The 72,089-nt window shown below is 41.6% G+C and overlaps 1 protein-coding gene across 9 annotated transcripts; it reads left to right on the top strand.

Annotated features, from left to right (window-relative positions):
• The first annotated feature begins 401 nt into the window (after positions 1-401).
• INTS10 (integrator complex subunit 10) lies at positions 402-35,508 on the top strand. 9 transcript variants are annotated; one of them, XM_024251095.3, is made up of 18 exons: positions 581-922; positions 1,531-1,598; positions 2,831-2,934; positions 3,633-3,772; positions 5,908-5,989; positions 6,786-6,926; positions 7,364-7,535; positions 8,295-8,464; positions 9,922-10,055; positions 13,905-14,061; positions 15,527-15,609; positions 16,672-16,824; positions 20,539-20,647; positions 26,300-26,379; positions 27,533-27,695; positions 29,151-29,244; positions 32,630-32,707; positions 35,090-35,508. In XM_024251095.3, the coding sequence occupies exons 1-18, from the start codon at positions 794-796 to the stop codon at positions 35,244-35,246; spliced, it is 2,214 nt and encodes a 737-aa protein (XP_024106863.3). In that variant the 5' UTR covers positions 581-793; the 3' UTR covers positions 35,247-35,508. The 9 variants fall into 9 exon arrangements, with proteins under 9 accessions (XP_002818904.1, XP_024106863.3, XP_024106864.3 ...); XM_024251096.3 differs by having other exon boundaries at positions 13,908-14,061; XM_002818858.6 differs by lacking the exon at positions 32,630-32,707 and having other exon boundaries at positions 402-922; positions 13,908-14,061.
• Positions 35,509-72,089: the final 36,581 nt, after the last annotated feature.

Genomic DNA, 72,089 nt, shown 5'->3' on the forward strand with positions numbered 1-72,089 from the left:
CCAAAGCGCTTTCCAAGTACTTCATTGCTCAATAAACGTTTGTTGGAGAAACCGGTGAATAAAGGTGAAATAATAAAACGTGGACGCATTTCGGAAAGAGAAGGAACCCCCGAGCTCACACTTTGCACGATCACCCCCACCGGTCCCAGGAGTTTTCGCGTAAATCGAAGCCCGGGGAGTGAGTCGCAGGCAGCGACCCCGGGGAAGGTGTTTCAGGCCGGCCCGGGTGGACGATGCTTCCCGCCGCCTCCCCGACACTCTCTGCTGTTCCTCTCAAATTTCTTCCCAGCCTTCCACGCCGGGGGACGCCCAGGGACCGCCCATTCCCCGGGACCGCCCGTCTCCCCGCCCCCGCCCCCGTCTCCGCCTCCGTCCCCGTCCCCGCCCCCGCCCCTGCCCCCGCCAAACTGAGCAATACCCAGAGAGGATGGAAATGGCGAAGTGGCTTAGTGCCTGCCCGCTCCCGCGCATGCTCCCTGACTTCACCAGGGTCACGCTGCAGCCCGCAGGAATGAAAATCCACTTCTCCGCATTTTGGAGGTGACCTGGAAGCGGTTCAAATGCTCTGGCTTCTCAGAAGAGGAGGGGACCGGGAAGTAACGAGGAGCCAAGAAGAGACTGCTCGCAAAACCCGGAAAAGCCTTCCCGATCCACTCTGCTAGCCTCCGTGCGCCTCCAGACATGCGCAGTAGCCTCCTCCGCGGTGGCGGCGGCGGTGGCGGCCGTGGAGGCTGAGAGTCCAGAGCCAGACGTTCCGGCCGCTTCGGGCTGGCGGCTGGAGAGCGCCCGGGTCATGTCGGCCCAGGGGGACTGCGAGTTCCTGGTGCAGCGAGCCCGGGAGTTGGTGCCGCAGGACCTGTGGGCAGCCAAGGCGTGGCTGATCACGGCCCGCAGCCTCTACCCGGCCGACTTTAACATCCAGGTGAGGTCCCGGCAGTGCATGCGGCCGCTCTGCGGGGAGGTGCGCGCTCCCGTCGCCCGGGCTGCCCTGGCCCAGAGCTGCGCCTGCCTGGGGGCTGCCGCCTCCTGCCCGGCCCGCTCCTTTCTCCCCTCCCACTCCCTCCTCTCTCCCCTCCCATCCTACACCTTGCTCCTACACCTTTCACCCGCCTTTCTCCTACACCTTCCAGGAGCCCTCTCCCCAGCACTTGAGAGACGGCCGACCCCGCTTGAGGTCGGGTGTGCTTAGGTCCCTGGGGCTCAGCGTGCCATCTGGCCTAGACAGCACATGATCGCCACTAGCAAAAGGCCATTCGCTCCTTCATTCATCATAATGGCAGCAGTTTGTTCGGGGCCTGCGACTTTGGAAACATTATCCCACTTAATCCTGGGAGCCTGAGATTGCAAGTGAACCCCAGGGTCACACTCTAAGCCCAATGGCAAGGCTGCCATCTACGTGGCACTGTGTCACCAGGCGGAGATTCACTCTCAGGCCCTCCCTTCCCGCGGGAGGGCCAACGAGCGATGCTGGATGAGCTGGGAGCCTTCTGGGCAGGGGTGAATGACCAGGGTGCCTGATGTGTGTTGCAGTATGAGATGTATACCATTGAGCGGAATGCAGAGCGGACCGCCACCGCCGGGAGGCTGCTGTACGACATGTGAGTGGGACGCTTGACATCACTTTTACTACACTGAATCTCTCCATGAGGTTTTGTTTCTCTCTGCAGAAGTGGGAGTTGGGGGAAGATCTTCAAGTTCATCTACATCTTCGATACCTAAAGCAAACCTAGTAAGGAGTCCAGGCCTGCCATAAATTGCTGACGTGGCTTTTGCAGAAGAGTTTAATTATTATTCTTATGTTTTATCCTTGTTAAAACTTCTATTTCATAATTTATTCTAGAAATAATATGTGCTCATTACAAAAATTCAAACACTACTTGTTATAGAGAATAAAAAGTGAAAGTGCCTCCTAAACTCAACCAGAGTTAAGTTTTGTAGGCAGTATATCTATACATATATACATAATACATAAATCGGGTTTTGCGGGGAAGGGGTTACAAAAGTGAGAAGACCATCCTACCCTAGCTCTGCAGCATGTTTCCTTTCCTCACTGTCATGGACCCCTTCCCATATCAGTATGTAGAGATTCACTTCATTCCTTTTCATGCCTGTGTAGTATTTCATAGCCACTCTTTTCTTGGTAGACATTTAAATAGATAGTTTTAAATTATTTGAAATTATATTCAGTGTGTCAACAATTTTGTAGTCATATTTTGGTGTTTTTCTGTGGAATGGATACTAAGGCATATTCATAGTCAAAGTTTATGCGCATTTGAAAATTTGATACGCTATGAAATTACTCTCCAAAATGTGCGATCCCAGTCTACATTACCACCAATGGTGTATAAAGAGTGTGTTTTCCCATACCCTTCCCAACACTGGATATTATTAGTCTCTTTTTAGTTCTTGCCACTGTGATAGGAGAAAATGGTATCTTGCTATTAAAAAAAAAGAAAAATTGTACTACTCGTACTGTTAATAAGATTCAGTATTGTTTCAACTGTTCTCTTTGGCTATGTGTATTCTGTGATTTGCCTTTGCCTATTTTTTCTTTCAAATAGTTTGTTTTATTCTTATTGACTTTTAGGAGTCCTTTCTATATTATGGTTACTTGTCTTTTCACCTATAAAACCCACTAAAGACTTATGTGAGTACTCTCATTTTTATAAATCAAGTAATTCTTATTTTTACATTTTTATTTTGGTTTGTTTTGGCACGTCTAAGCATTCACTTGGAATAAGGAAACTTTTTCACCAAATGCTAATGTTTTTTCTTTTGGATACTGTATAGACTTTGACATTTTAATTTAATGTATTTATTTTAAAAATAGGTTTGTGAATTTCCCAGACCAGCCGGTGGTGTGGAGAGAAATCAGCATTATTACATCAGCATTAAGGAATGATTCACAGGACAAACAAACCCAATTTTTAAGAAGTAAGAATAATGGTGTATAAGTTACCATTTCAGGAATACCAAATCATATATAGTAATGTCACACACAAAAATGTCACACCTGGGGTATTGGTAACCATATGTATGTTTTATTCTTGGCAACCAAAGTCTATAACAATGTCACTCGGTTCCTTGACTTGCTTAGAACCCTTTAAGTTTCTTTAAAGGATATGGATTTATCAGTGAGACGAGGAATTAATTGTATATATTTTTAACAGGTTTTACAGTAACCAGATAGCAGCTATAGATTAACCAGCTCTCCACAAAACAGGAGAGAAGCTTTTAGTAATTTAGAAGCTTTCTCTTTAAACTTCTGTATGTTGCTGTAGTCAAAGATTTCAAATTCTAGATAAAATAGCAGGTAGATGCATAGGTCATTTGAACTTCAACAAGCACATGCTCTCTATCTCAGCCTGCAAGAGGCATTCTTGTGACCGTTCACATACATCATTGTTTTTTGAATCTGATCAGTCTTCCAAATATTTTACCATTATTCAGCAAACATCCTGTGCCAGATACTATTGGCCCCAAAAGGCTGCCAGGGTGTAGGTGAAACTTAACCGCATTGATTTCACATGTAGTGTTTACTGTTCTGTACATGAAAATGCCTTACTCAGCACTTTTGCTGCAGTCTTTTCTGTTCACAAGAAACTTATAAAAGTGAAATATGTTTCGTACAGGTTTATTTGAAACTCTTCCTGGTCGGGTCCAGTGTGAAATGTTACTAAAGGTCACGGAACAATGCTTCAACACGTTAGAACGATCAGAAATGTTGCTTCTACTTTTGAGGCGCTTCCCTGAAACGGTGGTGCAGCATGGGGTGAGATTTGATTCTTCCCCTTCTTTTAATATAAAATACAATGGGTCATCAACAGATTCATTGGTATGGTGAGGAGCTACAAAGCAGAAGTTTCTGAAGAGCACTGGTTAAGATTGAACTGAAATAAACGGTTCTTTGTTAGTAAAGCTAAAAGGACATTCTTTTTACCAAATTTTATAAGTTTCCAGGAGAAGCTGTTTTATCAGGAAAATCACCAAGCTCTGACAGTACAATTTATTGCAATCCATATGGTAAAAAGTAATCTTTTTCCGTTGTATTCTACAATGTGCTTTTGAATTTAGCGTAGAGTTTATAGTCTTAATAGATGCGTTTTTCCTGTGCTTCTGCCCTATGGAGACTATTTTCATTCTATTCCTGCCCCTTCCCTTCATCTGTAATAATTATCGAGTGCTATTGGCAGGCATGGGAAAGTGCTAGGTATTTCCTATCTTCCTAAATCCCCTGAAGTAAATAGTATCCCACTTTACAGATGATGAAACTGAGCATTTTGTGTTTTAGTAACATCCCGTGGCCAGTGAGGTGTCAGGTTTCAAACCATTCACTCCCTTCGTTCATACTCTGCGTCTTATTCTTTCCCATGCCATTTTCTGGCGTCTGGCCCTGCTTAATCATTTCCGTACCTGCTTGTGTTAGTCTCCTAGGGTTGCCATAACAAAGTACCACAAACTGGGTAGCCTAAAACAACAGAAGGACTCTCACAATTCTGGAAGCTAGAAGTCTAAAAGCCAGGTGTTGGCAGAGCCACGTTCCCTCTGAAGGTTCTGGGGAAGAATCTTCTTTACCTCTCCCTGGCTTCTGATGGTTGTCAGCAATCTTTGGCATTCCCTGGCAGGCAGCTTCATCACTCCTCCAATTTCTGCTCCATCATCACATGATCTTTCTTTTGTGCCTTTGTCTTTACATGGCCTTTTTGTTTGTTTGTTTTTTGAGGCAGAGTCTTGCTCCGTTGCCCAGGCAGCAGTGCAGTGGCATGATCTTGGCTCACTGCAACCTCTGCCTCCTGGGTTCTACCAATTCTCATGCCTTAGCCTTCTGAGTAGCTGGGATTACAGGTGTGTGTACATGGGCATGTTATGAGGACACTAGTCATTGGATTGAGGGCCTTTCTAATCCACTGTGACCTCATCTTAATTAATTATGTCTACAAAGATACTTTTTTTAAAAAAAGGTAAGATGTATATGAGGTCACATTCTGAGGTTCTGGGGGGATATGAATTTAGGGGGCACCGTTCAGCCCAGCACACTTTCTGGTCATAACTCTGACCTTTCACCTTCTGTGTGATGTAATCTTTTCGCACTTTTCCACTCCTGTGGGGCATCCCTGTGTGGTCGCAAGGAAGTTGATAACAATGTCTTGATGGATTTGGGTAAGGGACCATCTACTATGCCAGGGCATCGGTAATGGAAAGGTAGCCTTAAAACTCTGACCTTTCTGCCCAGTCTACACCAGACTGTATGACTGGCTACACCTCAGAACTTATCTTGAACGTGATACGTTTTGTCTGTATTGATACATCTTCATGTAGAGAATAACCTTAGTTTCTTTATTTCTTAGAAAATCTCTCTACCTCTGTATTATCATTTGAACTCCAGTTCCATTGCTTCCTTTACATTTCTATAGACATTTGGTTAATTCTTGTTCATCTTTTTTTTTTTATTTATTATTATTATATTTTAGGTTTTAGGGTACATGTGCGCAATGTGCGGGTTAGTTACATATGTATACATGTGCCATGCTGGTGCACTGCACCCACTAACTCGTCATCTAGCATTAGGTATATCTCCCAATGCTCTCCCTCCCCCCTCACCCCACCCCACAACAGTCCCCAGAGTGTGATCACACTCTTGTTCATCGTTAATTAGAATTTTGTTCATTATGAAGAGAATAACCAAGACAGAGTGGTCAGATGTTCAGGTGAATTTGGCCTTCTAGGGTGTGTGGCTGGTGCATTCTTTATTCTTTTATTTTCTAGTCTTTAAAATGTGATTATTTGTTTCTCAGATAAGTTTGATTACACAAACTGTGATAAGTAAAAAAAATACCCCATTACTTCATATAGTTCTGACAACTTATGCTGTAACACATTTAAATGATTAATTTTGTTTTGAAATAGGTTGGCCTTGGGGAGGCACTATTAGAGGCTGAAACTATTGAAGAACAAGAATCTCCAGTGAACTGCTTTAGAAAATTATTTGGTAAGGAAAATTGTATTCTATATTACTTCTATGGTAAATTAATATGCTGGGGTAAGTGTTGTTCAGGGATAAGCTCATATATGAAAGGCAAAGGAGCTCTGTGTGATGGCATTTAAGTTCTTTTTTTTTTTTTTTTTTTAATTTAGAAGCATTTTAGCTGGGTGTGGTGGCTCATACCTGTAATCCTAGCACTTAGGGAGGCTGAGGCGGGTGAATCACGAGGTCAAGAGATCGAGACCATCCTAGCCAACATGGTGAAACCCTGTCTCTACTAAAAATACAAAAATTAGCTGGGCATGGTGGCGCACGCCTGTAGTCCCAGCTACTATAGAGGTTGAGGCAGGAGAGTCGCTTGAACCCGGGAGGCGGAGGTTGCAGTAAGCCGAGGTCGTGCCACTGTACTCCAGCCTGGTGACTGAGCGAGACTCTGTCTCAAAAAAAAGAAAAAAGAAAAAAGCATTTTAAACAACTTCTAAACTTTTGTTATGTAAGATTTGATACCTCTGAAAGAATATGCATAGCTGTATATGTAAGTATGAAGCATAATAATAAACATCTGAATTCAGTGGAAGAACTGGACCCTCACCCACAGCATAAAACTGTCTGTGTTTCCTCCCTGACTCCAGCCACTGGTGTCTCTCTGCACAGCACATTTTGAATACATGAGTCATAAGGGATTTCTTCCCCCTATGTATTTTAGATACTACATCAAATGAACGCTAAAAGCTTCTATATTTATCGGAACTCTAGGTTAGACAACCTAATTAATTTATTTCTTCTTTTTCTCCTCCAACAGTTTGTGATGTCCTTCCTCTAATAATTAACAACCATGATGTTCGATTACCTGCCAATTTATTATATAAGTACTTGAACAAAGCAGCTGAATTTTATATCAATTATGTCACTAGGTCTACTCAAATAGAAAATCAGCATCAAGGTAAGTAGGAATACCCTGTACTTTTATTTAAATAGGCTTTAGTAATATTGCAAAATTCAGAAACCCCTCAATGTTCTGATTATTCTCCTCTGGATACTTACCAGTTTGGGAGTGTTTCAAAAGATGGTATCTAGAAAAAAAATACTAGAGTTAAAAGATGAGGCTTTTCTGGAAGCAATGCCACCCCTTGATCAAAACAGTCTTCTGGCTGAGCTGTAATGTTATTACGTGGAACATTACACATGTACCATGATGAAGTAGTGGAAATTACTTCTTGCTTATACCAGTGGCCTGCTGTTGGTCCTTGAGCAAAACATAAATGTGTTGGAATTCTGTGCTCTGTGCGTTTTCATGGGGAGTCAGACTTTCTTTATCAGGTACCATGTCAACAGTAAGTCATAATGTTAATTGTAGGCTACTTTTTTCTTACATCTCAGGCGCCCAGGATACATCTGATTTAATGTCACCTAGCAAACGTAGCTCTCAGAAGTACATAATAGAAGGGCTGACGGAAAAATCATCCCAGATCGTGGACCCTTGGGAGAGGTTGTTTAAGATTTTGAATGTTGTTGGAATGAGATGTGAATGGCAGATGGATAAAGGAAGACGGTAATAAATAGCTTATTTCCAGAATTGCCTATTGATTCTTTTGGATCCTTATAAAAACAAAATCATGCTTTTTAAATCTGTGTAATGCATAGGTATAGTTTTTGGGCAAATTTTGTGATACTCAATACTTAATGCAAAAGAGGATGGTTTTTCATTTTATCAAAACATTTCTGGCCGGGCACGATGGCTCACACCTGTAATCCTAGTGCTTTAGGAGGCTGAGGTGGGCAGATCACTTGAGGTCAGGAGTTTGAGACCAGCCTGGCCAACATGGTGAAACCCTGTCTCTACTAAAAATACAAAAATTAGCCAGGCGAGGTGGTGCGTGCCTGTAGTCCCAGCTACGCGGGAGGCTGAGGTGAGAGAATCACTTGAACTCAGGAGGTGGAGGCTACGATGAGCCAAGATCACACCACTGCACTCCAGCCTGGGTGACAGAGTGAGACCCTGTCTCCAAAAAAGAAAAAACAAAAAAAATTTCTAACTGAAATATGAACTCTTAAGACGATGTTGTGTTTGAACCTCTCCTTGCTACTTCAGAGAAAAGAGAAGCTACTTAGCATGTTTGTGTCATGAAATCTGGATCACCACCCTAATTCAGAAGGGAAAAGTTACCATTTATATTGGACAATAAAGAATAGTTTTACATGCCTAGGGCAACATTTGGTACATGTAATGGTACCACCAGAGATTTTCTTTAGACTTTTTGCTGACCAGCCCAGAGTAATCAAATAAGTTTCATCATTCCTTCCTTTTTAGAAGCTATGGAGATATTTTGCATAGAATGAAGGATCTCTGCAGATACATGAACAACTTTGATAGTGAAGCACATGCAAAATATAAAAACCAAGTGGTGTATTCCACCATGCTGGTCTTCTTTAAGAATGCATTCCAGTATGTCAACAGCATACAGCCGTCTCTCTTCCAAGGTTGGTTTACAAATTTTAGAGTGTCCAAAAAGCCGGTTCATACTGTGGCGATGGTAAGGAAGATAAAAGTGTTTATCCGCTATTGCTGGATCCGAATAACTGTGGGGCGGTACCAGTCCTTTTTATAGTTGGCGATTTAGTTTTGTTTAGTTTGGCTTAATTGGTAGTTTTTATGTAAGTATGTTTCATTAAAAGTTTCTATATCAAAGGGCGTAATGGTACTGCACAACTAAATACAGATATCAAATGCCACTATTTTGAAAATAACAGCAGGCTGGGCGCTGTGGCTCACGCCTGTAATCCCAGCACTTTGGGAGGTGAGGCCGGCGAATCACTTGAGGTCAAGAGTTTGCAACCAGCCTGGCCAATACGGTAAAACCCCATCTCTACTAAAAATACAGATATTAGCTGGGCATGATTGTGGGCACCTGTAATCCCAGCTACTTGGGAAGCTGAGGCAGGAGAATCACCTGAACCCGGGAGGCAGAGGCTGCAGTGAGCTGAGGTCGCACCTTGCACTCCAGCCTGGGTGACAGAGCAAGGCTCCATCTCAAAAAAAAAAAGAAAAAAACAGCAGATGTAACAACATATTTAAATAGATTTCATGAAGACATCACAATAGGCAAAGATTTATTTAGTAAAATATCCATTTTATATAGAGTATATGCATAAATATACTGTAGAAAATTTGAAAAATAGAAATAAGAGTGAAATCACCCACAATCCTTCTGGTATAATACAGCGGTCGTTTTTATGTATTGCCTGTAATATTACATATATTTAGATTTTGTTTGGAATTTGTAACCATAACGTAAGTATAATTTGGTAGTCTTTTTATGGTACTTTAATGACTCATGATCATTATAAAAAATTTGCAGATACATAACAAATACAAAGAAGGAACTGTCACTTGTATTCTATTACTGACAGGGAGTCTTTAACAATTTGGTATATATCTGTACAGTCTTTTTTTTCTATGTGCATATACTTGTTTGTTTACCTAATTGAGATCACACTGAACATATTTTTAATGACGTTTCTCATGACAGTTGAGTAAGCTTCTCCCTTATTTTAAGTATTCTTTTCCAGCTGCATTTTTAAATTTTTTTAAATTGTATTTATTTATTTATTTTTTAAGTCTCGCTCTGTCGCCCTGGCTGGAGTGCAGTGGCGTGATCTCGGCTCACTGCAACCTCTGCCTCCCAGGTTCAAGCAATTCTCCTACCTCAGCCTCCCGAGTAGCCGGGATTAACAGGTGCATGCCACCACGCCCGGCTAATGTTTTGTATTTTTAGTAGAGACAGGATTTCGCCATGTTGCCCAGGCTGGTTTTGAACTCCCGAGCTCAGGCAATCCACCTGCCTCAGCCTCCCAAAGTGCTGGGATTACAGGCGTGAGCCACCACGCCTGGCCTCCTTGCTGCATTGGTAAGTGTTGGTGTTTTTCCCCGTCCTTAGGTCCTAATGCCCCCAGCCAAGTTCCACTGGTTCTTCTTGAAGATGTATCGAATGTGTATGGCGATGTAGAAATTGATCGTAATAAGCACATCCATAAAAAGAGGAAACTAGCTGAAGGAAGAGAAAAAACCATGGTAAGGCTTTCAAATATACTTATTAACGGATTGGATGGGACGCTTTGCTATAGATGAATCTTTGTAAAATATGGCTTTGGAGCTAAATCGATAAAGCTTGGGTTTTAAAATTATACGATATATTAATAATGACTAAGTCAGTGGTTCTCCACTGGAGGTGATTTGCCCTTCAGGGGACATTTGGCAATGTCTGGAGACATTTTTGGTTGTCACAGCTTGGTGGGGAGGGGCCAGGGTTGCTGCTGAGCACTTCACAGTGTACAGGACCACCCAAAAGGTCAGTGATGAGGTGGAGATCCCATGGTGTATGTTCCTTATACATGTTTTGACTGAATAGCATCGATTCAGTTTAAACAACAAAAGCAAAATGGCATCGGACCTCTAGAGCAGGGTGCAGTGTGGGGTACTGGCCTCAGAATGGAGAGCTCTGAGGTGGGCCGGGCAGCAGGAACAGCCTATGGGCAGATGCAGAAAAGATTTCACGAAGCAGGTCAACATTTGAAGTCAGTGCTGAAAGGCGAAGGGTTTTGTTAGTTGGAATTGGGAGGTAGATTTTGTTGAGAGGGAAAAGTTTGCACAAAGATGCAAGAAGCCCGAGAATGTGAAGAATCATCATTCCTCTAACCTGACCAGGCAGTGCCCCGAGCCCGGCCCTGCCTCCCAGCCTCTGCCTATTGAGGCTGTGCTCTGTGGTTACAGTGCTTTTCCCTTGGATCTCTGCCCGGCTAGGTCCTTGTCACTTGGTCCCAGCCCAAATGAGTCTCCCTCTGAGGCTTCTCCTGAACACCCATCTGAAGTAGCTGTCCGGTTCTCTCTTTTTATTCCTCTGTTTTAATTCTCTGCGGCATCCTCCTTGCTGTCTGTTTTTTCTTGTTTATTCACTGACTGGTTTACTGTCTATGTCCCTTTTTCACTAGAGTACAGGCTCTGTGGGGCCTAGCATTTTCTCTGTCTCGTCCTCTACCATACCCTGGGCATCTGAGTAGTGCCTGGGCTGGAGCAGGTGTGTGGCGAGCATCTGGTGAAGGAGGGAATTCTCATTGATCCCTCCTGGGTTTGGTGTCCAGGCTATGGGATGGCTGTTTAAACCTGACCCAGCTGTTCTTCCTTCCGGTTTATTTTGCCTGTCAAGCACTCATCTAGCAAGCTTTGTTCTCATAACCTGGCCTTCCACCAATGCGGAATTTCCATCCATTTTTGTTTTCATGGTCTTAACTGATTTCGTCCTGATTTTCATTCTGTCCCTGAGTCTGCCCCAACCTGATGCAGGTCCAGACCTTAAAGGCCCATGAGCTCAGCTCACAGATATTTTGCTTTGCTCACAGTGTTTTGTTTGTTTAAATAACTAATATTTAAAAATTAGAAACCAGGCTGGATGCAGTGGCTCATGCTTGTAATCCCAGCACTTTGGGGGCCAAAATAGGAGGATCACCAGCCCAGGAGTTTAAGACCCACCTGGGCAATATAGTGAGACCCCATCTCTATAAAAAATGAAAAAAAACTAACTGGCTGGTGGCATGCACCTGTCATCCTAACTGCTTCAGAGGCTGAGATGAGAAGATCCCTTGAGGTCAGGAGTTCAAGGTTCCAGTGAGTGATGACCACACCACCGCCCTCCAGCCCGAGCAACAGAGGGAAACCCTGTCTATAAAAAATAAAAAATAAAAAAATAGAAACCTAGCATTTCTCATAACAATCCAGATTTCTGACTTCCTTTTTGTAATTAGGATATCTGATCACATAGTCCCCTGGTGGTAACCCACAACTGGAGTTGCGGGGTGGCCCACATCAGTTCTCCAGCCAGCTTACAGCACAGGCTCATGTGACATCATAAGTGGCTGGTGCCGGGACGGGCCTCTCCTGTGGGCATCTGTCCCCCACCTGGTGCATTCTTGCTTCAGAGCACGCTCTCAGTGCTTCAGAGTGTACTTGCACATTTCAAAATCAGTTTCTTTAAATGTAAAAACATTTGGAACTCACACTAGTCCCACCACATCTGGGGTCCTTTCATAAATTCCTGATCTCGTGTTGAGGCAGGAATGTTTTCTGTAAGCTGCAGCACTAGCAGACGTGCCATGCATGTTTGTGTATGATATTAGGTTGCCATTACTTGGCAAAGAACAGGCCCCTGATAAAACAGTACCTGGCAGATAGGGTTGTGTTGGTTTTTTTTTTTTTTGGTGGAGACAAGGTCTCTCTATGTTGCCCACTCTGGTCTTGAATTCCTGGGTTCATGCAATCCTCCCACTTGGCCTCCAAAATTGCTGGGATTACAGGGGTGAGCCACTATACCTGGCCTGGTAGATAGGTTTTGATTGGAAAGGGTGTGTTTTTCCCAATGCAAACACATTACTTAGGGAGGATAAGAACGTGCAGCGGAACAGTAGAGTAGGGTAAAGTCACCAAGCACAGGGACTAGCAGGAAGATACCAAGCTCAGAAAGTGGAAAGAGAGGTGGGCAGTGGAGGGAGGTGCTGACAGCTTCCTGCCCACCTTACCTGAGATGAGCTTGAGGATTGGAGCTTTTAGTGACAATAGTTGCACATATTTTTTTTTATTTATTTATTTATTTTTAGTTTTTTAAAAAAATTACTATTATACTTTAAGTTCTAGGGTACATGTGCACAACGTGCAGGTTTGTTACATATATATACATGTAGTTGCACATATTTTTAAATGATCTTAGTGGAGTAAAGATCTGCAGGAAGAATTTAATTTGGGTCATTAAATCAGTAAAATGACCTAGGTGGAATAAAAGACTCAGAAAATTCTTAGCAAAATAAAATTCAGTGGAGCCGTTTTTACCTTTATGTTTTTTTTTTTTTTTTGGCAAAACATATGACTCTACCCAGCGGTATTTCCAATAATTGCCTTTCTCTGTAGCCCTCTCTTTTCTGTGGGCTTTATATTACTTGAGATGAAGAGCAAGAAAAGTAGAAATGTGTATTGTAAAATACAGAGGGCTTTACTAGGTAAGTGCAGACAAATGTACTTTCTGACCAGGAGCTTGCCCTGGGGGAGGAGAGCGAGAGAGGGGTGACCAGTGCAGGGGAGTCATGTGCAGTGAACCAAAGATAACTAACAGTTATTCTCCGACATTATTTCTTAGAGGACGCAGGCTTTAATTTTGTTATTGTTGAGACAGAGTCTTGCTCTGTCGCCCAGGCTGGAGTGCAGTGGTGCGGTCTCTGCTCACTGCAACCTCTGCCTCCTGGGCTCAAGCAGTTCTTGTGCCTCAGCCTCCTGAATAGCTGGGATTACAGGCACGTGCCACCATGCCCGGCTGACTTTGTATTTTTAGTAGAGACTGGGTTTCGCCATATTGGCCAGGCTGGTCTCAAACTCCTGGCCTTAAGTGATCCGTCCTCCTCGGCCTCCCGAAGTGCTGGGAATATAGGCATAAGTTGCCACGCCCAGCCCCAGGCTTTAATTTTATCCCAGTACATGCCAAACCATTATTTGGAAGCCAATTAAATCATGTCATGTATTAGAAAAAAAAGTAAACTATAAACAGGTGCTGTTTAAGCTGTGTCTCTCAATGTAAAAATCTAAATTTTGACTTTCATAAAATGGATATTTTTAAACTTTGCTCTAAAACCACCATAAGCAAACGTAAGAATTTAACATCAGAAAAAAAATTCACTCAATTTTAGAAGTAAACATGGAATGTGTGAGAGTATAAAGACAAAAACAATATTAATTTTCAAAGCTAAATTGTTAAATTCAAAAAAATTGTATGTATGTGGTATCCTTTGATATGAAATTCATATCTTGGGCAAAACTGGCAGCAATAATATGTTTCCATATATGACTATAACTGAATTAACCATGTTCTCCACATTCTTTAAGCAGAGTTCAGACGATGAAGACTGTTCGGCAAAAGGAAGAAATCGTCACATTGTAGTCAATAAAGCCGAACTTGCTAACTCCATTGAAGTGTTAGAAAGCTTTAAATTGGCCAGGGAGAGCTGGGAGTTGCTCTATTCCCTAGAATTCCTTGACAAAGGTAAGAAAGCGCATGTCATTGGTGCTGTTTAATGTTTTATATAAAATCATTACGCTACTTGAAATGTCAGGTCACTTATGGCAAATTAAGTTGATTACAGTAGTTCATGCATTTTTTTTTTTCTTGTTTTGAGACAGAGTCTCACTCTTTTTCACCCAGGCTGGAGTACAGTGGCGTTATCTTGGCTCACTGCAACGGGCACCTCCTGGGTTCAAACAGTTCTCCTGCCTCAGCCTCCCTAGTAGCTGGGACTATAGGCATGTGCCATCATGCCCGGCTAATTTTTTGTATTTTTAGTAGAGACGGGGTTTCATCATGTTGATCAGGTTGGTCTTGAACTCCTGACCATGTGATCCGCCCACCTCGGCCTCCCAAAGTGCTGGGATTACAGGTGTGAGCCACCGTGCCCAGCTGTGTTGCTGTTTTTATCTGCATTAACTCCATTGTTTGAAAAACTCAAAATCCAAAAACTATAGGAAGCCTATTTTCCTTTGAGTATACTGGGTATTTTGACATTGCTTAGAAATCACTAGCTGTTTGCTAACTAAGGTATTCTTACTTATTTGGAATCGGGGCCCCTTATTTTACTTTTAGCCATGGACATTCATCCCCTGGCTGCAGTCATGTGTCATACAGAGCCCTTGGCCAGATGTGCTGTGTCATCTTTTCTAAGTAAATTTAGCACCGTTCAGTTTCTCTTTGTTACATTTGGGATTGTGAACACATATGTAACAATTTTGGAGGGTTCTTTCCTTTAGTTAGAAATTGCTTTTTTAAAAAATGAATAAAACCTTTTAGTGTCATTGTATGTTTATTATTTTAATTAGGTCAAAATAAAATGGGCCAGGGAAGATGGCTCATGCCTGCAATCCCAGTGCTTTGGGAAGCTGAGGCAGGTGGATCACTGAGCTCAGGAGTTAGAGACCAACCTGGGCAACATGGCAAAACCCCGTCTCTATAAAAAAAACAAAAACAAAACTTAGCCAAGAGTGGTGGCATGTGCCTGTAGTGCCAGCTATTCGGGAAGCTGAGGTAGGAGGACTGCTTGAGCCCGGAAGGTCAAGGCTACAGTGACCCATGTTAGGGCCACTGTACTGCCAACCTGAGCGACAGGGAGAATGTCTCTAAAAATAAGATAAAATAAAAATAAAATGGGACCTTGTTTTGGGGAAAGCAAAGTAGCTTAAAAGATAAATGAGGAAATACATGAAAAGCACTTTAAACAGTTCTTGGCACCTGGTATGTGCTCAGTAAGTTGTTAGCATCTACAAAATATTGCTTGTGTATTACTGATAAATGTTGTGTGTTTCTTCTCTACTTGAAATTCTAGAGCAGTGTTTTAGAAATCAAAGTTACTATACATTTTTGGTAGGTTGTCTCTGTTCTCTCTTACTGGATTTGTTAGTTTGTTTTCTGCTTCTGTACTACATATATTTGGTAAATTTGTTCTTGAATTCTTACTCAGAATTTACAAGGATTTGCTTGGCCTGGAAGACGGATACTTGGCTTTGGTTAAGAATCTTCCTCACTGATATGATCATCTATCAGGTAGAGTATTACACGTATTTTAGGTACCTGTATCTGTACAGGATGGCTATGGTGGCAAACCAGCTTTCCCATGCAGGATGTGTCATGTTCCCTCTTGGGCTAGTCCACTGCCTGCTGACACCTGTTCTGTCTTCAGTGGCTGAGTGGGTATGGTCCATTTTCCTTTTAAAGTAACTATGGGCCGGGTGCCGTGGCTCACGCCTGTAATCCCAGCACTTTGGGAGGCTGAGGTGGGAGGATTGCTTGAGCCCAGGCGTTCAAGACCAGCCCTGGCAACATAGTGAAACCCTGTGTCTAGAAAATAAAAAACTTAGCCAAGTGTGGTGGCATGTGCCTATAGTTCCAGCTGCTCAGGAGGCTGAGGCGGGAGGATCACTTGAGCCCAGGAAGTCAAGACTGCATTGAACCATGATAGCACCACTGCACTCCAGCCTGGGTGACAGTGAGACCTTGTCTCAAAAACAAAACGAAACAAAAACTCCAAAATGACAAGCCTGTACCTTCTGTGTTACTTTTAGCATATCCAATCACACCTCTCTGTAAAAGTAAGATTTTTACTTTTCGGTAAAAGAGGATTACTTCTCACCCTCCTTCTCTCTCTGCTGGTGGAGTCTGCCTGGCTGTACTGTTCTCCAGCATCTTAGACCTAGAATGGAGACAGTTGATAATTCACGAATGAGGTGGTGTTGGAATGGGCAGGTTGCTGCTTCCATCCTTCATAAAGGAGAAGTGGTGCTTGTAGTAAAATATTTCTGAAGAAATGTTATACCCAAAATGTGCCAGATCACAGAGCCTGGTTATTTTCTTTAGTCTCAAGACCTAAGACCAGAAAGAAAAATCTTCATCCTTATAAAGTACCGCCAGAAAGAACTCCCACCTGGCTTTAATTAAGTTGATTTGATTCTATTGCCAATTCTCCATTTCTTCCTCAGATGATCGAACCAAGCTGCCGTCTTTGTATAGTTGCTTGCTCATTGCTTCATGAACCCTGGAAGGGTATTTTTTAAATTTCTTTTTTTAACGGCGATGTTTTTCCCCTCCTTGCTATTCTATCTTTCTTAGGGTCAATATAAAAAGGCGATAGCCAGCCTGCATCACTTAGCAGCTCTCCAGGGATCCATTTCTCAGCCACAGATCACAGGGCAGGGGACCCTGGAACATCAGAGGGCGCTCATCCAGCTGGCTACGTGCCACTTTGCACTAGGGGAGTACAGAGTGAGTACTGCACGCATGCCTGCCGCAGGTGCACGGGGCCACCTGGCCTTTCTCCTAGCGTGGCTTTTCATTCAGTGCACGTTTGTTTCAATTTGATCTTTCTGCCTAGATTTATTACTTAATCTGCTAGTGAACATCACAATGATTTTGTTTTATGTAATTTTCTTTTTACTACAGCTTCCCTGAAATAAGGCATCAGTACTTTTTAAGTTTCTTGTTCATTGTTCCATTTGTTGGAGGATTTTTCTTTTTATTATTATTTTTCTTTTTATTATTATTACACTCTTGTCTCTTCTGTTGTACTTGGAAACACAAAGCCATTATTAAGTGGGAAATGGAGGATTTATATTTAGCTTACTCAAACCTCAGATTCTCTCTTTAAATGGTAATACGCTGGGTGCATTGGCTCACGCCTATAATCCCAGGACTTTGGGAGGCTGAGGCCGGCAGATCACCTGAGGTCAGGAGTTTAAGACCATCCTGGCCAACATGGTGAAACCCCATCTCTACTAAAATACAAAAATGAGCTGGGTGTGGTGGCGGGCACCTGTAATCCCAACTACTTGGGAGGCTGAGGCAGGAGAATCACTTGAACCTGGGAGGTGGAGGTTGCAGTGAGCCAAGATTGCACCACTGCACTCCAGCCTGGGTGACAGAGCAAGACTCCATCTCAAAAAAAAAAAAAAAAAAAAAAAAAAAAGTGATAATACCTGATAGGGGTGTTGCAGGAGCAGATTTATAAATGGGTGTGTTTCCTCCAGGAGGTTTTAAGCCCTTCCTACTATAGGGTGGGGACTGTGTTTTTATCTTTGAACGCTCATGACACCTACCACAGTACAATAAGTGTTTGAATTCAATTAAAATGATAACCATGTGGTTGTGTATGCAAGGACTGTATAAACTCAAGGCCACAGTATAACACAAACTGATTTCTTCTCACCTCTCTATATGTTGTTGATCACTTTGTGATTAAAAACCCTAAATTTTTTTTAACGTGAACTCTGAAATATGATTACTAATTTGTCATTATGATCTTTAGAAAGGAACAATTGGAGAATGTATAGAGCATTCAAAATTGAAAATGCTTTTCCACCATTATTTGTATAATTATCCATCAGTTACTTAACTCTAAGTTTTAATTAATTCCTTTTAAGAACTTAAAAGCCAGCACATATTTATTCACACCGACATACGTATCTCACGTAGAATTAGCTATACTGCGTACTAACTTCATTGTAGTAGGGAATATAAACTACTAAACAAGACAGACTTGTCTAACTTAAACAAGACAGACTCATTCCCTTTGAGGGCTTAGTTCCAGCCTCTGAGTACATCACTATTAGGCCTGTGGGCAGTGTCGGACTTACCTGATTCCTGACTTCCCATCTTTAGCCCAGACTCAATATGTCCAGATGTAAGTGTCCTTAGTTCTCTGGCTGTCTTCGTCTGCTTGGGTTGCTATAACCAAATACCATAAAGTGGGGGGCTTGTAAACAATAGGAATTTATTCCTCACAGTTCTGGAGGCTGGGAAGTCCAAGGTGAAGGCATCAGCAGATTCAGTGTCTGGTGAGGTCCTGCTTCCCAGTTCATCGAAGGGACAAGAGAGCACTGTAGAGTCGCTCTGATAAGGGCACGAATCCCATTCATGAGGGTTTTGCTCTCATCATCTACTCACCTCCCAAAGGCTGTCCCTCCTGATGCCCTTACATTGGGGGTTAGGTTTCAACATATAAATTTTGGTGGGAATGTAGACATTCAGACCACAGTACTGGCCCTTAGACACAAAACTTTCAAGTCTTGATGGACTCTTACTCTAGTGAATCCTTTTGATTCTTCCAGTGTGATACTAATCTCTTTGCTATATTACCTTGTATTTCTGTTGTCACCACCCTAATCCATGCCTTTTAACTAAGTTTTTGGCCTATAACCCTTTATCCAACCCTATAAAATTATGGTCATTGCTTTCTAAAATACTGCTTTCATCATTCCACTTAACTGAAGTATTGGTTTTCTTGGTGCTCAGTGTTGAACCCCGCTGTTGGCTGAGGAGTAGAAACAGGGTGTGAGGAATATGGGATCCCTGCATTCAGGGGCATATGGTTTGAGTTAGGGAAAAAAGTATAAGTGTTTGTATAAGACAATGAAAAAATCAAATATTAGTTGGTAGTCCTCAGTCATAGGCACAATAGGCATTCGGGGAAGGGTGTTTTCTTTGTTGGATCCAAAGACTCAAGGAAAGGTTGATAGAAAAGATTGGCTGGAGATGGGCATCGAAGGATGGCAGCTCATGGCTCTGGAGTACAAGTCCTGGCTAGCTCTGTGACATTGGTAGGTTAACTCACCCAGGCCTATCCAACTCCAGAGTTCAAGTTTTCAACTACCAGGCTGCTCATCTCTCTCAACTAGAGCTTCACAACCCTGTGGGCATAGGTGGGTTCTAGAGGTGCCAATATATGGATCCTGCAGCCTTTGGGGCAGTCAGCCATGACCTAGGGCTGCTGGTGCCACCCAAGGTCCATTGCTGCCAACCCTGAGCAGCCACACACAGATTACTTTCAGGGTGTGCCGCAACATAAAAAGGGTTGGGAAGCATGGGTTTAAATCCCCACTTCCAGGAGTTCAACAGTGAGAACACATGGACACAGGGAGGGGAACATCACACACTGGGGCCTGTCAGGAGGTTGGGGGCAAGGAGAGGGAGAGCATTAGGACAAATACCTAATGCATGCAGGACTTAAAACCTAGATGACAGGTTGACAGGTGCAGCAAACCACCAAGGCACATATATATGTAACAAATCTACACGTTCGGCACATATATCCCAGAACTTAAAGTACAAAAATAAATAAATAAATGAAAAATTACCCAGAGACCCAGAGATGTCTCTGGCCTTTGGCATAAAAGAAAAAAAAAAAAAAGCCCCACTTCCTCCTCTGGAAAATAGAGAACAAAAGGGTTTGCTTGACACAGATAAAAGGCTCATTGCATGGAATCTGTTGTTAGGAGAATTTGAGTAGATAGAGGGGGAGCGGTGATGTGGACTATCTGGATCAAGGCCAGCCTGCACAGAGGCAGGCACTCAAGGCTCCTCTCCCCCAGCACTGCATCCGTCCAGTGTCTCATCTGTGTTCTAGACCAAACCTCTGGCCCTCAAGTAAATCACCTAAACTCATATATAGCCCTTCCCCATGTCTTTCTCTCCTGCCTGAAAGGCCTCTTTTCTGCATTCCAAATCCTTCCTCTCTTTAAGGCTTAGGTCAAGATAACCTTCCTGCCTGAAGCTTTTCTTGCTAGTTTCTCCTGTGTGTATTTTCTCCTGCATTTTAAGTTATCCTCTGTATCATACTCCTTAGACCTCTGCTACATGTTTTCTTTGTTAGTTTTTCTATGCAGTGAGTTAGTCAGTATCTTTCAGGCAGGGACATCTTTCTTTGGCTGCTACTGTGCTGTTGAACACCTCAGTACTTAATGCTTGGTTAATTTTTAAGTTTTGGATTATTGTTCCCTCAAAAGTCTAGTACATAGATTTGAGTCTTATTCTTTACTCTTTCTGTATTCACTATTGAGCAATGCTAATGATCACATAAAGAGGTAGAAATACAGACCTCCATGTACACATTGCCTGATTGTACGCTGCAAATATTTTGGTACTTTATTTGATTTCAGTTCAGAAAGCTTCAAGTTAGTTCCTTTTTGGTCTTTTCTGCTTTAGATGACATGTGAAAAAGTCCTTGATTTGATGTGCTACATGGTACTCCCCATTCAAGATGGAGGCAAATCCCAGGAGGAACCCTCAAAAGTAAAGCCCAAATTTAGAAAAGGTACAGTGACATGTTTTATTATTATTTTGTAAAAATAGCTTTAGAAAGCCAGGCATGGTGGCTCACACTTGTAATATCAGCTACTGGGAAGTCGAGGCAGGAGGCTAGCTTGAGCCCAGGAGTTTGAGACCAGCCTGGGCAATGTAGTGAGACCCTATCTCTTAAAAAAATTTAAAAAGAAAAGAAAAATAGTTTTAGGACCCAAGGCTGAACAATGTTTTACAGTTCCTAATGAGATAATACTTCTGCAGGGCTTGCCAAATTGTATAAAAAGTTAATCCCTTTCCAAGTTTTTCCTTGGCTCTGATTTCATGAGCAGCTGTTAATGTCTTTCTTCCAAAGCTCTCTTCACTTTCTGAGTTTGTTATCTCTTTGACAAATTTCAGTGAACTCTTTTTCCTGTCTTTACAATTCTAGAAAAATGTGTAGATGATTAATTAGGAGGTATCTGTCAGCATATCCCTCTGAAACCATTCTGAGCTTCAGCTCAAGCTTCGTGTTGCTTGAAAAATGAAATGTACAGCTGATCTGAGTTTGTTAGAAAAAGATACATAAATTAAACTTGAAAATAGATGACAGGAAAGAATAATGCTAAGAGCAGAAGTCAATGAAATAGAAAACAAAATAGAGAACATTAATAAAACTAGAAGTTTTTTTTTGAAAAATATTATAAAATTGATAACCCCCTAATGAGATCGATAAGGAGAAAGGTGAACATAAATTACCAGTATCAGAAATGAAAAAGAGAATGTCACTACAAATCCTACTGAAATCAGAAGGACAGTAAAGGAATACATTATGAAAAACTTTATGCCAATAAATTCAACAACTTAGATGAAATGAAAAAGTTTCTTAAACACAATTTACCAAAATTGACACAAAAAATAAATAGAAAATCAGAATGTTCTGCCAGGAACAGTGGCTCATGCCTGTAATCCCAGCATTTTGGGAAGCCAAGGATGGCACATCGTTTGAGCCTAGAAGTTCGAGACCAGTGTGGGCAACATGGTGAAACCCCATCTCTACTAAAAATATAAAAATTGCCCGGGTGTGGTGGTACACACCTGTAGTCTCAGCTACTCAGGAGGCTGAGGTGGGAGAAGCATTTGAACCTGAAAGGCAGAGGCTGCAGTGAGCCGAGATCACACCACTGCACTCTAGCCTGGTCAGCACAACCAGACTCACAAAAAAAAAAAGAAAGGAAAGAAATCAGAATGTTCAAGAAAGAAAGAAAGAAAGAAAATAAATAAATCAGAATGTTCCCTTAGCTATTAAGGAAATTAAATTTGTTATCAAAAACTTTCCACAAAGAATTCAGGTTCAAATGGCTTTACTGGTGAATTCTATCAAGAATTTAGGAAGAAATAGTGCCAATTCTACACAAACTCTTATCAGAAAATAGAGGAAGAGTCCCAATTCATTTTTAACGGCTGACACAATAACCCTGATAGTAAAACCAAACAAGAGTATCACAAGAAAAGAACTTTAAAGGCTAGTATCTATCATGAACTATAATAGGTGTCAAATTCTTAACAAAATATTAGCAAATTGAACACAGCAATATAGAAGGACAATATATTATGACCAGGTATACCAGGAATGCATAGGCTTTTGAACATACAAAAATCAGTGGCCAGGCGCGGTGGCTCATGCCTGTAATTGCAGCACTTTGGGAGGCCGAGGCAGGAGGATCACAAGGTCAGGAGATTGAGACCATCCTGGCTAATACGGTGAAACCCCGTCTCTACTAAGAAATACAAAAAATTCGCCAGGCGTGGTAGCAGGCGCCTGTAATCCCAGCTACTCGGGAGGCTGAGGCAGGGGAGTCGCTTGAACCCGGGAGGCGGAGGTTGCAGTAAGCCAAGATTGCACCACTGCACTCCAGCCTGGGCGACAGAGACTCCGTCTCAAAAAAAAAACCAAACAAACAAAAATCAGTGTAATTCACTCCATTAGCAGACAGAAGGAGAAAAATCATGACTGTCTTAGTAGATGCACACGGAATTCAATATCAGTTCATGATAACAAAAATCTTAGCAAACTAGGAATAGAAGGAAACTATTTTTTAACATCAAACTTAACTATGAAATATTGAAGGCTTTCCCCCACTAAGATTAGAAACAATACAAGGATGTCTGCCCTCACCACTTCTGTTCAATAATCTGGAGATTCTAGGTAGTACATCAGGCAAAAAAAGTGAATAAAGGCATAAAGATTTGACAAATATGACCACCTTTATTCACAGTTACATATTTTGGCCAGGCATGGTGGCTTATGCCTGTAATCCCCGTACTTTGAGAGGCTGAAGCAGGAGGATTGCTTGAGCCCAGGAGCCCAAACCAGCATGGGCAACAAAGTGAGATCCCATCTCTACAAAAAATTTAAAAATCACCCAGGCTTAGTGGTGTGCACCTGTAGTTCCAGCTCTCTAGAGGCTGAGACAGGAGGATTGCTTGAGCCCAGGAGGTCAAGGCTGTGGTGAGCTATGATTGCGTCACTGCACTCTAGCCTGGGCGACAGAGAAAGATTTCCCTGTCTCAAAAAACAAAAACAAAAAACCCAACACAGTTACATATTTGGCTATGTAGAAAACTTGAGGGAATCTCCACAAATCCCCAAGGCTGGGCGCAGTGGCTCACGCCTCTAATCCCAACACTTTGGGAGGCCGAGGCAGGTGGATCACTTGAGGCCAGGAGTTTGAGACAAGCCTGGCCAACATGGTGAAACCCCATCTCTACTAAAAATACAAAAATAAGCCAGGTGTAGTGGCACACGCCATTAATTCCAGTTACTCAGGAGGTTGAGGTGGGAGAATCACTTGAATCTGGGAGGTGGAGGTTTCAGTGAGCCAAGATTGCGCCACTGCACTCCAGCCTAGGCAACAGAGTGAGACGCTGTCTCAAAAAAAAGAAAAAAAGAATTCAAGATGTTTTAGTGTATAAAAAATCAATTCAATTTGTATGCTATTAATAAGCAATTAGAAAATGAATTTTTTAAGATACTGTTTCTAATAGCATCAAAAAAACATAAAACACTTAGAGGTAAATTTAATGAAAGATATGCAAAACCTCCACTTTGAATATCACAAAACATTTCTGAGAAAAACTAAAGATTTTTGAAAATGGACAGATCATGTTTCTAGATCAGAAGATTCAATATTATTATGGTGCCAGTTCTCCACAAATGTATCTGTAGATTCAATGCAATTTCAACCAAAATTACAGCAGACTTTTTGGCTTTTGGAGGTTTTTTTGCTAGAAGTTCACAAAGTGATTCTAAAATGTAAGTTGAAATATTATATAATCTAGAATAGTCAAAACAGTTTTAAAAAAGACACAACTAAGTGACTTATACTACATAATAACAAGACTTAATATACAAGCATAATAATCAAGACAGAGTTGACAAAATACTGACATAAAAATGGAGAATCTAGAAGTAGACCTGCGTAGATTTGATCAAATGATTTTCAATGAAGGCATCAAAGTAATTCAATAGGGAAAGGAAAGACTTTTCAACCAATGGTGCTGGAGCAGATTACTTTGTATATGTTTGAAGTTTTCTATAACAAGTTGTTAAAAAAAAAAATCTAGCCCAGACTTCTTCAAAAATTAAGTATTTGTGCAGAACAGAAAGTTTCTGGTTGAAACTCATGACTCTGTAGATGAAGACTCACAGCTTGAGAAACACTAATCTAAGGTGTACAACTAGGAGGCAAGGTATATAATTAGGTAATGACATGTTCAGCTTGGTAATGTTAAGTTAGTTTCCAGAGTGGCTGCCTGACTTTATATACCTTCCAGAAACCGATTAGGTGGATAAGTCTGACCTAGCTGACTTCAAGACTTATTTTAAAGCTTTAGTAATTAAGATAGGGTAGTATTGGCACAGGGGTTGACCAGTGGAACAGCATAGAAAACTGAGAAATAGATGACATTAAAATTCAGTGGGGGAAGAATGAATTTATTCAATAAGTGGTACTAGAACAATTTATTATCCAAATGTAAAAAACGACAATAGAAAAATGAGATCCCCTCCTTCACGCTACATAGACATCCTTTGAATTTTAAGGTTGAAATGTGACAGCAAAAACTCCAAAACTTCTAAACTTTTAGAAGAAAATTTAAAAATAGAAAGATTAGTAAATTTGATCACATTAAAATTAAAATACCAACAAAGGCTATTACAATCAAAGGGAAAAGATAAGCCATAGACTGCCAGAAAATTGTCTATCACTCAAAATCAACAAAAACTCTTCAGACCAATAGGAAGCAATTATCCAATTCTCATGGAAAAATAGGCAAAGGACAGGAACAACAGATTCACAGGAGCAGAAATCCAAATGGCCAAAAACTATTTGGAAAGATTCTCAACCTTTTGTCATATGGGCAATTCAGAATAAAACAATAAGCTACGATTTCACACATATCAGAATGCAAAAATTGAAGAGGATGTGAAGGAACACAGTGCCATGTGCTTCTGGAAGGTGTATAAAGTCATGCAACCATTCTGGAAACCAACTTCACATGACCAACTTGAACATGTCATTACCTAATTATTAAATGTACCTCACCTCCTAGTTGTATACCTTAGATGAGTGTTTTTCAAGCTATGAGTCTTCATTTATGGGGTCATGAGTTTCAACCAGAAATTTTCTTTTTTAATGAGATAGAATTTAATAATATTTTAAGAAGACATCTCAGATAAGAAGAGAGACTATTATTCCATGTACCTTTTGTTTTGGATATATCACATTGTGTAAGTATGTGTGTACAGGAACCCATGTGAAAAATATACTTATTTCTTGCTATCTTGCCTCTGAGTAGAGAAAGATAACAGACTTAAAGAACACAGACCAGAAAGGAAGACTGGGATCTTGCTTTGAAAGCTGTTGCTTAAAGTAATTTCCACAAATGTACAAGAATATGTAAGAATGTATATTTATCATTATCATAGTAAAAAATTGGAAATGTCAACATCCTCCGTAAAAGGAATGTAGACAGCAGAATACTATATAACACTGAAAATGAATGAGCTGGAGCTACATGTATTGATATTGATCAATTGATAAATCTGAACCACATGAAGTTGAGTAAAAAAAAGCAATTTGCAGAAGGATACATACAAAATGACACCATTTATATAGTAGACTGAAAGCATGCAGAACAATCCATTGTTGTTTATGTGTGTAACAGTTATAAGAATGACAACCACTGCCTTCAGAATTATGGCTACCTCTGAGATGGAAGAGAATGGGATCAGAGAAGGATACACAATAGGCTTTAACTAATTTTGTGATTATTGATATTAGAAATGTTTAAAATTAAGAGATTAACATTTCATGAAGCTGAGTGGTGAGCACACCAGTGTTATATTCTCTCTACATAACTTTCTGTATATTTGAAATGTTTTCTCATAAAAAGTATTTAAGCAAGTTTAGGAAAGAATATTGATAAATGAAATCTAGAGACCATCAAAAGCCAATTTCACCATCACAAAGTATAATTGTGTTTCAACTATAATTGAAATCATGTGACTCTTGCATATTCTTTTTGTTGTTGTTGTTAATGAAAGCATCTTAAACAGTTGCCTTTCAAAGCTGTTATCTTTGATAATAACGTACATTAACCTAACATTGTGGACTTCTGTTAGGTTCGGATCTGAAGCTCCTGCCTTGTACCAGCAAGGCTATCATGCCATACTGCCTGCATTTAATGTTAGCCTGTTTTAAGGTAAGCTTAAAGTTGATTAGCTTGAAAAAAAATTTAATTTCAAATATTATTCTCATGACTCGAGAACTTGAGAACCTTGCTAAGGATTGTTATTTTAGTACTTTTGAGGGCAGGCCCAAACAGTTAGAAAAGCACATGGGCTACTAATTAACAAATCTATATTAAATAATGACTGCGCTAGGCAAAGAGAAGTAGGAAGTTCTCCCCGTCCTCAAAAAGTGTAATAGTGGGACAGATATGCAAATAACCTTGACTGTTGTAGTGTTTGGTAAATATTTTATCAATATAAATATATTAGCTACAAAGAAAGGGAATACAAATTGCAGTTGGGTTCATGGAGGGATGATGAGTTTGTCATTGTAAAGATGTGCTAGATGAAGCATGTTAGGTGTTGAGATCAACACCAGTAATGGCCCAAGAGTTGGGAAAGTTCCGGGACTTGAAAGAATGCCAAGGCCCTTGGCTGCAGGTAGAGCAGAGCCTTAGAGCAGGGAGGCTTCATTGTTTCTAGAAGGTTTGTTGGCCAGAGAGTAAAACATTGGGTCTCCACATCAGTGCAGTAACTCCCACTTAACTCATCATCCATATCACTTTTTTAGGGCAACTAAAACAATTTAAAGTGTGATTTTATACATAACCGCTCATTTGAAACAAAAACTCTTTTGACCATTTCTTTAGTTCACACTTCTGCTTATTTCCTTGTGGCTCACTGCCTTTCCTTCTCCCCAGTCCCATGTTCTCTACAAACAGTTCTCTCCTGGATGGCCTCTTGCCCACCTTCTACTCCCATCTGCTCCCCTTCAAAGAAATCCCCAGATTTATTTCTCCATTACACAGGATGAATCAAAGTTCTCTGCCCCTGATTCTCATATGCAAAAGCTTCAGGCCCACCCATGTCCAACTCCCATCTACACACACTGCCAGCAGCTGTGCAGAGAGAGCCTGAGGCTTCTTTGGTTAGAGTCCGCCCTCCTTAGAAGGCAGCTATGATGTTTACCAGCCATTTCGTTTTGCCTTTGTCTCCTTCTTACTCTAATGACCTTTATCACACATTTGCATATACAGCATATTTTTGGAAAGTGATGTTTGCTGTATTTCAGATTACCCCGTGACTTCCTTTTCCGTCTGTCTTGTATAAATCTTTGTCTTGCAGCTTAGAGCTTTCACAGACAACAGAGACGACATGGCATTGGGGCATGTGATTGTGTTGCTTCAGCAAGAGTGGCCACGGGGCGAGAATCTTTTCCTGAAAGCTGTCAATAAAATTTGCCAACAAGGAAATTTCCAATATGAGAATTTTTTCAATTACGTTACAAGTATCCTTTTTTCTTGTTTAAGCATAACACATTCTGATTTTCTTTAGAATGAATACATGATACAAAAAGAATGAACCATTCTGGATAGAAATAATGATTTTTACTATTTTGCAGCAAAGAGAAGGAATGGGGATTAAAACTGGGGCTGTGGCAGTTGATCTTCTGAAAGTCGTAAAAGACATGATTCAAGGAATTGGGAATCTTACAACCCTCTTCCATTTTCCACTGCTAGGTGACTTCTAAGAAGGTACCCAAAATGCCTCCAGTAATAGCCTACAGGTTGCTGATAGGTTCAGCTTGCCCGGTTTAGTCATGGAATATAATACTAATAGTTCCTCTTCTTCCATCTAACAAAATAATGCCTCCTGTGGCCTCTGGGGACAGTGGCTGTGCCCTGTGATCACTTGTTAGGGCACCCTGCCATTGCTGTCTTACCTACCAATGAGTACCCACCAGAGATGCTGCACAGCACAGTAGCTGCTTCTGACATTATATTTCACACTGCTTATTAGGGAAAGACCTTTGAATTAAAGGTTAGTTATCAATTTGGGTGTTTTTACTTCATTGATTATCTTATTACATTATTTCTGAATCGCAAGGAATATAAATGATATTCTTGTTCAGGTACTCAGAGCAATAGTTTTTATTTTTATTTTGTTTTTTTTTTAGAGACGGGGTCTTGCTGTGTCACCCAGGCTGGAGTGCAGTGGTGTGATCGTAGCTCACTGCAGTCTTAAACTCCTGGGCTCAAGAGACCCTCCTACCTCAGCCTTCTGAGTAGCTAGGACAACAGGTGTGCACTACCATGCCAGGCCAAAGTAATAGTTTTTAACCATGGTTTGGGACAGATATCTTTTGAGAATCTAATGAAAGTTACATAATTTTTCACTAGAAAAATGCATACATGAATGTCATCGGCATATTGCATAAAATTTGGGTGACTCACAGAAGCTTCCTCCTCTGATGCATCTAAACACCCTTGCACCCCAGTTATGAAGAAGTAATCACTTGATTTTTATGAATTTTATGTTCTGTAACACCAAACAATCCTCCCTACTTTCACCTTCTCTTTCATTTCTTATTAAGAAAACAAAAAGATTTTGCTCTTGTGACCATGTAGTAGTAATTATCATCGATATGGAAAACATGTTGTCCTCATGCTCTTTAGCATGGCACATCTCATGCCAAGAGTTATCTGTGCGAGGGAGTTTAGTGGGTATAAGAATCAGGTTTTGGCATCAGACAGATCTGGGTTCACATATGGAGTCTGCAGTTAGTGGGGTAGCAATGGCAAGTTACTCAACTGCCGAGACCCCATTTCCTTATCAGAGAGAACTAGCATGTTTTTTAGTGGGATGGCAATGGGCAAGTTACTCAACTGACGAGACCCCATTTCCTCATCAGAGAAAACTAGCACCTTTTTTTACATGTGGTTAACCTGAATCTGGCCTGCAGATATTGATATGCTGGAGGAATTTGCCTACTTGAGAACTCAGGAAGGTGGGAAAATTCATCTGGAATTACTACCCAACCAAGGAATGCTGATCAAGTAAGCATGTTCTCTTTTGCTCTTCCATGCTGAGTGCTCACCTTTTGTGTCTTTGTATGAAGTATTTGTAAATGTCTATACCTATCAAAAATTTAATACAAAGGACTTCGAACCTGGTCTCTGTTTTGAAAGTCAGTTTGATTCTGGGTACCTTTTGAAAAACTCGCATTTCCTTAACTACATTTCTTAAAACACTTTGCTTAAAGTGGGGTATTTTTGTCACATTTGCAACTTTTTCACTGGATAAAAGTCTCATTCATGGTATCTTTTCCTTTCAAAAATTTATAGGGTGATTCTGTAAGTTTCTGATTAGTCACAGAGTGCCTTTAATTAAGAACAGCTGTGTGGCCAGGCTTGGTGGCTCACACCTGTAATCTCAGCACTTTGGGCGGCCAAGGCAGGCAGATCACCTAAGGCCAGGAGTTCAGGACCAGCCTCGCCAACATGGTGAAACCCCGTCTCTGCTAACAATACAAAAAAAAAAAAAAAAAAATTATCCAGGCATGGCAGCAGGCGCCTGTAATCCCAGCTACTTGGGAAGCTGAGGCAGGAGAACTGCTTGAACTCGGGGCGGAGGCTGCAGTGAGCCAAGGTCGGCCATTGCACTCCAGCCTGGGCAACAATAGTGAAACTCCATCTCAAAAAAACAAAAAAAACAAAAAAACAAACAAAAAAAAACCAGCTGTGCTTAATTAAAATTGTGCTGGGTTAGAAAAATCATTTAGGAAAAACTACAGACTTTTTATTTATAAACTACCTATGAAGCCCTCCTATGCAATCCTCATTACTTACATAACACAAAGTATTAATAGCCAGATGTAGTGCCTCTAAGAACACACCTGTCCCAAGAAATGATGGTGGGAGTGGTTGGTCTCCACCATACTCCCCTGAACCCACAAGATGTTACTAAAATTCCGGGTTGGCCCAGATGAAAATGCCAAATTAGTGACCATTTATGATTTTTAAATAGCTCATAAATCTTGCTTCTCTCCTTCAATCCTCATTGTAGTTTGGGTAATATATCCTCTCTGCTGTAAATGCCACGTGTAGTTTTATTTTCATACTTCCTCCTTTGCTTCCTGCACATTCAGTGTGTCTGTAAGTCAGTGTTAGAGTTTCTGCAAGAGACTGAATCCTGAATGAGAAGAAAGTACTGCTAAAACTAAAAACATTTTTCTTTTTCCCTGAATTGTGGAATAAACTAGTTTTCAGTGGTTGAAAGCAAAAATCCACATCTTGTTCTATCTTGATAGTCTTAGAAATGCCTAGGGAAAGAAGAAATGTTCATTTTAGATTTCTGTAACCTCAGTAATTTGCTGCATAGCAAACATTTCTTTTTATGTCTACCAAGAATAGGGTCTTGTGGAATCCATTCTCAAAGATGGAAAGATTAACTGGTTTTTTTCTCCTTCATCTTATAAGTGTTATTAAATTATAAACTTTTAAAATAAAAGAACAATGCTCTTTTTAAAAATACACGAGACATTTCTGCATTGGGTTGCTTAAGCAGGATGAACAAGGACTGGCATCTTCCCATCCCCATTTACTTTTCTAAGATCGTGAATCGAAACTATGGGAAGAATAACTATGTTGTTCAAAATATTCTTAACAGTGTTTGGGGATAAAGATTACCTTTGGATACGGAAGCCCAGGTAACCCCTTTTGTATTGTGATTTGTTTTCTAGACTTTGAAACTGGATATACAAATACACCCTGAATCAAGCTTTTTAGTTAATTCCCATCAGCAGTCACCATACGAGTTAATATAGAGACAGCCATAGTGGAACCAAAGTCTGTGTACATAGGATTAAACCTACAGATGATTATCACTTTACCTAGATAATGCCTAACTGTTAGTGCAGATGTGAGAGATGGATTGTCAAAAAATCAACAGGTTGAACCTCAGACTTCATTGTACTGAACCTTTCTTCTTTTACCAGTTTTTACAGAGCTGAAGAGTGACATAAGTCCATGTGGACAAACCCTAGGATGAGGAATGAGAGCAAGGGAGTGTTGGGTACCAGCTAGTATCACAGGGAAGAGTGTTTGGAGTTGTTTGTGTAAAGGATACCCATCATGCACTTCTAACTAGTGAGGGATAACTCCAGGCTCTCCCACCTTGATCAATATAACCCTTAATTTCTTCTAACTTTCTATAGAAGACAAGCCTCTTAGGAAGGCTGCAGTTTCATCGGTTTGGAAGCAGGAATAGGGATTATTCCCTAGTGATCTGACCTTGTAGGGATTTGCTCAGTCTTCACTGTGTGAATCTCAAGGTTAATTACTTATGCCGAAATTAACATGGTAGAAAGCACTCTGCTTAAGCCAGAGAGCTCTTCCTAACTGAGGAATGGTTGGAATCTTTATTAAACAATGTAAATTCCTTTTCCCTTTGGGTTCCAAACAAGTTCTCTGAAGCCATTACAGACCTTTTGGGTGGTCCCTCCAGATGAGTGGCAGAGATGTTGTGAGCAGTGTACACTTCTCCCCCGGGGTAAGGCTGTGAGTCTGCCCTAGCTGTGGCATCTGGAATGCAAGCAGGTACAGTACCAACACTGAGGGCACCCGGCGCTTCACTCAAAGGAGGGAGAAGCTCTTAATCTGTTATACAGACCTTTTGCTCTTAAGTATTTTAAAATAGAGAAATGTTTCTGTGCTGATAAATGCAGTATCTTAGTTGTATTAGAGTGGATTAAAATGGAAAACAATGTCCTACTTATACTCTGAATAGGGTGGATAAGAATGTTCTATGAGGTGATCACCAGCTAATACACTAAATCTTTGTTGTTACAGAATTCTGCACAGCCATGGGTCCCGGACTCTTATTTTCCCCCATCTGTTCTCAATATGTTTTTGAAATTGAAACTCACCCCTTTTTTTTTTTTAATCAAAAACATTGCCAGACCATTTAGTCCTCTTGGAAGGGCCTCTCCAGTGGGGCTTCAGTCCTGTTAAAGATGGTTACCAGACATCACCAGATTGAATGCTGGGACTGGTGTACCGTGAGAAGAGTGGAAAGTAAAGAGGCTGGCTTTGAAAATGTGTCTTCTCAGAGGCTGCCCCTACTCCCTATTGCCATTCAGCTGCATTCCATCGTCCTCTTCCTCACTGGTCGCTTTTTATACCACATCAAAAGGGGGCTGAGCTCTGGGACCAGGAACTGAGACGCCTCTGGACACGCACCAGCAGCAGCGGGTGCAGTGAGGGCTGGCTAGCTTCTCCCGAGTCTCCTTAAACACCCAGCCATGGCCAGGGGCTTGTTGAGGTTAACGAGTTTCTGTTTAGTCTGCTTCTAGTCTTGTGTATTTTCTCTGGAGTGTTGTTTTTGCAGTGCAGGGTGAGTCGGTGTGGGTGTTTGAATGCTGCTGTTTGCTGTTTTTTAAAGGCCTTCTAGCCCTCCCATGGGGTTGCTGCAGCAGGAATTCTTACCTGTGCTTCAGCCCAGCATACAGACTGCTGACAGGTACCAAGTGGAATAAACGCCCGCTCATAGTGTGCTGTTTGTCAACATGTTCACTGCCCATGGTTCTCAGCTCTTTGTTCCTCAGTGCTCTTTTTCATGCTTTCTTTATTTTTTAATTTGTTCTGCATTTTGGCAAACCATCTGGTTGTAATATTGTAACATTTCTTATTTTTTTCCATAAGTTGCCAGTGTGTTTGTGTTCGATTTAAAAATCATTATGGATCTGGAAAAAACAATAAAAGCTATATAAAACTGTATTCAATTAAGTGCACATTAGCTTAGGTGCACTATGATTCTCTTTTGATAAAACTTTAAGGCTTTTGGTCATATATATTTAAGGATGCTGACATTTATTTTAAGTACATTTTTATTTGTGGATATTCATATGAGTGACCAGTCGTTATGGTCATATTAGCAATTAGTTGCCTGGTATCTAAATAGGCACTAATGTGTTTTTTTTTTTCCTGCTACTGATGTTTTTTCAGACCTTACCTTTCTGAATTGAAAATATTTGATAGGCTAAGATGCCACATTTATTAGCTGGTTTATCCTGTTCTTAAACCACAAAAACTTACTAATTCTCTTTTTCATCCAAACTTACCAAAGTGATATAATTGAATTGTGCCACTCTTTATATATGGAGATAATACAGTTGGATCCTGATCTGCAGGATGTAGCATTTACTTATATTTTTAGTGGTATTAAAAGCAGGGTTTATTAGCCGGGCCTGGTGGCATGTGCCTGTAATCCCAGCTACTCGGGAGGCTGAGGCACAAGAATTGCTTGAACCCAGGAGGCAGAGGTTGCAGTGAGCTGAGATCATTGCCACTGCACTTCAGCCTGGGTGACACAGCAAGACGCCCTCTCAAAAAAAAAAAAAAAAGAAAGAAAGAAAGAAAAGGAGGGTTTGCCCTTTAGCTAACTGTCTGCAAATGCCAATAACCTCCACTTGGTCAGAGGGTCAGCCCCAGTTTGAGGCTGCAGCCTGGGACCCAGAAGAGCAGTATCTCAGGGCAGCATAAATGGTTTGCATCTATCCTAGTGAGACCTCACTGATGCTGTGTCCTAACTACTGAGCTACCCACCCAGATTTGACGAGAGATAGTCACAAAGAACTGTGCATTTACCCCATGGCCCTGCTGTTTTCCCCTGTAGTTCTTTAAAACATCCATGGGCATTAGAAGGTTCTGTAATAGCTTTACTTATCTAACAAAGCTGGATTTTTTTTTTCTTTTCATCTGTTGTTTTACAACTTGGTGAATCCTGTTGTCCTTATTTGATATGATCATTAATACAAGTTTTTAAAAACAGAAACATTTTAGAGTAATTTCAACACTTTTGTCTTGCCCAGAACATAAAAAAATCTTCATTTTCAATCCTTATAACTTCGTGTGAGGGAAATTAGGCAGCAGGGTGGGAAACAGAGGTGACTTTTATTTGTCTAAGTCTACCAAATTGCTGAACTAGTAGGTAAAACTCCCTTCCTCTTAACTGAGCTGACTGATTTTTGCTAGATTTTTCTTTTCCTTTCTTCATTTTGTTTCTTCCGTTTCCTGGGATTTCATGTGTGATTTCTTTTTCTAAAGCACAACCTTTGGGGCGTAGTTAAGAGACCTTTTTTGCCTGTGTCCCCACCACCCCTTCCATACATGTGCAGGTCTCCCGTGTGCCCAGACAGCATAGGACCACGCAGTCCACTCCCTCTGCCCCTCAGAGATTCCGCCTCTCTCTCCTGACCTGTGCCACGTTCTTGTGTCAGGACCCCAGCTCCCGCTGCGTTTTCTTCAACATATGAGAGTCTAGATGGGCACAGCATTTAGAGGAGCTGCCCTATTCTGGTGTCCTGGGGAGAGAGACATGCTTGTGACCCCGGCTGTGCAGGAGCCCTGAACCTTTCTGGGAGGACCAGCCGTGGGGGCCATGGTGGGAGCTCACTTGGGTGATTGGCTCATTCAGGTCTCCTTCCTCCTTTGCTGCTGCCTCTGGAGGGTCTGCTGGCCTGGCTGGACACGAGCTCTTTGTAGCCAGTGTGGACTGGACCCATTTGGCCCTAAGTAACTGAATTGTGTACCAGTCAGCAGTAGGGATGCATAACACCAGAGCTTCATTGATTCAAAGGCAAAGCAGGTGGCATTTTACTGAACAATTAAATGTTTGAAATAACCTTTTATAGAGTGGGAAAGATGTCTGTCTAGTTTTAAGTCTTTCTGAAGAGGAATGGGCTGGAGTGTTTGGTTGGTTGCAGCTATTCTTGTGTTCTTTTTAAAATATCTGAAATTATACTTAGATATGGGGCAGGCTTTATTCCTACCCAAGTAGCAGCGATCAGCGATGCTGGTGCTAACCCCTGGTCTTTGTCTGTTTCCCTATTGCTGACCTCAGGCACCACACGGTAACTCGAGGCATCACCAAAGGCGTGAAGGAGGACTTTCGCCTGGCCATGGAGCGCCAGGTCTCCCGCTGTGGAGAGAATCTGATGGTGGTTCTGCACAGATTCTGCATTAACGAGAAGATCTTGCTCCTTCAGACTCTGACCTGAGTGGAGACCTTTCCACCAGACACAGCTCAGGGCTGTGTAATTGTAGGAGAAGACACTCAGCAGTGATTGACGTGGCACACAGCCATGGTCATTGTTGCTGTTACAAAGAAGAAAACCATCTGAGTTCTAACTCCTTGGTTGCTTAAAAGTAGTTCCCAAGAGTCTGAGAAGCTATTTCTATTTTTAAGAGTCATTTTTTGTAATTTTTGTAAAACAAAAGACCCAATCTGTTTTGTAAATAAAAATCATCCTAAAATTTAAAGTTTTTAAAAATTTAATTCTTATTGAGTTTTTGAACAGGGGTGCATTTTTCTTCTTTTCTAAGCATATAGCAAGGGGAAAAATCCAGCATAATTGAATTGAGTAATGAATTTTACTAATATAGATACTTAAAAGACATATGTCTTCCATGACCTTAAGATTTTATTTTCCATATTTAGGCTTTGGTCGGTATTACATATCAACATAATATTAGACGTTTTCATTCAGGTGATCTTTTTTTAGAAACAAGGTCTCACTCTACACCCAGGTTAGAGTGCAGTGGCACAATCATAACTCACTGCAGCCTCAAACTCCTGGCCTCAAGCAATCCTCCTGCCTCCAACCTCCCAAGTAGCTGGGACTACAAGTATACACCACCATGCTCAGCTATTTTTTTTTTTTAATTTTATTAGAGACAGGGTCTCACTATGTTACTCAGGCGGGTCTCAAACATCTGGCCTCCAGCAGTCCTCCCACCTCAGCCTCCCATAGTGTTGGGATAACAGGCATGAGCCACCATACCTGGCCTCATTCGGGAAGTTTTAACACCAAAAACATTTATGTAAAAATGAATTTGAGCCTGACCTCTCCCCACTGACGGTCCCCTGAAGGAGAGGTGCTCAGGGCTGCTGAAAAGCCCAGGACAGGAAGTGGAGGTGAGAGGCGAGGTGCGGCAGAGCAGCCTCCCCATTGCTGTCTGGCTCCAGGAAGGCCCTGCTGCTGTGCCAGGGTGGCCCACTGGTTTCTACCCAGGGGCTTTGGAGCCAGGTGGCCTTGTGTGGCTTTGCATCCTGGCTTTGCCCTGCCCTTTACTTGCTATGTGACCGTGGACAAGGTAACTTCTGTGTGTGTCAAGCTCTTTGTCTGAAAACGGAGCTGAGTGGTCCTCCCCTCGCTGGTTGTTGGGAGGATGAAATGTTGCTCCATGTGAAATGCTTGGGAGAGGGCCTTGAGTGTAGTTAGTGCTGGCCAACATTAGCTATTAGGCTAATTTTTTTTTAATTAGGCTAATTTTATTTTCCTTTTGCTCTTCATGAAATTATACAGCAGACAAACATCAATAAAATTTGTTTCAAGGGAGTATTTAAGAATGAAAGAGCTAAGAAGTTTTGCAGTTACTCTGCATAAAAGGTCTTAGAAATCTTTTCTAAATAAAAATCCTTTTTATAGCTATATTAAAATCAATAAGATGGTTTAAATAAGAGACATCTGATCTCAAAAATATCAACTAGCTTGTTTTGCAGTGTTTATCAGTGTAATATGAGTTTATTACAAATATATAAGCTATCCTTTTTTTAGTCATGGGATGTGCTGCCACCTAAAAGCTCCCAAATTAAACACTCTCACCTTTTGGTTTTCTAACACTATTAGGGTTCTCCAGAGGGACCGAACTATTGGATAGATGTATTATGAAAGGGAGTTTGTTAAGGAGAATTAGCTCACATGATCAGAAGGTGAAGCTCCACAGCAGGCCGTCTGCAAGCTGAGGAAGAAGGAAGCCCACAGTGGCTCAGTCCAAGTCCAAAAGCCTCAAAAGCAGGGAGGCCAACAGTGCATCCTTCAGTCTGTGGCCAAAGGCCCGAGAGCCCATGACCAACCACTGGTGTAAGTCCAAGAGTCAAAAGGCCAAAGAACCTGGAGTCTGATGTCCAAAGGCAGGAAGCATCCAGCCCGGGAGAAAGATGAAAGCCAGAAGACGCAGCAAGTCAGCTTATCCCACCTTCCGCCTACTTTGTTCTACCCTCGCTGGTGTCTACCCAGCTTGAAGGTGGGTCTTTCTCTCCCGATCTACTGACTCAAATGTTAATCTCCTCTGGCAACAGCCTCACAGACACACCCAGAAACAATACCAGCTATCTAGGCATCCTTCAATGCAATCAAGTTGACACCTAATATTAACCATCACAAACAGCTTCCTCAGTTCACTGTTTGAGGAGCAGTGCACATCACAAAAAGACTTTCTAATACCCCAAAATGTAGGTACTAGCTAAAAGAGGATTAACCATCTTTTTTAAAATTCAGTGGTGCCACTTCTCTGTGAAGAGGCTGCAGGGAAAGGGCCACAGAATAAAATGGAAACTCAGACTGAGTTTGCAGAAAAGGAAGGAGTTGGGAGAGAACTGCAGACCTCTCGGCCCATAATGGCTCCATCCAAATCACTGCACTAAGATACCTGATCAGACTCTAGCTTGGCTACCAGCAGCTTAAGGCCATGCCCCCAGTCCTGCTTAAAATGCCTGCCTGAGAAAGCTCCAGGCTACCAAAATTTATTCCAGACCAAACCAGGTGATAGGCAGATAGGCCCCTGGACTCTCTTTTAGAATAGCTACTTTAAAAAGGTTGCAATTACACATTCTTTGCCCTTTGAGATGCAAAGCGACCCCCCAGAGCTGTTTTCTCAAGAACCCAAGAGCCGGCTTTTTGAAATCCATTCAGGGAGTCAACTCTTGCTCCCAGTCCCTGTGAGAGGGAACATTTGAGCTGGGTTTGGACCACTGTAACATTTAGACTCCTACAGGAGATGTACTGTTGCCATGGCAATCCTGCTCCCTAACAAAGGAACTGCAGGCTCAGGCTTTTGGTGTCTGCTTGTCTGAGTAACCAATGGGGCAAAGCTACCATCGGGGTGACCTTAAGGCAGGCAGAAGATAGAGCAGTGCATAGGAGGCTTGACTGATCTTGGATATCTCGTCGTCCCAGACATTCCCCCCCACTGGCAGCGGGGTGCACCCTGCATGCACAGCATCCTCCTCCTACGCTTAGGCTCATCTGGATGTAGAGTCCCTACTGGGAAAAGGGGAACTGCCAGAAAGAGACACCTGCCCCTTGCTCATCACCAAATGCAGGTTCCTGGGGAAACTGATGCTAGGAAGACCTGCCTCTGGGTTTCCTAAGCAGCAAAACAGCTCCCTCACTGCAATCCATTGAAAGTCAGTCCTGGACACCAGGGTTTATCCACCCAGGTGGAGGCTCCAAGCATCTATGCATCTATCCCTCTCAATCCCTAGGACTTCGGACTCAGAGCCACACTGTGGGGCGGCAGTGATCAGGTACCCTCCTGGCGACCCGACTCAATGCCCCGCCTCCTCGGCACCCTGCCAGGATGCACCCTGGGCTGGGACAAAGTTGGGGAGCGGTGGGGATAGCAGAGATGGATGGGTAGCCCCTGCATCCTCAGGGTTGACCAGCAGTCTGCCAGGCTCAGTCTCTCTTCTGTAGTCCATCAACTTCCAAAGACTCACATCGATGGGCCCCTGCCTGCCTTAGGCCAGGGGTCCCCATTAGACTCTAGCCAAGGGACAGCCCATTGAGACAGTGGACTAGCTCAACGCCTCGAGCTGCTGGGTCGACCAGTTGTCCAGCTCCCGCCTTAAAACTAGAGGCTAGGGCCAACCTAGATAAGGGCCCACGGGGACCCAGACTGGCAGAGGGGGTAAAGCAGAGAATCATTCCTCAGGTGGGGTGGGGCCCAAGGTTTATGGGAAAAATGTTATTGTTATTAGAAGTATTTATCTGTAAATATGAAATCACGTAAATTGTAATACAGTCTTCTATAACATTAAATATAAATTGTAGAGGTTATAAATGATAAATCCATGTGAAAAACAAACAAACATGTGAACAGTTATTTTTATTTTTTTAGAGACAGGGTCTTGCTCTGTCACCCAGAGTAACAGTCACCCTGAAGTGCAGTGCCGCGACCATGGCTCATGGCAGTCTCCTGGGCTTAAGCGATCCTCCTGCCTCGGCTTCTGAGTAGCTGGGACCACTGGCACATTCCATCATGTCCGACTAATTTTGAAACTTTTTATAGAGACGGGGTTTCACCATGTTGCCCAGGCTGGTCTCCAACTCCTGGACTCAAGAGAACTGGCCACCTCCACCTCTTAAAGTGCTAGGATTATAGGTGTGGGCCACTATGCCAGGCCTGAAGTTATTTTTGTCACTGTCACTCATCATGATTGTAACGATCCCTGCTATGATCATTTGTTGTCGTAGCTAGAGCAATAAACATGCTGAATACAGCTCTCTGTCCACAAAGGGGTCCCACCAATGGGAGGCAATGGAGGATGAGCTCAGGGCTCAGAATGTCCAACCTTGCAGGGCACTGCTGTCCCCCACCCACAGCTGTCCCTGGCCCAGGGCCCTCTGGAAAAAAAAAGTCAAGGCCTCCTGGACTGTGGGGGTCAGCCCCCTCTAACCCATTCCAACCAGGGAGTTCCAAGGTGGAGGCCAGGCCCATGCTGGGCACTCTCTGCCAGCCCTGGGCCAAGAAATGTGACCCAACTTGAGTAGAGCCAAGGCCGGGTGTCCTTACCACCTGTGATGGCTTCCGTGGACACAGACTTTTGCATCCCTTGCCAGGAACAAGCTGGTGGCTGCCTTTATGTAATCCACGAAGGTCACCCAGATGGCCAGACCTGACCCTGGTGAAATGGGGGGTGGGAATGGGCAGGGGTTGGTGCGAAAGGGCAGCTAGAGGGTTAAAACTGAGATTGAGTCCTCGGCTGGAGGGTGCAGGCTGGGGTGTCCGGTGTGAGAGTGACTCACAAGGTTTATAGTAATGAGAATATTTTTGTTATTTATAAACATAATTGTAATTAATACATATATAATTATATAAGTACTATAAATATATAACTTTATTATACATAAACTATATATAAAATACAAAATATTTATCTATAAATTATATAATACATAAACATGTTATATAAATTTTGTTTTTGTTTCTGTTTTTGGGACAGAGTCTTGCTCCGTCACCCAGGCTGGAGTTCAGTGGCACAGTCTTGGCTCACTACAACCTCCGCCTCCTGGGTTCAAGTGATTCTCCGGTCTCAGCCTCCCAAGTAGCTGGGACCACAGGCACATGCTACCACACCCAGCTAATTTTTGTATTTTTAGTAGAGGCGGGATTTTGCCATGTTGGCCAGGCTGGTATCAAACTCCTGACCTCAAGTGATCTGTCCACCTCAGCCTCCCAAAGTGCTAGGATTACAGGTGTGAGGCACTGTGCCCAGCCCCGTATGTCATATAAATTTCGAAATGTAAATTAAAGTGTAGATTATAAGCATTTTATAAATATGAATAAGTATATAAAAGTAATTATTATTATCATTGCTATTTATCATTACTGTAATTATTACTGTGATTACCAATAGGAGTTGTTATAAAAATATTGAATAAAGTTTCTCTGTCTAGGAAAGGTATTCAGTTGACCAGAGATGATAAAGAGGGTTTCCAGGCCAATGAATTGTCTCAATTCACTGGTGAGCACAGGAAGGCTATGAGCAGCCACCAGTTTGGAGAACCTACCCACATCTCCACAGTGATCTGCCCCAAATGCTCAGGACTGAATCCAGACCCTCGCTCATTTTTGACACCCACTTCCAAGTTAGGGTCAAGAGAGGAAAGCCAAATATGCTGACCCTCATGGATCATGTGGAATGTACCTCTTCTTTTCAGTCTGCCTCCAGCTATTCCCAGATCAGTCAGCTCCCAGCAGGATGCACCTTCCTCTTTTCCTACCATAAAGCTTTCCTACTCCTCTGCTTGCCTTTGAGTCTCTGTCAAGCACAAGCTGTTGTGGTGGCTGACTCTTACAATACAGAGCGAGCTCTCAGTTAATAAACCTTGTTCTCATGTGGGTGATCTTTATCTCCACAAAGGTTATGACACAGGAGTCTTTGGTGCCTCTGTGCCAGCCAGAAACCTCTGTGACTGGCAATGCAGGGACCCTGCTCAGCTCTGGGTTCAACACCTGGCTTGCTCCACCCACTTGGCCTGGGAGGCTGTATTCAGCTCATGCTCCTGGCCTGGATCCCATGCCCACCAGCTCTTCACTCAGCCCGCAACTGGTCTGCATGCTGCCTTGAACGACTTCTGCCTTGGGCGCCAATGTCTGGATGAGGGGGATGCAGCAGTGCCTGAAAGCTTGAAGATGCCAGCAACCACGGAGCCCCAAAGGGTGTTACAGCCTTTTCCTCGGGGAGTCCTAAAGTCCTAGGCCTTTAGGCTCAAAGTGTCCTTTGAGCCCTCAGGAAGCATTACAGCTCATTTGTGTTACAGCTCATTCATTCCCGTCATCTACAAGCTTCGGCGAATCAGGTCATGTCCCAGCTTGTTTGGTCCTGCCGCCCCGCCCAGGCCCATGGCTCCTTGTCTGGCCAAGTTCTGCTGTCACCGCTTCCTGTCACATTGGACAGCCATCTGGCAATAGTGAAGGGTGGGAGGACTACAGTGCTACAGCTCTTTTCACACCTGCCATTCAGTGGGCTCCAGGTTCTTGTCCCACATCCAAGAGAAATGAGCTATACAGACACCAGAGAGTGGGCAAGGTGGGGAAGAATTGTCTTGAGTTACAGAAAAGCTCTCAAAACAAGAGGGGACCCAAAGTGGGTAGCCCTCTGTGTGAGAGGGAGCCTGAAGGCAGATAGTCCCAGTGTGTGGCTGAGTCTGAGGGTTTTATGGGCTCAGAACCGGGGAGTGCATACTAACTGGTCCATGGGCAGGCCTGAAAAAAGCACCATTTGGGGAGAAAAATTTTGCAATCTACCCATCTGACAAAGGGCTAATATCCAGAATCTACAAAGAACTTAAACAAATTTACAAGAAAAAAAATCAAACAACCCCATTAAAAAGTGGGCAAAGGATATGAACAGACACATCTCAAAAGAAGACATTTATGCAGCCAACAGACACATGAAAAAATGCTCATCATCACTGGCCATCAGAGAAATGCAAATCAAAACCACAATGAGATACCATCTCACACCAGTTAGAATGGCGATCATTAAAAAGTCAGGAAACAATAGGTGCTGCAGAGGATGTGGAGAAATAGTAATACTTTTACACTGTTGGTGGGACTGTCAACTAGTTCAACCATTGTGGAAGACAGTGTGGCAATTCCTCAGGGATCTAGAACTAGAAATATCATTTGACCCAGTGATCCCATTACTGGGTATATACCCAAAGGATTATAAATCATGCTACTATAAAGACACATGCACACGTATGTTTATTGCAGCACTGGTCACAATAGCAAAGACTTAGAGCCAACCCAAATGTCCATGAATGATAGACTGGATTAAGAAAATGTGGCACATATACACCATGGAATAGTATGCAGCCATTAAAAAGGATGAGTTCATGTCCTTTGTAGAGACATGGATGAAGCTGGAAACCATCATTCTCAGCAAAGTATCACAAGGACAGAAAACCAAACACTGCATGTTCTCACTCACAGGTGGGAACTGAACGATGAGAACACTTGGACACAGGGTGGGGAACATCACACACCGGGGCCTGTCTTGGGTGGGGGGATGGGGGAGGGATAGCATTAGAAGAAATACCTAATGTAAATGATGAGTTAATGGGTACAGCACACCAACATGGCACATGTATACATATGTAACAAACCTGCAAGTTGTGCACATGTACCCTAGAACTTGAAGTATAATAAAAATATATATATATTAAAAAAAAGAAAAAAAGAAAAAAGCACCATTTGAATGGCTAAAAGGCACCAAGGACGTTCTCACTCTGGGTTGTGGACTCTACCTGGAACTGGCAGCCCGGTTTTCAGGCTTCAGGTTGTCTTTTAGCCTGAAGGTTGGGATTCACTGAGGACCTTTTTCTGCCTAGGAATTTGTCTGCCTCCTGCCTGTATCAGTTAGTAGTAGGGAAAGCAAATAAAGCAATCAGAATCATAACCATGCCCTAGTTAACTCTTTCTCTGTCTCCTTTATGTCCCTAATTTTTCCATCACACCATTTTAAAAATTAGCATATAATCTGCATACCATAAAAATTCATCCTTTAAAAAGTGTACAGTTCAGTGATTTTTTTTTAGTCTGTTCACAAAGTTGGGCAACTATCACCACCATCTAATCCCAGGGCACTTTCATCACCTCAAAAAGAAATGCTTATGCCCATTAAACAATCCCCATACCCATTAACCAGGCATTTCCCATTTGACCCCTGCCCCATACCTTGGTAATCACCAATCCACTGTCTTCATGACTTGCTTATTCTGAATATTTTATATAAATGGAATCATACAGCATGTGGCCTTTTATGTTTGGCTTCTTTCACTTAACAGAATGTTTTTGCAGCTCACCCATGGTTTTGTATGTATCAGTGTTCTATTCCTTTTTATGTGTAAAAGACCAGAATATATCACTTCAAAATATATCTTTTTAGCATAAAGATTATTTTGAGTTGAAGGCAATGAGAAAAAACAGACACAGGAAAAACTCTCTGCCCTCCTTCTATTTGTCTAAAAGCAGGACATAAATTTACAAGGGTATCCCTCCTTCCCATTCTACCAATGACAAAGGTTAAGCACCAGAGACACCTTTAAACCCTTATCAGCCTGGAGACCACCCAGTGAAATTTACATAACAAGCTTTACTAATTCTCCTTTGTCAACCATTTATTTGCCCCTGGAGGCTCAAAGTCCCTTTCCTTTGTCTTGTCACAATTCTAAAACATTTGTTGTTCTTTGTTGAAGTTGCTATGTAAGCTGGAGTTCTAAGCCACCTCTTTGATAATTACTCATTTTTTGAGTATCTCTCATATGTATATGATATATACATTTTAATAAGCTTGTTTGTTTTTCTCTTGTTAATCTGTCTTTTGCTACAGGGATCCATCAGCTAAGAGCTAAGTAGAGAAGATGGGAGACTATTTTTCTCCCCCTTCATATGGCTTAATAAGTTTCTATTGTAAGCCATTAAGATGGAATGATTGATTCATTGGTTTTCCCATGCTATCCAGTCCTTCTGCCCCACCCCCTAATTTTAATTTGTGGTTAAAATACCCTTAAAAATGAAGAACACTGACATATGCTATGACATGGATAAACCTTTAAAACATTATTTTGGGTGAAATAAGCCAGTCACAGAAAGACAAATACTGTACAATCCCACTCATATGAGGCACCTAGAATCACCAAATGACTAGAAACAGAAAGTAGAATGGTGGTTGCCAGGGGCTGGCTGGGTGGAGCAGGTAAGGAAGGGAATGGGAAACTGTTAGTTCAATGGGTATAAACTTTCAGTTTTTCAAGATGAGGAGTTCTGGAGATGGGATGCATAGCAATATGAATATACTCAACACCACTGAACTGTGCACTTAGAAATGATTAAGATAGCAGATTTCATGGGGTGTGGTTATTTAACACAAATGTTTTTTAAAATGTATTCAAATATATATCCCATGCAATTTGTCATTTCAACCTTTATTTTTTGGTAACATCTGTCATTTTTGGTAACATCTGTTATTTTATAATCTCTGATTATAAAGGCAGTAGAATTGTGTTCTATGAGATTAAAATAAGGAGATATCAGAGCACAATTTCAGGAATCACATGGTTTACTGACATACAGAGATTTTTTTCTCTTTTGGTTCACAATGGTTAAAGATGGGGAAAATAGCAAACAGATCTCCCAGAGAATACACTTGATAGACCAGGTATGTTAACCACATAGTGAGTGGGTTCCCAATTGCTCAGTTAGGATGGAAGCAGGGCTCTAAGAAAGTAAAGCCTAATTATAAAATTTTGAGATGTACTTTGATAGGAGTAGTTCTCCAGAGAAGCTGGATTGACCAAGACAGTGGGGGAAATCCGTAAAGGATGTAAGGTCCCTTGATGCTAGAGGGCAGTAGCAGTGTGGTGGTGGGAAGGGGAAGGAGGGATGTTTCAAAGCTCCAAGGCCCATCACAGCCTGAGCTCTCGGCATTCAGAGAAGTGGCTGACAGAGCGAAACCTGCCGCAACCTCAGCTCTCAAAGTGTCTGTCTAACTCATAAGTGTATATGTAATTGCAAGCCCAGTAGTTTAGGTCAGTGGCCTGATCAGGTATGATGTAACATTCCCAAGGGGATGGGATGCATTGCTATTTTTAACCTCATACAGTAAGATAGAAGAGGAAAGAAATAACTTAAAGATGGATTTTATAATTAAAAGGGCAGCAGAATGGAGTTTTCAGCGTGGCCATGTAAAGAATGAAAAGGTGTGCTCAGGAGAGCAAACCAAGGGTGAGCTAAGGCGATTCATATGGATAAAAGGGATCATCAAGACAATGGGAGGATGACTCCAAAGGCATTTCAAAGACTTTCAGGGCTGCCCCTGCCATCACAGGCCCAGAGCTCTAGGAGGGTAGAATGAATCTCGGGGACAGACCAGGGTACCCTCCGTGGGTTCACTGCCCGCAGCCACCTTGGAGCTTTGCTTCCACATTCCAGTGCAGTGCTCCTCAGCCACCCTGGTTGTGGCTCAAGTAGATTCCAGTGTAGCTCAACCTACCACTCTGGAAGGTACGAGTCATAAATCTTGGCAGTGTCCACATGGTGCTAATTCCGCAGGCGTGCAGAATGCAAGAACCTTGGGGGCATGGTTTCCTCGGCCTACATTTCAAAGGATGTCACAGACAGCCTGGGGACCCAGGGTAAGACTTGTCGTAGGGTCAGAGTCACCACAGAAAGCCCCGATGAGGGCAATGCCCATTGAAACTGTGGGGTCAGAGCCCCCACAGACAGCCCCCCCAGGACAATCCCTAGTGGAGCCATGGGAGTGAGACCACTCCCACAACCCCAGAACTGCCTTGGAGAGCTGCAGGCACAGCAAGAGACTCCAACCTATGAGTGCTGCTGTGTGGTATGAGCCTTATGGGTCCAATCTCTACTCCAGTGTGCCCAGAACATGGGACATGGAGTCAAAGCAGACTGTTCTGGAGTTTTAAGACCTGTTTTCTCTTTTGGGTTTTCATACTTACTTGGGGCCAGTTACCCCTTTCTTCTTGACTATTCTTCCCTTATGAAATGGGAATGTCTATCCTACACCTATCTCACCACTGTATTTTACAGTGGAGATAACTCATTTTGTAGATAACTTATTTTGATGTCACAGGCTCACTGCTAGAGGGAATTTGCCTCAGGATGAATGGTGCCTTAAGTCTCACCCATTTTGGAGCTAGATGAGACTTTGGACTTCAGGCTTTTGAATTGATGTTGGAATGCATTAAGATTTTGGGGGCTATTGGGATAGAATGAATGCATTTTGCATTGTGAAAAGGACAAATTTGTGGGGCTAGGGGTGGAATGCTATGTTTTGAATGCATTCCCCAAAGTTTATGTGTTGAAAACGTAATCGCCAATGCAACAGTGTTGAGAGGTGGGAATTTTAAGAGGTGATTAGGCCATGAGGGCAGAGGGAAGAGCCCTTACGAATGAATTAATGTCATTATCACAGAATTAGGTTTATTATCAAAGTGAGTTCAACCTTCTCTTGCTTTTTTACTGTCTTATGCTCTCTGGCCATTCTGCCAGACACAGCAAGACGTCCCTTGCCAGATGCCTGGGAAGACACAGCAAGAAGTCCCTTGCCAGATGCCTGCACCTTGATATTGGACTTCCCAGCTTCCAGTATGAGAAAGAAAATAATTTTTTTTATTTATCTGTAGTATTTATTTTATCTGTAGTATTCTGTGATAGTAACACAAAATGAACAATGACAGTCCATATGACCAAGGAAATAAAGACTCTGTTCTCTTAACAAAATACAGTTAGAACCACAAAAACAATAGCCCCATACTCAAAGTAGATAGGTTAAATAATCTTGTCTGGAAGGGATTTTAGAAGTCCTGTGGCTGGTCTCACTTTTTCTCCCAGTGTTGAAAGCTACAACTGTGCTGTCCAACACAGCATCTGCTAGCCAGAAGTGACTACTGAGCACTTGAAGTGAGTCTAGTCAAAGTTAAGATGGGAGCCAAGTGTAAAATATGCATCAGGTTTCATAGTCTCACTATGGAGAAAATGATACAAATGATCTCAATTATTTTATATTCATTATAGACTGAAATAACATTTTAGATATGTTGAGTTAAAATATATTATTAAAATTAAGTTTACCTATTTATTTCCGTGTTTTTAATGTGGCTTCTAGAAAATGTAAAGTTACATATGTGGCTTATATTCACATTATAGTTCTATTGGACTGTCCATTGGTGTATGACATTCTCCCTAGGGGTCATCCAGCTTATGCTAGGACACCTCTGAAGACAGGAGCTATGTCCTTGGCTCAGGCAAACAGTAGCAATTGAAGTCTCGGTGGGTGATTAGGGTGAGTTACCTAACTTCTTCCCAAGGCCAAGTAGCAGCCTTATGGTTCTGACTGGCATTTCCCAAGCTTTGGTCTCTTCCTCCTTGAATGAGTGATTAAATTAGAATTCATGAAATACATGCTAATGTAACATGAAAAATATTTTCATCTTCTGGCCAGGTGCAGTGGCTCATGCCTATAATCCCAGCAATTTGGGAGGCCGAAGCAGGGGGATCACTTGAGCCCAGTAGTTCAAGACCAGCCTGGGCAACATAGCAAGACCCCATCTCTACAAAAATTAAAAAATTAGCCAGGTATGGTGGCGCATGCCTGTAGTCCCAGTTATTGAGGAGGCTGAAGCAGGAGGATTGCTTGAGCCCGGGAAGTTGGGGCTGCAGTGAGCTGTTATTGAACCACCGTACTCCAGCCTGGGCAACAGAGCAAGACTCTTTTCCTTAAAAAAGAAAAAAGAAAGTCTTACATGCACAAGTGAAACCACACTGTAAAAACTGTGAAACAGTTAAGTGGTAGTCTCAGAAGAAAATTTAATAAAAAGAAGAAAAGCACTTTAAAGAAAAGAGATTAGTTAGGAAAGACTGAATGGAAGCAAGGGGAGAAAGCAACAAAAAATTGAAAGCATGAATGTTTTCTTCTTTTTGCTAATGATTTAGGGAAATCATTTACCAAGCTTACCTAAGGAGTTAAACCACTTCCCTAATACTATAACCTCAGGAAACATCTAATCCCTAATTTGACATAAATTTAACCTCCCAGAGTATACCAAATCCATTTGCATAAACATAAAGACTTGCTTGGCAGCTCATGAACTCACTGTTCTTCTGCATGAAAGAAAGATTACGTTTTAATAGATGTGCTGAGATTTTCCATAAAAGTAACTTCAGGGAGCTTTAGAAGCTGAAATACACTTTATATTACAATACATGTGCCTCAGGTCGTTAATTTATTATATGTTATTTTCATAGCCTCAAAGAATTATACAGCTCTCTGAAATGAAATGTTAATTTTTTTCTTTCTCATAATAGATTTACACACCTAGTACCCCAAATACAAGGAAGGAAGGAAGGAAGGAAGGGAGGGAGGGAGGGAGGAAGGAAGGAAAAGAGAAAGAAAGAAAGAAAAAGAGAAAGAAAGAAAGAAAGAAAGGAAGGAAGGAGGGAGGGATGGAGGGAGGGAAGGAGGGAGGGAAGTAAGAAGGGAAGGAAGGAAGGAGGGAAGGAAGGAAGGAAGGAAGGAAGGGAGGGAGGGAAACAGAGAAGGAAGGATGGAAGGAAGGGATGGGGAGAGGGAGGGAGGAAAGAAGGAAGGAAAGGAAAGAAAGAGAAGAAAGGAAAGAGAGAAAAGGAAGGACAGAAGGAAGGAAGGAAAGAAAAAGAAAGAAAGAATGAGAGAGAGAGATAAGGAAGGAAGGGAGGAAGGAAGGAAGGGAGGGAGCAAGGAAGGAAGGAAGGAAAGAAGGAAGGAAAGAAAGCAAGCAGTCAAGAAAGAAAGAAAGAAAGAGGAAAAGAGATAAGGGAGGGAGGAAGGAAGGAAGGAAAAAAGGGAAGAAAGGAAAGAGAAAGGAAGGAAGGAAAGAAAAGAAAGGAAAGAAAGAGGGAAGAGGAAAGGAAGGTAGGAAGGAAAGAAAGGAAGAAAGCAAGCAAGAGAAAGAAAGAAAGAAAGAGAAAAAGAAAAGAAAGAAAAGAAAGAAAGGAAAGAAAGAAGGAAGCAAGGGACAAGACAGCACAAGACATAAAAGAAAGAAGTCATATAAGGAAAATAAAATACTTCTGGGAAACCTACATTCTTGATATTTAATTAGCCTTTAATGCAATTTCTCTCCTTCCGTTTTTTAGACTGCAGAAGAGATTTTATGCCTCACCTTAACAAATGAGTTTTAAAAGTAAACTTAAAATATAATATTGAAACTGCACAAATCTTATGCAGCGTATGACCCAATAAAGTTTCAAATTTAACCCAACTGTGTCACCAGCATTCATATAAAAAAATAGAACATTCTCAGCTCCTCAGAAGCCCTCGGCACACCCTGCAGAATCACTAACTTACTCCGAAAGTATTCACTGTTCTGACTGCTAGATTAGTTTTAACTATTTCTGAATTTTACAGGAGTGCTCTTCTTTCACTCACCATTTGTTTGGTGGAATACATTCATGTTGTGCATGTAACAAATTTCTCCTGTAAATAATCAGATATTTTAGGCTTTGAGGGTCTACATTTCAGCATGTATGGTGTTTTGGGTTTTTTGTTTGTTTGTTTTTTGAGTTGGGGTCTCACTCTGCCACCCAGGCTGGAGTGCAGGGGCACAATCTTGGCTCACTGCAACCTCCGCCTCCTGGGCTCAAGCGATCCTCCCACCTCAGCCTCCTAAGTTGCTGGGACCACAGGTGCAGGGCACCATACCTGGCTAATATTCTATTATTTTAGGTAAAGATGGGGTTTCACAATTTTGCCCAATTTCTCGAACTCCTGAGTTCAAGTAGTCTACTACCTGCCTCAGCCTCCCAAAGTGCTGGGATTACTGGCATGGGCCACCACAACCAGCCTAAATTTCAATTTTTGATGCAATGACTTATAGTTGCAAAAGCAGCCATAGACAATCCATTAATAAATGAGCATGGCTGTGTTCCATTAGAACTTTATTTACAAAAAGCAGTAGTGGTCCAGGTTTGGTCCACTGATAAGCCCAATACCATAATCAATTCTATAGGCACGTGCCACCATATCTGGCTAATTTTTGTAGTTTTAGTAGACATGGGGTTTCGCCATGTTGGCCAGGCTGGTCTTAAACTCCTGATGTCAGCTGATCTGCCCGCCTTGGCCTCCCAAAGTGCTGAGATTGCAGTGTGAGCCTCCATGCCCAGCCCACTTTTCTAAAAAAAAAAAAAAAAAAAAACGCTGGCCTGGCATGGTGGCTCATGCCTGTAATCCCAGCACTTTGGGGAGCCTGAGGTGGGTGGATCACCATGTGTGCTGTGTTCACCGCTCCATCCCTGCATTCTAGAACAGTGGCTGGCATGGCAGATAATGGATAAATGTTCTCTTATGTGAACATATCAAGATATAAACGTGCCTCTTCTGTTCCAGTGCAGGCTTGGGCAGCCCACATCATCCGCTAGATTCTTTTGTGGGCAGCATCACAGAGCAAATGACATACTGAGTGCCCTGGCTCTGTCCCCAATGACCATGAATGTGGAAGTCATCTGACCACCTCCCTGGGCTCCAGATTGCTCATGTTTAAAATAAGTAGTTTGGATGGATGGTTTTCGTGTTTTTAATTTTACTGCAGCCTGCAGCTTTTTTATGCAGAGATTTGGCTCATAAAACTGATAAAAGTGGAGCTGTTCAGACTGAACTGAGGGAAGACGCCAGAGTATGACTCTTTGTCCACTTCTGTAACCACCCCGCCACAACCCCCTACAACCCACAACCTTCAGCAGTGAGTCTGGCATCTCTACAAAATCTCTGGGTATCTGCAAGGCAGGGTTTAAAAACAACTCAACTGGCTAATCTTTAAGTCCACTTCCAGTTTTAAGATTCCAGTAGCAGATTTTTTTTTTCTTTTTCTTTTTTTGAGACAGGGTCTTGCTCTGTCGCCCATGCTGGAGTGTAGCGGTGTAATCATGGCTTACTGCAGCGGCCTCGAATTCCTGGCCTCAATCAATCCTCCTGCCTCAGCTGAGTAGCTGGGACTATGGGTGTACATCATCATGCCTGGCTAATTTTTTATTTTTTGTAGAGATGGGGTCTCCCTATGTTGCTTACGTTGGTCTCAAACTCCTGGGCTCAATCTAGTAGCAGATTTTTTAAAGGGAGTGGCAAAAGATGAGGGCAGACAGGTAGGCAGGGAAAGGGCTGTGGGTCGATTGAATGCAAAACCACTAAAAGCTTCGAATCAGGGAGATGACTAATCTGATTTAGTTTTAGGAAATGGTTCTACTTACACTTGATGGGTGGATATATGCATAAATCCTTCATTACTGGCCTGCCTGTAAATTGGCAAAGAATAGGTAGATACAGACATAGAACTAGGCTGAGGTACAGATAGAGATAGAGATAGAGACAGAGATAGATTGAGAAATATAATCCCACAAGAGCAAAGAAAAAGGACAAGAGCGCATAGCAATGAACATGAGGTTTAAATAGATCTACTGAAGATAGGTGTGGATAGAAATGTGATGGGAATTCTCTTAGATGAATAAAAAGGGATACAACTTGATCTATAAATAAGTATGCAGAGAGTAGTTAGCTTATGTGTTTTATTGACCCGTGAAAATCTTAGGATTTGAGACCCAGGTACCAAGAAGGTAGGGTGAGGTTCTGCCCAAAAATGAAGGACTGATTGAAAGTTACTTACATCCTAGATACCTTCCAAACCCACCTCTACCTTGCAGGAGGCAGGAAGACTTTGTAAAGATCACTAGTGAGGCTCTCAAATAAGGAAAAACCAGATACGGTAAGGAAAAAGGTGGGACAAAATCTCAAAATAATAGGAGCCAATGAAAATTTTCATATTGCACTGCTGAGAGTTTCCAAACCTCTTTTCCTGTCCTTATCCACAAATGACAGCTGCCTACCACATGTCAGAAACTGATGAGTTTGTCTCTAGAGAAATTGAATGACCAAGAGAAAAGGTTGAGACATTAAACATTTAGGAATTCTCCAAAGAAACTGACTCTCACTGCCTAGTGACCTTGAAGTGAAATTCAAAAGTTAATAAGCCTGACGAATGCAAGACTCAGAAGAAAACATTTAAAAAAACTACTATGACATCCTCAAATGTGTGAAGATATTGCATCTATATATTATGAATAGCATGCAATTAAATAGAAACTTGAGGAGAATAAATAGAGCTCCTGGAAATTAAAAATGTATATGGTAGCCAAAGTTTTAAAAAAGGTAGAAGAATTAAAAGATAAAGACATAGCACATTCCCAGACAAACAAAAGTATAAAAAATGGAAAACAGGAATTAGAAAAAGAGAACATTAGAAGATCAATATAAGAGGTCTAACATAACATCCATGGGAATTATGAAAAGAAAGTGCATGAGAAATGTAGGGAGAAAATTAATAAAAGAATACAAGAACATTTCCCAGGATGGAATAGCATGAGTCCTCGGATCAAAAGAACCCACCAAGTGCTCAGCAGAATTAATAGACCCAACAAAAAGAAAATCAAACTGACATTTCAGAACATGAGAAGAGAGGTGCTAAGCACATCCAAAGAAGAAGAAAAAAATCCTTTTGAAGCAACAGGAAACAGAAAGCCATTGACTATACTATGACGAATAGAAGAAAAATGGTAGGGTTTCTTCAAAATCCTGGGGAGATTTTTTTCAACTAGTGATTGTATGGCCAGCAAAATGTCAATCAATTGTAATGGTGGAATAATTACATGTTCATTCTTACAAGGACTCAAAGAAACTCACATCTCATGCCTCACTTTTTTAGAAGTTGTGAGAGGATATACTTCAAAGAAGAGGAAAACGTGGTTCAGGAGGGAACTGCAGGAAGGTGGTCAAGAGGGGTCCCAAGATGACAGATAACTGAGTTGGCCCAAGAGCAACAGGTCCCAATTTGAGCAGGTAGAGGGAAGCTTCCAGAAGGAGAGGGGTCTCCAGGAAAGAATGGAAATAACATAATATCTCCTATCATTGATAGAATATCTTTTTCTATCAACGATAAAATATCTTTTCTCCAAATATATGTATTTGGAGAAAAACAGTTACTAACAGGACTATGATAGAGCCAATGGGAAAAATTAATATGACGTTAACAGGAAATTACACAAGGGAAAAGAAAGAGGCAATTCAGGAAAAGCAAAGAGTAAAAGAAAGGTAATAAATAAATTCTGTAATGTCACAATGTGGTCATATAAACCTTGGCGGGCTTTAAATACAAGTTAAAGTGAATATTTAATTTGATGGGAGTACGGGAAAAGGAAAACTATATAGTCATTTCTAATAACATGAAATCAAGAGAAAAAGCCTGAAATTTATAGTTCAAAAGCAACAGTCTAAGTTTATTGCCAAAATGATGTATAAAGCTAAATATAAGAAAACACAGTTAAAAACGTTAAAAGAGACTATCTCTGGAGAGCAGGAGATGGGAAAGGGAGGAAAAGACTGTGGGTATAGCCTGCGCTTTTTGGTCATGTGTTACTTAGTTATACTTGATTTTAAAATATGCTCTATGCTTTACTTTTTAAAGTTTAAATTAAATACATATATATTTTTTAAATTATTCCTTACGCGCTCTAAGGAAAGAAATGAAGTTTTATATGAACACCAGCAGGTGGCACCATTTTCTACCTCTCAGAGGGAAAATGCTTCCTCTTTTTCCAAACTCACCTGACTGATTACATTGAATTGTGTAGCCTTTCCTCACAAGAAAGAGAAGCTCTAACTGATCAATCTTTACTGAGAAAATTATTTCTTTCTCTAGATTTTAGGCAACCATAAACATTTCTATACTGACTACGCTGAACTGAAATAATCAAATTATCTGCTACAGTATATTTTCACTGATGTTTTGCTTTTGTAAAGCAGAGATGAATTCAGTAAGCTCTTCTTGCTTTCATAAATACTTGCCTTCAAGGAAAACCAGCACATTTGTACAGACACAGCCCATTTACTTACCGACTTAACCTGACTTCATTACAAAGTACCAATGTTGGAAGACACAAATGCTATTGGTTATGACAATACAATTTGGACTCCAAGTTGACGCTGATTATAAGGAGTACGATTATGAGGACTGAATCGGTTTTACCTAATTTCATCCCCACTAGCTCTACATGATACTGAAGCTAGATCTTGAAGCAATAGAAAAGACTGATCAACTGAGCAGTGGTTTCTGAATGCCTCTCACCTTTACTTGCCTCATCAATGCCCGTCCTGTCTGACCCCAGCAATTTGCTCATTTCCTCACCCGGCTCCCTCTGCCAACTTGCTCTGCCACCTGGACTTCATGTTCCTCTCACCTGTCACCCACTCCCTGACAGCTGTCTCTCCTTTCCTCTAATGCACCCACTCACATCACTCTCTCTGCCTCACCTACTCTTTGCTCCATTTAGCAAACAACATTTTTTCCAACATTGTGTATTTCTGCTGTGAACTATCTGATGCTTTTTCTTCCAGTCCATTTTTTTTTTTCTTTGCATTGGTAATTGTGTGTCTTGGTCTCTTTCTGTGCGTTAGGGTCAGGGTCAGGGTCAGAGGCAGAGTTTTCCATATTTCTTTCTGGTGGCCACCCCTCTCAGCCATACTTTGCATTCTTTCTTTCATTGCCTGGGGCATTCTCATGGATTCAGTGACAACATTTCAGCTGTCAATACTGTGAAAACAGTGAACCACCCAGACAAAGGAAAATCACCATGGTGCTTACAATAAGCATTTGGTGAGTATAGAAACTAAAGAAGGCCGGGCAGGGTGGCTCACGCCTGTAATCCCAGCACTTTGGGAAGCTGAGACAGAAGGACTGCTTGAGCCCAGGAGTTTGAGACCAGCCTGGGCAACATAACAAGATCCCATCTCTACAAAAAATACAAAAAAAAAAATTAGCTGGGCATGGTGGTGAGTGCACGAAATCCCAGCTACTCAAGAGGCTGAGGCGGGAGGATCAGCTGAGCCTAGGAGGTTGAGGCTGCAGTGAGCCATGATCATGACTGCATGACAGAGTGAGACCCTGTCTCAAAATAAACAAACAAGCAAACAAAAAAACAAAACTTAAAAAAATAACTGATACTGAGTAACTTGGTATTGGTTAATGGCAGAGGTATTTTTGCCTCTGTTTTAAAAATGAGATGTGTAAATGATGAGATCTGGGCTAAATATGGACCAGCTGGGATTAGAATTAGAAAGAACAGGGAAGTATGAGACAGGTGACCTGCTGCCAGCTCCACTCCTCACAGATGGGTCACCCCAAGGCTCTTTTAACCTCGGCTTCTCAGGACTCAAAAGAGACATGGTAATATACATTTCTGAAGCCACATTCCTTGGACCAGGGGAAATCTTGATTTCCTGTCTGTTTTTAAGATTTGTAATTTTAACATGTGGCTTTTACAATTCCCTTAAATTGGCACACAATAAAGAGCTTCTGGAAAAAAAGGGAACTCATTTACTCAGTGATTAAAGGATCATTATATATAAATATAAGGCTATCCTTTGTCCCAGTAGAGGAAACTGGGGGAATTTGGCTCCATGATATGGTGATAAGAAATAGAACTTTGTGCTTTCTGAGACAATGACCCAGGCATTGACTCAGATCTGCACATAGAACTCACCTGTTTCCAAAAGTGGGTCTGGTCCATAGAGCTGTTTGGAATCATTCCATTTCTTCCACAGTCACTGGGTGGGATTATGAAATCTCTCCTTTAATGTGTGTATGTTTTTATTCATTCAAAAACGTTTGTACTCATGAATAAATGTGTGTGCAGGAATTTTGCTCACTTCTGATTATTGCTTGAGATATGGAACAAAGAGACATGGACTTGCTTTCCATGAAGCAGAGAGAGCAGAGAGGAGCTTCAGAAACTGGCATTAAGAGGTTTAAAAACGAAATGGGGAAAGATATACTAGTCCATTTTCACACTGCTATATACTACCCAAGACTGGGTAATTTATAAACAAAAGAGGTTTAATTGACTCACACTCTACATGGCTGAAAAGGCCTCAGGAAACTTACAATCATGGAGGAAGGTGAAGGGAAAGCAAGGCAAGTCTTACATGGTGGCAGGAGACAGAGAGAAGAGGGAAGTGCCAGACACTTATCAAACAGCCAGATCTCATGAGAACTCACTCACTATCATGAGAACAGCATGAAAGAAACTGCCTCATGATCCAATCACCTCCCACCAGGTCCCTCCCTCTACACGTGGGGATTACAATTTGGATTACAATTCGAGATGAGATTTGGGTGGGGACACAGCCAAACCATATCAAGGGGTTTCTCTCCTTGACATCTAACACAACACACAGTTGCCACACCAGCCAGGTCTGCTCAATTGTGTTTTCTCCTTTTTTTTCCTTTGGCGCAATAAAATTAAGTATTAAAAAAAACTGGTCTTGGTAACACCTGTATTATGTATTATGTGGACTAAAATAAAGTTGACATATATTCTTACTTTCCACATGTGTTTGTGAAGCACCACATGTGCAAGGCATTGCTCTCGGAGTTAGTGATACAGCGGTGATGCAGGCAGGCAGAATAACTCAGCAGGAGCTTGCATTCTGGGAAGGGGAGATAATCAATCAATCCGTCAGTCAGTCAGTCAGTCAATCAGTCAATCAATCAGTAACCAGCAAGAAAAATTTCAGATAGTGGTGAGTGAGTACAGATATGTAATGACTAGACTGGACAGCTACTTTATGTGTTTAAGTAGACATTTGAGGCTGAGATTGTGTGAAAGGAGAATATCTTGGGCCCCCCAAATCACTAAGCTAACGGGAAAATTCAAGCTGGGAACTGCTCAAGGCAAGTCTGCCCCCCATTTCTATTCAAAATCACTATGCTCACTGAGACAGATGCATATGCTGATCTGGAAAGGCTTATCAGAAACTCAAAGAATGCAACCTACTGGTGATCTGGAAGTCCCCTCCCTGCTTCAAGTTGTCCCCGCCTTTCTGGATGGAACCAATGTACTTCTTACATATATTGACTGATGTTTCATGTCTCGCTAAAATGTATGAAACCAAACTGTGCCCCAACCGCCTTGGGTACATGTTGTCAGGACTTCCTGAGGCTGCGTCATGGGTGTGTGTGTGTCCTCAGCCTTGGCAAAATACACTTTCTAAATTAACTGAGACCGGTCTCAAATTTTCAGGGTTCACAACTGGAATAAGAATGATGATTATAATGATATTGGAGGAAGATGCATTCCAAGCATACTGAACTGATGGTACAAAGATGCACAACCAACCCTACACCCTCAGACAGGCCTCTATATCTGGAGCGAGTTCTCAAAACGGGAGGGCAGTGGCGAAGGAGGGAGAAATCAGGCTGTGTCAGACTTAGTCAGTCCACAAGTTTTGATGCTGGCATTTTTGATGTTTGTGCATACACAGGCAAAGATCTGTACATTACAAATGCTCCCTGGCCAACAGCAATGTAAGATACATCCCAATTTCATAGTTGCCAAAACATTAAAAAAAAAGTATGCCTTTGAATTAATAAAATATAGTCCTTTAGATGTGTTGCAGAAAGTTCTTTGTTGCAGAATGTTTGAAGTCATTTTAATGGAACTCTATTTTAAGCTCTTTGTTCAACCTTTTGTGAAGTGAACTATCACTTTCTTGTCTTCCTTTGTTATAAATCCAGGTACTTAGAATGAAGCTCAAATATAATGAGAATGCTAGCCCAGCATGGTGAATAGGTTATTTTAAGAGTAATTGGAGCACCTAAAAAGCCAAGTCTAAATTGTTGAAACTGAAATTGAAATCAAATTTAAGATGCTCAGAAAAGCTTACCAACCTCACTTTAGGGTACAAAGATAAAGCTTTATCAGAGACTTTATTAAGTCTTAGTTGCTATGTAAGTTCAATTACTCAAGATAAGATGTCTAAATGCTTAGTATTAAGAGAAGTAACAGACTTATTGCTTTAAAAATAGGCGTAGATTAGGATGACTGATCTGTAACAAGAAGCTAGACTTGTCAGCAAGAAATTTGGGGATCAGATTGTTTTGTCCATTCTTTTCCTATTCCCTTCCAACTCCAGAAGCCAGAGAGATATGCCACAAGTCAGGAGAAGCTAAGAAGTTTCTAGATTACTCAAAATGAATTCCAGAGAATTTGCAAACTTGAAAATACAGGTAATCAGCCCAATATCACCTTTCCCCAGCTATCCTGGTATTTAATTCTTTGCAAACAATGCTAAGCTTTGTATGATTTTGGTTTGCTAGTACACTATAACCCTGAAATCTATTTCTAGTTGAAAGCACTATATGTTTAAGTGTGAAATGAACTTAGAGGGTAGAAACAGCCTTGTATTCTAGTTTGGTATAATACATAGAATAATGTGGCCCAAAAGGTGGGTGGAAAATTTTGGGTGTATGGGTTATTTCGCCAACCAGGTAATAAGCATAGTGCCTGATAGGTAGCTTTTCAATCCTCACCATCTCCCACCTTTCACCTTCACATAGGCCCTGGTGTCTGTTGTTCCCTTATTCGTGTCCATATGTACTGAATGTTTAGCTCCCACTTATAAGTGAGAACATGTGGTATTTGTTTTTTTGTTCCTGTGTTAGTTTGTTTAGGATAATTGCCCCCAGCTCCATCCATGTTGCTGCAAAGAACATGACCTCATTCTTTTTTTATGGCTGTGTATTATTCCATGGTGTATAAGTACTACATTGCCTTAATCCAGTCCACCATTGATTGGCATGTAGGTTGATTCCACGTCTTTGCCATTGTGAATAGTGCTGCAATGAACATATGTATGCATGTGTGTTTATGGTAGAACAATTTACATTCCTTTGGGTATATAACCAGTAATGGGATTGCTGGGTCAAATGGTAATTCTTTTTCACATTCTTTGAGAAATCGCCAAATTGCTTTCCACAGTGGCTGAACTAATTTGTATTCCCACCTTGAGTTCATTGGTTTAACACAGTGTTTCCTACAAGGCCGAAGCTCCAGGGGCAGTGGAGAGAGGCTGCACTGGCATCACGGGGCTGGAGTGGCCACTCTGACCCTGCCGTCCACATACTTGCCTCCTTTCAGTGAGACCCCTCTCCTCTCTGAGGCCCAGATCAGACTCTGTAGAATTTTTATTTCTTATTTATTTTTATTGCTATTTTATTTTAACCACTCTATTCATTAGACTTTAACCTAATTCTATTTCAACTGCAGCTTTCTAGAACATTCTGTGCAAACGCAGACTGATTTTCTATGTCCAGCCTTCAGCTGAAAAAAAAAAAAAAATCTTTCTGCACTTTTCCCCTGCTCCACTCCGGATGCTTTCACACTGTGCTGCAAGGATGGCTTTTGAGTGCAGGTAATGAAGTCCCCCTAACCTAAGTAGGAGTGGGGGTCTGAGCTGGGTGGAGTCAGCAGGTAGATGCTGTAGTCTCACAGCTTTTGATGGATAATTCTGGATGGCATTCTGCATGCTTCTTAGGAGATCACAGGATCATCAAGCTCTCATTGCTCCCAACTACAACCTCCCATCAGGCATACTTAAATCAACTTTCCTCTTTCCCTCTTCACTCTCCACTCCCTTACTCCTGCTTCCTGAGATCACCTCCCGTATCAGAGTTTTATTGCTGCATTACAGATTACCACCTATTTATTACCTGTATCACATGCATTACCTGTTCTGTAGGTCAGAGGTCTCACTGGGATTGACTGGGTTCTCAGGTTAGAATAGTGCAAGGCTGAGATCAAGTTTCCACCAGGCTGGGGACTTCTTTGAAGGCTTTGGTGAAGATCTGCTTCCAAGATCGTCCAGTTTGTTAGCAGAATCCAGTTCCTTGCAGTGGTGGGACTGAGGTGCCTGTTTCCTGACTGTCAGCCAGGGGGTCATTCTCAGCTCCCTTCTGCCTGTCTCCCTCCATTTCCAAAGTCTGTCATGGCATGTCAGTTCCTTCCTGGGTTTTGAATCTGTCTTCCCCTTTTGCAATCAACTAGAGAAAACTTTCTGCTGTTAAAGGGCTCATTTCTTAGATTAGGCCTACCTGGACAATCTCCTTTTTGATTAACTCAAAGACAGCTGATTAGCAACTCAATCACATCTGCAAAGTCCCTTTGGCAATATAATGTTAACATAATCCCCATCTTGCTATCTCACCATATTCACTGTTCCAGAAATTAGAATGGGAAATTTTGAAGGATCATCTTTAGAATTCTGCCACTGCACCTCCAAACTAACATACTTGTACTCAAACCCTTGCCTCAAGCTCTGCATTCAGGGGAACCCAAAATCAGATATTCCATAAAAAACAAATGACTGCTCTTTAAAATTCTGGTTGAAGCTTTTGACTATTCCAACATAATTCAAGATTTTAGAGATGTTTTCTAATTTTGTTGTCATTTTCATTTCTGAAAACTTGTAAGAGAAATAAGTATAATGATTAAACAATTTCTCAAGCTTCCTTAAGAACATCTGAGCTATTTGAATCTAAGAATGATAGTTCCTTCTCTTTTGGTCTTCTAATTTTATAGTACATCCCACTTCATATTTTATATTCTTCCTTTTTTTCAATATTTACTGCGTTTATCTCACTTACTCTTCCCAAGAAGCCTGAGGGATTTTATTACCCTGATTTTATAGACAGAAACTGGGGCTCAGCCAGTTTCAAAATATTTCTCAAGGTCACATAGCCAGTCATGGCAGACATTGGATGAAAATCCGGTTTTCTCTGATGCCAGATGCCTATTCCTTCCACTTTGCTGGCTTCTAAAATTGAGAAAATTAAGTATGCAACCTGAGAAGAGGCAGGTTTGCATGGCCCTACATAGAAATACACATTAAGTGGTTAAGTTAGAGAAAATAATGGCATTCAATGCACACTGGCTTTATAGAAAATATAGGGCATAACACTGATCCCATACCATAACCCTGATTTTCTCTAACAGACCTCCTTCTTCTACAAACTTCAACAAATCTCAGAGAACATAAACACAGCCCTGTAAGAGTTTCTACGGTTTCACTTAAACAAAACTGTTCATTAAACATCAAGCTGTTTTTAGAATAAAAATACTCATATGAATAAATATTTCCCCAAAAGGATCTCTTTCTAGACAATTTTACAGGCTATTCTTTGTGAAGGAAATTTACAAAGCATAAACCACACAAAAGCCAAAGCAAAATCTTTGTAATTTCATTCACTTCAACTGATAGCCTGAGAGCTTAGTTAGCAGGACACTTAATTTTGAAAAAGAACTTCTCTAAAGCAGAAAGTAGATTGCATTGAAAAATGGGTAGTTGCTTTCAAAGTTGTTTCTGCTTAGTAAACTTTTATTTTCTAGAGGAGACTTATTATCCTATCAAGAATCAAGGTTAATTTTGACAAGATGAGGATTTTCTCTGAACTCCAAATAAAGCAAAAGAAGAAACAATGAAAGGAAGGGAGGGGAGAAGGAGGGATGAAAGAAAGAAAAGAAGGTAGGCTGGGCACTGTGGCTCATGCCTATAATCCCAGCACTTTGGGAGGCCGAGGCAGGTGGATCATGAGGTCAGAACATCAAGACCATCCTGGCTAACACGGTGAAACCCCCTCTCTACTAAAAATACAAAAAATTAGCCTGGTGTGGTGGTGGGTGCCTGTAGTCCCAGCTACTTGGGAGGCTGAGGCAGGAGAATGGTGTGAACCCGGGAGGCAGAGCTTGCAGTGAGCGGAGATCAGGCCACTGCACTCCAGCCTGGGTGACAGAGTGAGACTCCATCTCAAAAAAAAGAAAGGAAGGTAGGAAGAAGAAAAGAAAGAAGGAAGAAAGAAAAAGAGGTAAAGAGAGATGGAAGGAGGGAAGGACAATTAAAGAGGAGATTCCTGTTTATTAATAAAGCACAATAATGGATGACATACTTTAAAGTTTGTGATGGCTTTAATATGTCATCATTACAGTTAACCCTAGAGCCACACTGGTTTGAACTGTGTGGTTCCACCTATAGGCGAATTTTCTTCCACTTCTGCCACACCTGAGACAGCAAGATCAACCCCTCCTCTTCCTCCTCCTCCTCAGCCTACTCCAGTAATGGTGAAGGTCTTTATGATGATCCACTTTCACTTAACAAACAGTAAATACTTTTTCTCTTCCTTAAGATTTTCTTGATAATGTTTTCTTTTCTCTAGCTCACTTACTGTAAGAATACAGTGTATAATACATATAACATACGGAACATGTTATTGGTAAGGCTCTGGTCAACAGTAGGCTGTTAGTATTTAAGTTTTGGGGGACTCAAAAGTTATACATGGATTTTTGACTAGGTGGGGGATTGGTACCCCTAACCTGCATGTTGTTCAAGGGCCAACTGTGTTTTTGTTTTGGAAGTAGGTGTCTACACACACAAGTAAATGATAGAAATGTGAAGTGCTTTCAAATGCCAAATATTCTGAGAGAAGAGAACACCTTGATTCATTACCCTCATCTGTCTTCACAGCGAAGGAGAATGTGAACGCTATATTTACAGTGTTGGCACCATTTGAGCTTCGACTGTAAGTTTCATGGTGAATATTCTAGGGCCTCAAGGCTCAGGAGCTGGAATGCTCACATGAAGAGCAGAGCAGGAACCAACACAGGGAGCACATGGCTTTGCCTGTAATTCTTCTGCTAAGCAGACACTTCTTGAGTATCTTCTTTTCTTTTCTGGGGTTCCTGGCACTGAGGCAAACGCATTGCAGTTCGCTCTTTAGTGAAAATGTCCTGCTGCCTTCAAGGTTCTTCCCTGTTTCTCATCTCAGCTCTGCAGCTTCTCTCCTCAACCCCTACCCTTGCCAACACGCCAAAGATGCTTCTGTCTTTCCCAAATAAGCATCCTTTACATTTATTTGCCAAGATGATAAAGACTTAGGTATTAAATTTCTCAGTAGTTGCGATGGTCTGAATGTTTGTGTCCCTCTAGAATTTACATGCTGAAATGCTAACCCCCTCAAGGTGATGATATTAGGAGGTGGGGCCTTCGAAAGGTGCTTAGGTCATGAGGGTGTAGCCCTCATGAATGGGATCAGCACCCTTATAAAAGGAACCCCCAGAGAGCTCGCTCATCCTCTTTCTGCCACATGAGAATACAGAGAGAAGCTGGTCACCTACAAGCCAGGAAGCGGACCCTCATCAGACACCGAATCTGCTGGCATCTTGATCTTGATCTTAGACTCCAGAACTATGATAAATAGATGCTTGTTGTGTAAGCCATCCAGTTATGCTATTGGGTTACAGCAGCCAGTACTAAGACAGGAATGTTCAGTTGAAAAGAACCTCACCATAAGAGAGCCATTCATAATGAGGAAGAGACATTGCCAATGGGAAGTTAGGAATAAACGGAGGCTGTGAGAAGGTGTCAGGAGATTCAACGGAGTCCATTTTTTAATAGTTCCAGACTTGTAATATCAACTGGAAGAAAGTTCGGGCTCAGGATCTTTCAATATCCTTGATTCCAATCATTAGAGGACTTCCTACTGACCCCACCCATGCAGCCAGACTTTTTTACTCCTGCCACTTGTCACTTTTTCTCTCAGTTGCTTTTCTCCTCTTTTGAGGCTCCCTCATATTTTTATTCCACCTCTCTCTTCAGTTCTAGTGTCCTCTCTCTTTCAGTATTTTCCAGACCCGTCTATCACAAGGAACAACTTAGTGACCTGGAAAGTCTTGCTCGGGAAATCAAGAGGCCTGGCCTCTGGCTCTCAGCACTGTTACCCCTCACTAGGGATGAGTGCTGGGGAAACACAGTTCTCTGGGCCTCCCTTTTTTGGATGTTCTCTCTGTCCCTTTAGCACTAACACTGTGGAGTTCAGCACTTAGTTTATTTTACAACTACCATTTCCTTTCCTCTCAAGACTCCTAGCTAATTCAAATAATCAGTTAGTTGAAATAATCAAAAACATTGCTACTCAAAGAGAGGCCTATGTGCGATTCATATGAGCATCACCGGGAAGCTTGTTAGAAATTCCAGTCCCAGCCCAGATCTACTGAGTCAGAACCTGTATTTCAATGGGGTCCCCAAATGATCTCTATGCACACTGAAATCTAGAAATTCTCTTCTCGAGAGGTGTTTGGGCACCGAGCGCAGAGCTCGGGAGCACAGTTCCTGGCAGTCCAAGGGAACAAGTCCTGCTGGGGCCACTGATGGAGGGTGTCCAGCAGATTCCAGGAAGCCCATTTTTTTTCTGGTTGCAGCTTTTACCATTGACCTCAGTAACCCCACAGCTTCCTCCTGATGCTACACCTGGCATGGTGCCACCATGCAAGATCCAAGAACATCTTTTACCAGGAACAAAGAGCCAAATGTACCTCCCAGGATAAAGGAGAAGCCAGTGACAAATGAGCATAAGAAAAAATAAGCCCATCCTTCCTGCTTCTTGCAGATTTTGTCTTCCTAAAAACAGCCTTCAGTTCTTTCTTTGGACTCCCATTTCTCCACTTCATCTTTCCAAAGGGGAGTACTGCTGGGGTGAATTCTCCCATCAGTTTCCTTTCTGACTTCTTTGAATCTAGCATTTTTAACAGTTTTCTTTGAAATAATATTCACTGAATGAGATAATTATAAAAAACGAGTAAAGGTGGCCAAGATATCTGGCATATAAATCAAACCCTGGCCCGGCTTCCCTCTTGATACCAAAAGAGTGCTGCTTTCTGTGCACCTGCTGGTCCCCCCGCAGCAACGGCAGATGCTGCTGTGGATGCAGCGTCCCTGCTAATCCTGGATGTGAAGGTGAGAAACTCACTTTGGTTATTATTGGAGAAATAATTCCAGATTTCACCTGATCTCAAGTCACTCACAGCCTCAACCCCCTCTTCACACAATACAAGAGAGAACCAGAAGTTATTTTTAAACTACTCTGAACTGCAGAAATAAACATTATATAAGCATTATGCATGAGGGTTGATGAATTTTATACCTTAGTCTCTCACTCAGAACTTATATATTCTTGTTTGATACTTTGTTCTAATAAGCTTAGATATGTGATTTTGAAGCCATAATAAATTTAAAAAAAGACAGACTTACTACAGGTAAGTGCACTGTGACTACTATTTGAGATCAAGGATGCAGGAAAAAAAGCAGAAATCCTATATATGCAAGTGCACACACACAGTTGTTTGGGAGCATTTTATGTAGGGACAAAGATCCATTCCTATACTTGTCCCTGAGAACATTATTGTTACAACTCAGTATCTCAATTTATATTCTTTTACTTTTTTAAGAAATAGAGATGAGGTCTTGCTATGCTGCCTAGGCTGGTCTCAAATTCCTGGCTTCAAGTGATCCTCCCACCTCAGCCTCCTAAAGTGCTGGGATTACAGGTGTGAGACACCACACCCAGCCTCTAATTAATATATATTTTTTTGAGACAGAGTCTTAGTCTGTCGTCCAGGTTGGAGTACAGTGGCGCAATCTAGGCTCATTGCAACCTCTGCCTCCTGGATTCAGGTGATTCTTGTGCCTCAGCCACCTGAGTAGCTGGGATTACAGGCGTGAACCACCACGCCCAGCTAATTTTTTTTTTTTTTTTTGTATTTTTAGCAGATGCCATGTTGGCCAGGCTGGTCTCAAACTCCTTACCTCAAGTGAGCCGCCTGCCTCAGCCTCCCAAAGTACCAGGATTACAGGCATTAACCACTGCACCCAGCAGTATTCTTAACAATAATGCTGAGTCTTGCCCCAAATGTGAAATCTTCAGAAGTAATAAAAAAAGACAGGTAAGCATAAATTATAGTTAAACTGTAAAAAAGTATAACCATAGCATAAATGCAATTTAGACAAATTTCCACTGGAAATAGTTAAAATCATGTTTTGAGGTGCAATTTAAGGATTCTGACTACATAAAGTTTGACAGCACCTTAAAAATGTTAAAGAGGTTCTCATGTGCATTTTCTGTTATCCAAATGGGTTAGCAAAAACTTGAGATGGGTTTGATTAGACAGCTCAAGGAAGATACATGGATTCCTAAGCACAAGGCAAGGAATCACCTCGAAGAAGTCAGGATGATTCATATGACTCTGTGAAATCATGGATAAAATATTTTAGAGTGCATTAGGGTTTTCCAGAGAAACAGAGCCAATATGATGTATATATGTAGAGAAAGATATATTATGAGGAACTGGTTCATGCAATTATGGAGGCTGATAAATCACAAGATCTGCAGGGTGAATCAGCTGGAGACCCAGGAGAACCCGATGCTTTGTTTCTAATCTGAGGCCAAAGGCCTGGGAACCAGGAGAGCTGATGGTGCAATTTTAGTCTCAAGGGTGGCAGGCTTGAGACCCAGGAAGAACCAATGTTTCGGTTCAAGTTCAAGTCTGAACGCAGAAAAAAGGCTGATGTCCCAGAGTGAAGATGATCACGTAGAAGGAGAGCATTCTCTTTTTCTCAGGGAGGGTCAGCCTTTTTGTTCTATTCAGGCCTTCGACCAATTAGATGAGGTCCACCCACATTAGAGTGTGCAATCTGCTTTACTCAGTTTACCCATTTAAATGTTAATCTCATGAAAAGCACACTCATGGAAACACCAAATATCTGAGAACCCCATGGTCCAGTCAAGATACACATGAAATTAACTGTCACATAGGAATATGACAGAAAGAACAAATGTATGTAGAATCATATCCCTCAGGCTAGAAGGAGCTTAGCAATTACTTGGTGCAACTACCAATATAGTATTCCAGATCTTACTGCATCCCTGATAAATTATTCTTCAACCAAGATTTAAACATCTTAGGGGTAGAGGAATAATTACCTCTTTTTAGAGTACATTCATCTTTGAGTAATTCTCTTAGAACACTCATTTATATACTGAGGTACAATCAATATCCTTTTAGCACCTACAAATAACACCTAGCTTTATCTTTTTTTTTTTTTTTTTTGGTCTTCTTTAGTGGGGAAAAATCTCAGGAATAGGACTAAGGAGAGGTGAGGTTACTCTCTTCCAATATTTCAAGACATTATTTGATAGAGAAATTGTACTTGTGTTCTAAGACCACTGTGATTTCTGAGTAAAAGTTATAGAAAGGCAAAAAGAAACATTTAAATAACCATTACTGTCCAACCATGTAATAAACTGCCTGGAGAAACCCTGAGTTTCCCACTATTGGAGACATTCTAATTTAGGCTTGGCCACCAATTGTCAGAGTACCATATAAAATGTTTCTTGGCCGGGCATGGTGGCTCACGCCTGTAATCCCAGCATTTTGGAAGGCTGAGGTGGATCACTTGAGGTCAGGAGTTCGAGACCAGCCTGGCCAACATAGTGAAACCCATCTCTACTAAAAATACACAAAAAAATTAGCTGGGTGTGGTGGTGCATGCCTGTAATTCTAGCTAAGGCAGAAGAACTGCTTGAACCTGAGAGGTGGAGGTTGCACTGAGCTGAGATTGTGCCACTACACTCCAGCCTGGGTGACAGAATGAGACTCCGTTTTTCAAAAAAATAAAAAATTAAAAAAAAAGCTTCTGTATTACATGGAAGATTGTATTTTACAAACTCGAATTTACTCTTACTTATGCTATTGTGTCTTCTGGGTTACAACTTCTCAATACTCAGCATTTTAATAATAATAATAAATCACTAAGACTTATTTAGTGCTTGCTGCACCACGCATGTACCAAGCATTTTACATGTATGATCTTACTCAATCGTTTCAACAACCCTATGACAGAGATGATGGTGTTAGCATTCTCATATGATGAATCAGAAAACCAAGACTTACAAAGATTAAGAATCCTGTCTTCAAATTATACAGATTACGAACCAGTGGTTGCCAAGTGTTGGCAGTGAAGGAAGGGGCTGATTACAAAAGCACACCAGAGAAGTTTTCTGGATGATGGAACTGTTCTATATCATGATGGCTGAATGCATTAATCAAAACTCATACTAAAAAGGGTAAATTTTACTATGCAAATTACATCCCAATCAACCTGAGTTTTAAAATCTTGCCTTTGATCATACAGCTACTTAGAGCCCTTGTGTGTGTTAGCATATTTGCAAGTTTGGATTCTGAAGTTACTTGGTTTTTTGTCCGAGGCCTATAATTTAGGTAAAGTGTCGCATTTGCGACAGTGGTGCTTTGCCTAAGTTCACAGTTTATGTGGCCAGTACTCCATGGGGATTTCCATGTCCAAATAACCTTATCAAATTGTACTGTATTTATCACTGTATTCATCTTTGTAATTCACTTTTTAAGGCACGGTTTCCAATGTGGCTACACTCAGATTAACTGGAAAGCAAAGAAACATTTTCTTTATCTCTACAATTATAACCTCTATAAATTTAATGTCTTTCATAGTACCTGTTTCAGGCACAGGGATTATTTTCTTCAATAAATAACATGAGGGAAACTGAGATTTGGATTCAGCATAAAGGAACATTTCAGATGGTCACTGCTGCTCAGAGGTGAACCAGGTGCCCACTAGAGCAAGGGTGGCTTACATCAGAGAACAGAGTATTTCTAAAATCACCTTTAACTGAATTTACTCAAGTCCCCCCCTGCCCCCAAAGACTCAGTGATTTCTCTAAAGGCATAGGGAAAATGGACTCAACGGATTTATAAATACAGAACACTCTGAGAGATAAGAGGGACACCTCTGGCTTTCCTTCTGTGCCCACTTTCCCTTCCCTTCCTTTCCCTTCCCTTCCCTTCTCCCTCCTCCCTTTCCTTCTTTTCTCTTCTCTTCTTTTCTTTTCTTTGAGACAGAGTCTGGGTCTGTTGTCTAGGCTGGAGTGCAGTGACTCACTGCAGCCTCAACCCCCTAGGCTCAGGTAATCCTTCCACTACATCCTCCCAAGTAACTGGGACCACAGGGGCACCTCCATGCCCACCTAATTTTTTTGTATTTTTAGTAGAGACAGGGTTTCATCATGTTGCCCATGCAGGTCTGGAACTCCTAGGTTCAAGCAATCCCCCCACCCCAGCCTCTGAAAGTGCTGGGATTACAGGTGTGAGTCACTGTGCCCAGCCTTTGCGCTCTTTTCTTTTGTGAACATGGAGATTCGTCCTGAGGGTAGTTTAAAGGCAAGATTTTGAGACAACTGATGAATGAAGTCACTAGGCATAATCAATTTCACAAATGAGGAATATTTTTATAATTAACATGTCTAAAGATATTTTCTAGATTTTTTTATTGCAACTGAAAGTTGTTACATGTCAAAATAATCTAAGGTGATGAGTATTTATCAGTAAAGACAGAAAAGGAGGGATAAGGGTAAGTGCCACCTAAGCTGTGAAATATTTTGAAAAGCAAAAAAGTATCATTCTTATTCTATTCACATACATTTTGGAAGCCCATGTCAGACCTGGGCATACTGCACTGGTCCCTGAAACTCTCCAGTGTCAATGTGACCATAGACTAAACATGGCCATGAGTGCAGGATGCCGAAATCTTCACAGCACCGCAGCCCTGAGAGAGCGAGCGTGATAAGATACTTGGTGCTCAACGACGGAGACTCACAGGATATGGGGTTGGCAACTCTCTGCAGCAACAGGTGCCCAGACCACCACAAGGCAGGTGGTGTGACTTAGGGAAAGTCAGCCAGGGGTCTGAGATTCCCCTCCCACTGGACTTCATGACCCTAAACAAGCCGCTATGTGTCCGGCTTCCATTTCTTACCTGCAACATGAGATGTACAGAACCGCTGGAGCAGATTTCAGGATAAATCTGGAACCATTTGAATAGCTCATGTATTAAACATTTTAAATTAAATTTTGGTCTGACATTAGGGTTTCTGGAAGTTTCCTAGTTTTCAATATTTGCATGGAGTTTGAAATGTCAAACCATTGTGAAAATGTCTTCCACAGTTTCCAATGTCTAGCCAATCAGGCAAACAGCAAGCCATGTGAATTGAGTAAGATAAAGACATTTTAAAATAGAAAAATATTGCCCCATAGAACTTGTGTCACTGTGAAGACTGAGAAATATCAGAGAACAGTTTCTTAAGTTGCTCAATTGTGGTAGAAAAGGTTAAATAAAAGGAAAAAGTTGCCTAATATGTACTCTCCTCCAAAACCTGAAAGTGGCAGGCACACAAGGCAGCGCTCTAAAACCAGGAAGTCCTAAAATGACAAAGTCCAGAAGTAGACACCCGCTGGAGTAAACCACTAAAAAACATGTGAAAATACAAAGTAAATTCTAGAGGAATCCAGGAAGTCAGAGAATTGCCTAGGCCAGTGTGTAGCAAGATTTGACAGCACAAATTTATTCACATTATGAATAGTGAATACAAGAGCCTAAGGGTAAATGAACCTAATAATTTATTTATCACCATTTTTACTATTATTTTTGAGACAGGGTTTCACTCTGTCACCTAGGCTGGAGTACAGTGGTACAATTATGGCTCATTGCAGTCTCGATCTCACCAGGCTCAGGTGATCCTCCCCCCACAGTCTCCTGAGTAGCTGGAACTACAGGTGCATGACAGCATGCCTGGCTAATTTTTCTATTTTTTGTAGAAACAGAGTTTTGCCATGTTGTCCAGGCTGGTCTTGAACTCCTGGGCTCAAGCCATCCTCCTGCCTTGGCCACCCAGAATGCTGGAATTACAAGTGTGAACCACTGTGCCCAGCAATCATTATTAACAGTATGCCTTTTGGTATAGTGTTCTACAAATTAAAAAAAAAAAAGTTTTCACACCCATTCTCTTATTTGAGGCTCTGTAAAACTCTAAGGTAGTTAGAGTAGCCTTATTCTATTTAGACACCTGCCCCTGCCTCCCACCCCAGGTGCCAATGGGAATGGCCCACAGAAATCAACGAGAATGTCCTAGAGGTCAAGTGATGCTGTGTTAATCACAAGGCCAGCAGACAGGCACCTTACCCACTTCCATTCCTGGATCTAGCAAGAAGGAACACAGAAGCTCCAAATTCAAAGCTGCGTCTGTTGCATGTAGCCAGAGGTAAGTGGAAAAATTCAGTCTCTATTATTGGAAGGCCTGCACTTCTAAGCTGAGGCCTGAACAGATCCCAACCTTTTTTGGAAGCTGCTTTCTCTTACGTAAAACATAGACACTGGTAATCCTACTACCAACACTTGTGATAAGAACAGCATACATTTGTTCAACAATGTTTACACTCCTACTGTGTAGGCTTAGGCCAGGTACCAGAGAGATGGAGGTAAATATAGGAATAGGTTCCTCGCCAGGATTCTGTAGTCTAGAAGAGGAGAGAGAAAAAACAGAAAGGTGTCTTGTGAACTAGAAAATCCTAAATGGGTTTATTAGTCCATTCTCTCACCACTATAAAGAAATACCCGAGACTGGGTAATTTATAAAGGAAAGAGGTTTAATTGACTCACAGTTCCACATGGCTGGGGAGGCCTCAGGAAATTTACAATCATGGAGGAAGGCAAAGCAGGCACCTCCTTCACAAGGCTGGAGGAAACAAGTGGAGTGAGTGAAGAGGGAAGGGCCCCTTATAAAACCAACAGATCCAGTGAGAACTCATTCTCATGAGAACAGCATGGGGGAAACCACCCCCATGACCCAATAATTTCCCACCAGGCCCAGCCCTCGATGCATGGGAATTATAGAGATTACAATTCGAGAGACCCGTATGGAGACACAGCCAAACCATATCAATGGGCAATTGCACTTATTTAAAGGGGATGGGAACGGTGCACCTAGCTCAAATGTCAAAAGTGAGAAAAGGGAACTGGGTTTCCAAAGCCTCCTATATGAAGCTGTGGCTTTGCTTCCCGCTTGTAGTGGCCCCAGGAGTCCTAACTGTGACTTCTATGTGTCAAATGGCCACAGAATTGGATTTATGACTATAAACACGTTACGTAAGGGAGGCAATGATTTAAGTGCAGCCGGGGTATTTTTACA

This window comes from Pongo abelii, chromosome 7 (assembly GCF_028885655.2).
Source record: "Pongo abelii isolate AG06213 chromosome 7, NHGRI_mPonAbe1-v2.0_pri, whole genome shotgun sequence".
Lineage (NCBI taxonomy): Eukaryota > Metazoa > Chordata > Mammalia > Primates > Hominidae > Pongo > Pongo abelii.

Excerpts from the sequence above, each read along its gene's own strand:
- INTS10 (XM_024251095.3), top strand. The coding sequence starts at position 794 with ATGTCGGCCCAGGGGGACTGCGAGTTCCTGGTGCAGCGAGCCCGGGAG. Across the intron at positions 16,825-20,538 it reads TTGCACTAGGGGAGTACAGA|ATGACATGTGAAAAAGTCCT; the intron begins GTGAGTACTGCA and ends TTTCTGCTTTAG. Across the intron at positions 32,708-35,089 it reads AGCATACAGACTGCTGACAG|GCACCACACGGTAACTCGAG; the intron begins GTACCAAGTGGA and ends TGCTGACCTCAG.